General features: G+C 34.3%; 1 protein-coding gene across 2 annotated transcripts; it reads left to right on the top strand.

Annotated features, from left to right (window-relative positions):
* Positions 1-1,760: 1,760 nt before the first annotated feature.
* LOC144434794 (sodium/calcium exchanger 3-like) lies at positions 1,761-49,785 on the top strand. 2 transcript variants are annotated; one of them, XM_078123295.1, is made up of 10 exons: positions 1,761-1,929; positions 10,705-11,443; positions 20,980-21,057; positions 24,477-24,709; positions 26,351-26,514; positions 34,091-34,320; positions 36,641-36,982; positions 40,744-40,922; positions 41,934-42,269; positions 42,715-49,785. In XM_078123295.1, exons 2-10 carry the CDS (start codon positions 10,768-10,770, stop codon positions 42,949-42,951), a joined length of 2,475 nt encoding a protein of 824 aa, XP_077979421.1. In that variant the 5' UTR covers positions 1,761-1,929; positions 10,705-10,767; the 3' UTR covers positions 42,952-49,785. The 2 variants fall into 2 exon arrangements, with proteins under 2 accessions (XP_077979421.1, XP_077979422.1); XM_078123296.1 differs by lacking the exon at positions 20,980-21,057.
* Positions 49,786-54,955: the final 5,170 nt, after the last annotated feature.

Raw genomic sequence — 54,955 nt, forward strand, 5'->3', positions numbered from 1 at the left:
TGTATGTATGTATGTATGTATGTATGTATGTATGTATGTGTATGCGTGTGTGCGTGTGTTGGTAGGTAGTCGGTAGGTAGGTAGGCATACTCTAGCAGTCCCTTTGAGGATTTGTATAAAGTTTCATGGTTTTCAAATATTTTGAGTTTGATATTTACTTTCAGTTTTTTTTAAAGGAAAATGCAATCCTCAACTTTTCATTTTTATTGTTCCCAGTTTACCATTTACGTGTTCACCAGACTGTTCCGTAGTCCGACTCACTCAGAGTTACTATTTCACATAAGAGACATTTATTTTGATCTCTATGAAATTTATAGAACGAAAAAAAAAAGCCGTCCCCGGTGACTTGAGCAAGTCTACACTATACGCTCTCACTATACCCGCTACCATAGTGACTGCTAAGTTTAGATATATGAAGGGATACACGAAAACAAGTTTAGTATCATGTGTTTATTACTATTCTAAACGAATTCCTCTCTTACGTCATTTGTAAGATTAGTTTCGCACCATTAAAAATGTCTATTTCATCACTCTATAATCTGAGGTGTCGGGAAAGTGTCACTTTCATCTCTGTAGTAGAGGAGACATTTTCGTAACCATTCCAGTCTTCAGACGTTTAGACTCCTCGGTAATTCAAAGAGGCTCTAGAAAGTGTTATTGTGCACTTAGACTCAGCCGTAAGATGTAATTATCGTATCCATGGCTATATTAGTCTTCGATCATCAAGGCTCCGAGGTACCCGCAATTCACACAGATCTAGAAGCTCAGGGAAATGTCGTTGCCAACAGATGACAATGAGATGCATGAACCGTTACTAGCGATGCGTGTAACGAGAATGGCCTATGTAATAAAATCACAATCTCCACCTACAAAATGACTTCAACTATTCGGGGATTGTAAAAGACTGACCGTCAGAAATTCACAGGTGGTATTCGGTGTTTGTGGTATGAAGCATAATCACACTTAGCACAAGTTGGAATTAAGTGTATCAAGTTTGTTTCCGTCCTTCCGGCAACACCCAAGCACTTCGGAACTGTAGTTTCAGTACATTTTTAATAAAACGCGTACGCCCACACATGCGGGAATCTTAAAATTATTACGTACGTAGTAAACACTGGTTGGATAGATTTGGGTTAAAGATCACCCAGTTCATTGATGAGAATGGAATTTTTTTTTAATGGATGGATGGATGGATGGATGGATGGATGGATGGATGGATGGATGGATGGATGAATGGATGAATGAATGAATGAATGCATCGAATTCTGAACACATTTTTAGTCTTCCATCTCTTCAGCGGCTATCTTGTAAACTATATATATATATATATATATATATATATATATATATATATATATATATATATATATATATATATATATATATATATATGATATTGTGCGGGTGTTTTTAAATTAGGTAGAACCAACTTTGAGGTGAAGACGAACATAACCGTTGCACACAGCTATCCTTTATATCCATCCGCGATATTGGAGGATATATTTAGGTCTTGGCATAAAAATATAATATACAAGGTTTGACATGTCGCATCGAAATTAACAGAAATATACTGAAAGTAACAATAAAGTCTCTTTAGAACCGGTATTATTGGGGTGTGCATCATTTCTTCGCCAATCGATCGCGGATTATGTTTTCAAGGAGAAAGCTTTCATATTTAAATTAGAAGGTGAAACCGAGGCGATTACGCGTTGCTATTACCTTGGCGGCATAAATTGTTTGGTACTTGCATGTAAATAGAAACCCCATTGAATGTGTGGCCCGCTTGAGCATGGTTGCTAGCTTGTGTGGTAATGTACATTATTCACACGGCTCTAGTGACATCCATATAACTTGAAAGACGGTGGACCTTAATACTTCTAAGAGTTGCCATCGATGCAGACGACCTGACGATCGCACAGTTTGAAACAGGTAAGATACGATATGTTGACAAATCGGAATCGACATGGCTTACCTTGGTGCCATGGAAACAACTTGGTGTTTAAAAAGTGAGAGTTTACTGTTTTAGGTGTCGCGATCGTGTCTTCGCCATGGTACATGGTGTGAATGGCGTGGATGGTTTCAATGTACTGTGTGGGCTAGGGTGGATGTTTTCAACTACAGGGCTATTTTCTTTGGGAGACATTCATTTCAAAAAAGCGTTTGCATTTTATTGATGTTACATCAATTTTGTATTTACTTTTTGACAGCGAGTTGAGTGAAACACTGACTGGCATCCCCTCGAGTACACTTTGGCATATGCGACCGTGCGACAGGTTTTGATGTTTGTAGACAGAGCGATTTTAGTGTTTATTTACAATTTGTTACTTGCTTTTCATACAGCCATAGCGTATAATATTACTAGTTTATTTTTTTTCTAAAACATACGTTATTTCTCGTGATAGTGTACCTAATGTCATAAGCTTTACTAGTGAATACATGCATTGAAAGGAAGCCATTCATCTCAACTCAAGTCTAAATGACATTTCACTGAAGAAAAAAAAATTGACCAGAAACCCATCATATCAATGTAACGCCAAAGGGCTAGCTATTCATAGAGAAGAAAACACAGTGTATTCAAATAAAATCGACCTATCCGCTCAAATGAAAACCCTGGTAATCAACAGTTCGCGAGATAGTAATTAACCGCTATAACTGAGTTCGTTCAATCATACATTTTTGGGTGTGTTAGACGTACTTACATCGTGGGGGTCAGAAGTTTGAAAACAGTGATGGGCTTGGCTTATTCATTGGCCGAATTATTATATACATCGCACAGTGCGATGAGATCCAAACAAGACAACCAAAAGTTGAAAACCATACAGAGAGGGTAACGATCTCTGGTACACCCAACTGCACGACTTTTGCTAATGTAATTTAGTTTACTTCCGATGTCAACATATACTAGCGATAGGTTATGTAAAAAAAAAAGCAAGTGTACTGGACCATACAGTTTTTACTACACATTCTGAAAGCAATTAAATATTGAAACAAATTCTTATGACTGACGGGGAAAAAAACCCATGGGAATAATATCCGTCAACTTGTACAAAAGAAAAGCGCATTGCTACTTGGGGCTAATTGATATGTTTTTGTTACTGTCCAAGCAGAAAGTAATTTATCAGTTCAATAATATAACACCATTTTAGAAGTAATTGGGCAAATTGCATCTTTAATTCACAAATCATTTAGCACATAAGTATTTTAGTAATTAATTAGAAATTAATTGTAATTAGCAATTGTATGTTTGCTAAAAGTACTGACAGGCCAACTTTTGATGCAGCAAAGTGTTGAAGGATTTGTCTCAGCTTACCGATAATGACCCTGGGGATTATGAATTAAATATAAGGGCGTGAAGGTAACATTTGTGACATTCTCGGGATTCCCCATAGGGAGTCAGTTGTGGTATTTGGGTCATTGCACCCCCACCACCACAACCACCACCCAGTAAAAGTAACAGCCATTTCTAGTATTTGAGAATGTTACTAACTTTTTCGACTCCAAAGTTATGTTTTTTTATTTTATGACATTGATGATGGAGATGATAAAGCAAGAATGTAGTTCTGTCTAAGTGTAATGATCAGCAAGATGTTTGGTTCTTGGTGTCTTTGCAATGAAGTACCGCAACCTAGACTTACATGTATACAGCTAGATCTTTTAAAATGCAATAGATCAAACCTGATACATTGATTTAAACCACCAAAGTATATTAATGTCACATACTACATTTGACTCACTTGTATTCAATATTGTGAATTTCCATCTAATAAATCTTTATTAACTTTTTTTTCAGTATAGTATTAAGCACTTTTTGGTCAGGAAAAAATGATATTGAATATGCTCATGGGAATACAATGTAGCTAAGGTTGGAAAGTTCAAGGCAATGCTGTAAATGATATTTTATTATATGAAAGTAAAAACTGTACAGTGCATTACAGCTGTTTTCTATATTTATACATGATTTATCTCAGAAGTCTAGAGACTTGGCTACAGCCGACTCATACCATGCATACTGGCCGGACAGATTTGGTTACTGAAAATAAGCAAACTATTTCATTTATATTTATAAATATCGTATGTATGTATGTATGTATGTATGTATGTATGTATGTATGTATGTATGTATGTACGTATGTACGTACGTACGTACGTACGTACGTACGTATGTATGTATGTATGTATTTATACATATGCTAAATATTTGAATGAGAAAAAATCATAAGAATATTGACTGGGTAATAACTGATGTATTCGAATGCTGCTCTTTCAGAAAGTATTGAAAACTGCAAACCATAGTAACCTGTCTGTAGGCAGTGAATTTAGCTACCGTTGAATTGAAGACACTCGGGAATCTGATCATAAAAACTATAGGTCAGGTGTTTGTATATCTCTTTAATCGACATCAAAATATGTTGAGTGGTTTAAACTAAAAGGGGGTGAAAGATAAACAGTACCGTAGGAAAAATGCCAAGTCAGTGTGCTAACAGGGATGTAGATATGGGCCTGCAGTAGCTGGCAAATACAATCGGTTGAAGTCTGCAATTTCTTTTTGGCTAGTTTTTCTAAGAATTTGTTATTAAAACTTCTTTGGTTTCCCTTGAAAGTAAGTGTATGATGGCCTACTATTTTCAATTTTATCTGCTCCATTTTAAAACTAGCTACATCCCACGACCAAATGAAAGATCACGATAGCATAGTTAGCTGATCAGAGACTTACAGCTAAAATGCTGTAGGCTTGGTGTTTCACTCATGCGATATTGATGACATTAATACAGACAACTTCTAATGTAAAAGAAACATGTGTAATGTTTTCATTAGAAACCTGTTTTTACTGCACTATGAAAGAACAGCAATGCTTATCAGTGTTCAAATGTGATTGGGTAAAGGATCCTGCTGTGTTTATTGTGTCTCTGTTATTGTTTGTCTAGACTTGAAATATGTCTATCTTTGTGTCAAAAACATAATGTCCCATGAGTGAAATACCAAACCTACATCATTTTAGCTATATCTTGGTGTTTACAATCTCAAGAAGCTCTCAACACGTACATCAACCTTGGTGTACAGAGCTTCTTGAAATAGTCACCTGTCACCAAGACACTGAGTCTCTAAGCTTGGTGTGGAAAGCTTCTTGAGATAGTAGCATCATCTCTAAAGCTAGTTGGATTTTTATCTCCTACATTGTACATGTACCACCACCAGTACCACTAGTCTAGTGCTACATGTATCTGCGTGGTATATCAAATTATTTCTTCACCAAAGAGAGATCCTGAGGTTCAATGGCAGGGATAGCACTAGATTTATTATTATTGAACCCAGATGAAAATACCACCTTTCGTCATTTTTCAAACCCATTTCTAAAGAACTCTCTAAACAAATATATAATTCCATTGTTTATATTAACAATGATGATGTCTTTATGAAAGCATTCCGTGTTTAAAAATCAAACAAAACCCATTCAATTCATGTAAAATTCCTCTTTAAATATCATTTATGATTCCTACAATAATAGATTCATATTTATAGTCTAACAATGTATTTATCTTACAAGTTACATAATGTTTCTTTCATTGTCAAATGTCTATTTACATAGTCAGGATGCTCTGACAATATTTGTATTAGTAATACTAGTAGCTACATTATCTATGGTAAGTTTAGTAGTGAAAACAAAGTCTGACACCACAGCATCCCCCCCTCCCCCCCCCCCACTATTGACATTAACTATGGTTGTGTGAGAATGAGTGTAAACAAAGTCAGACACCAAGCCCCCCCCCCCCTCCCCCCACTATTGACATTAACTACATGTATGGTTATGTGGGAATGAGTGTAAACAAAGTCAGACATCGCAGCATTCCAACCCTCCACTCTCATTATTGACAGTAACTTTTGAGATTATGTGGAGAAAAAGTGAAAACTAAGTCAGACATCACAGGACCCTGTAGACTAGTAATTGATAATACCACATATAAAGTCAGACACCACAGGTGTAGACTAGGAAGTGATGCATTGCATGCAAACATTTTAGGTTGTGGAAGACTTTACTACTTAAGACAAAGTCAGATACCACAGGACCCTGTAGACTAGTAAATTGATGTATTGCATAAAACTTGAAGTTATGGAGGGACTTGTGAAAACAAAGTCAGACACCACAGAAACCTCTAAACAAACTTTTGAAGTTACATGTACAATGTATGGAGCAGGGACTTTACTTGTAAAAGTCAAACACCACAAGAGCACGTAGACCACTAATTAATCTATTAACATTTGACATTATGGAGAACTTTACCAGTGAAAACAAAGTCAGACACCACATGACACTGTATACTTGAAGTACAGTATTGTAATCAAATGAAAAATTTCGTGGTTAAAGGAATATTTGTAACATTTATAGTTGACCTTGATTTTGATCATGGCTATAAAACTTTATAGGATAAACTTAAAAATCTACACCACTTTAACATAGTAAACCTCAACTCAAGTCGAAACTATAAAACTTTATGGATGTTCTAGAGTTCTAAAAGATCCTGTGTTGTCTGGCAGTTGTTATGAATATTTAGTATAACTACTACAGGTACATTGTACTTTGTATTTGCATTATCTAAGGTTCTACTTGACCCTTCATGGCTTGGACCTCACCCAGAATAGAATGATTTGTGTATGAATAAAGGGCAATCACCGCAGTTGAGAGAGGAGTGCAGTTCCTCTTTTGTTATTCCAGTTTTGTTTGAAGCTTTAGATTTCATTATGTCATACTTCGGCCAGGGATGTTAAAAATCCCATGTCTTTTAAAGAGGTCAAGACATATTTGGTCTCACTCTCTGACTTCATTGCTTTTTTGTATGCTGGTAGCTTCTATAAACACACCCACATATGAACGGAGGATGGGTGTGGTGGTTTATTGTCAATTTAATAATGTTAGGTAAACTGTAATACATGTACCCACCCATGTTACACCCATACAGGGTTCATTGCAAACCCATTGCGGTGACAAATATTTTCGTTTGCTTTTCTATGTTTTCGGTTATTTACAAGACATGTAATACAAAATATGTGATACCCAACTTGTATGTAGCCTGGATTCCATGTGAATGGGGTTTTGAATTTGTTATTTCCTTATTGGGGGTGGGGGAGGGTACAAAATCCCCTTTCACCTGGATTCTAGGCTAACTTGTAAGTGGTTTAATTTATACAATGTTACAAAAATGTGAATCATCCCATTCTCTCTGAAGAATTGTTTTACTTTGCTGAAAATGTGGTGCGGATAGGGTTTCAAAACTAAATGTATAATTTGTATGGCCAAAACATAAAAAAATCTATCAAATAGTAGTCAATGAGTAGTTATATACACAGTGCTGGTAACTTGTGTTTATCAAGCAATCCAAAGTCATTTTAGATTTTCAATAATTACACAGTGTTGTAAATGGGTATAATTCTCACACATCTGTCAGAGAACCGGTTAATCTTGATGTCACCGCAAAGTGTTATCATGCATGCATGTAGCCGCCAAGTAGAAAGATATAATTCAAATTACAAACTGATGAAGTAGATGTTCCATTGTCACATTTCAACATTTCATTTTATAAAAGTCAAAAAAAAGTCTTAAATATCCATAATTTTGTGAAGTCTGAACTGAAAAGATGTTTTATGGCATTCACTAGAAATTATGACATTCACTAGAAGTTATGGCATTCACTAGAAATTATAGCATTCACTTTAGAAAAAAAAAATCAAAAATCGTGATCGTCGAGGTTTATAAAAATATGGTGGACGAACAAACAGGGTACCAGTATACCATATGTGTTTTTTTATTACCAACCATATTGAAATGAACATACATGTACTAATAAATAAAAAAGAAGAAATATCTATGGTGAAAAGACGGCTACAATAAATCATGTATAAATGGCATTGATAATAAATTGTTGCATTACAAATTCTCATTTGTTGATAAATCATTTATTTAAACTGACATTGTAAATGGTATTGAGGTCATCTTATTGGATCGCGTCTAATTAGTTGAAATGTTTTCAAGCCAGGCGTGAATGGGTGGGTGTGGACCCTTTAAGAAGAACTTTTTTTTTAAAGTAACCAGGAGGCAACAACCTGTTAAATTCAAATTAATGGGACGACGTACAATATATAAAAATGGAGTAAATGGATAAAGCATGTTACAAATGACAGCGTTGTCACAGTTGATCAATAATTACCCAGCTGAATAGATTTAATACCAAATGTTACCAAATTAATGGGGTTTGTTCTTTTGGATTAATGATCTAATTGAGAATTCAAATGTATGTTTGTTTATTGTATATATGTAAAAAAAAAATACAGACACGTTGTCAAGGGTTACACAATCTATGTACATTGTACTCAATATGTAATATTGATACATTGTAGATATGATTTATAATATATGCGCATGATGAGTGGGTATGAGGAAATTTGTATACTGTTGTATTCTGCTCTGGCATCATTTTTTTGTCGTGAAATTTTAAAAAGATAAATTTACAAAAAGTTTACTTTCTCCCTCCTACCCAAAAGATATATATACATGTACTCTTGTACAAATGTGTATGCAAAAAACCCTTAACTTGTAAAATACATGTTTTTTTTGTCGTTTCCTAAAAAAAAAATTAATAGACCTATTGCCGGTTCCAAGATGCATTGCGCATCTCTCCATACAATGCCATGTATTCTGTACGCTCGGAGGGGTTTGCATGCGCTACTAAGGGGGATGGTTGTCACATGATGGTACCCTGGGTTTACCCGTAAAAATCCCACTCTGTCATCGATGGCGTTCAGTCTTTGTTCTATAAAATCACCCATAATTAAAGAGGTCAACATGTCTTACCATCATTTCCTGATGAAAATGTTATTTGAAATGTTAATAAAGACAAAACAAGACTAAATCTAGCAACATACATATGTAAGCGACGTCCTCTCTCGCAGTGCATCTTTGAACCGGATAATCAAGTATAGCTGCTGTTCTCGTAAAGAAGTAATAATAATTATACATGCAATGAGGAAAAAACCCCAAGAAAGATGATAAAGTCTCAAGCTGAAAGATAAGACAGTTAGTTGACTGACTTTAAACTACATGTATAACAATGATACAATCTGAGTAAAGTGGATCTTACTGTAATACCCACATATAGTCTCATTACACATCATATTGAAAAAAAAGGCAAATTCCTTTTTACAGTTAATACAAGATCATTTTGAATTTAAAATCAATATGCTGTATTGTCATTAGCTTCATTCATGTCTCTCTGTGTTTGATTTGAAAGCAGCCAGAGTTGTATAGCCGTTAATTTTATATAATGGCTTATTCACAGTTATGTAATTTCAAATTATTTTTTTTTGAGTCTGCTGTTCTGTACCAAATGATTAATATCCTGTGCACGTAGGTACATGTATACTATTTAGTAAATGAATACCTCTTGTCTGTGTAGCACATCAATTAATAAACAGCCAAGGATTTGTGAGAAATATCTAATGCCTGTACTGTACGAGCTTAATTGCGTGTTGTGAGCGATTGATGAAACTCTGTACAACTACAACAGTAGATTTTCAGTCACATCATTCTGTTATTCTCATTTCAAGGTTGTTGTCTTGTTAAAAACCCTGGAGCAGGTTCTTTCTTTTTTTTATTTCCTTTTTTTTGCAATAGTAATGCAGTAGAAATAGTCACTTTACTGTTGCCATGGAAACTGTTCTCACCATGGAAACTAATAATGATACTGAAATTTAATAATTTGTAACTTGGAAGTTGAATGGTAGCACAAAGAACTTGCCATCATCTAGCAACTCGTACTGACAAAGCCCCTTAGGTCATGAATATTTTCCTTGGCTGAACGAAGAAACAATGTTATGGAATAATTTGAATAATATGTAATTATATTAGGTATGGGAACTGTCAAGTGAAGTGAGTGTTTTGTTCACTTACTCATCTCCAACCACTATAGGTTGGAAGAATATGATTCAACCTATACCTATAACAAAAAGCTTTTCACTGACTGGAAGGCTGTCGCACGGTTTACAAGATGTTGAGGCAACAATCCAGTTTTTCTCCCGCTATCTGTTTTCTCAGTAATGAAATTTTTATCTCACAGTCAAGAAATCCCCAAATTTACGCTGACGATTCACTCGCAGGAATTTTTTGATTTTGCTACTTTGTGAGTAGAAATTTTCACTACTAAGTACATGTATGCCATGAATATTCATTCTCGCATCTGTTTACACATGCGCATATTAAATTCTCATTCAGGGCTAGGCTAGCCCAGGGATGTAGCTTATTTTGAAAGTACATGTAGCTGCATGGTCATTCTGGTCAATTGTGAAAAGTAGGTAATAACATCTACAATTTAGTCTCATGAATCTGCCCACTGATGGAAGTATACTGGTTGAAACAAAGAACTTTTTTAAAAGGAAATTTCCTGAAAAAGTAGCCAGACAAATTATTGCAGAGTAGTCGGTTGTTTTTGCCAGTTACTGACCCTTATTTATATCCCTGGCAGGGACTATCCACTCCTTGATTTATCTAAAAAACTACTTTATTTATCAATTTTGTAGTTTTCCAGTAGATAGATGTAAATATTGATTTATTTCCTAGACCTGAAATAAAAAAAAGATATGCTAACTGTTACTGTAACAGTAACAGTTCCTCTAATTCTCAAATTAATCTCGTCTCTTTGTTTGGATTTCTTACAGGACTGGTTACGTCCCATTTCAGAATTTGTATTTTCATAATCAAAACAGAATAGTAGACCCAAAATGTCGAATGAAACAAGGGAATGCACTGGGCTACTGTTGCCGATTATTGATGAGTCAACATGGACACTGGGGGCACGAGCTGTTATTTATCTTCTTGGACTTCTCTGGAGTTTCATGGGTGTTTCAATCATTGCTGATATTTTCATGTGTGCCATAGAAGTTATCACCAGTAAAAAGAAGATGGTCAAGATTGCAAACCCAAAAGCAGAAGGTGGAGTGGAAGAGATTGAAGTTATGGTATGGAACGGAACCGTAGCAAATCTGACGCTTATGGCGCTAGGTTCAAGTGCTCCTGAAATTCTCATGTCAGTTATTGAGATTGTTGGAAATAAGTTCTACGCTGGTGCTCTGGGACCTAGCACAATTGTGGGTTCAGCAGCCTTCAACTTGTTAATTATCACTGCTGTGTGTATAGTTTGTATCCCAAAAGGTGAAGTTCGCTATATCAAACTAGTCAAAGTGTTTGCAACCACCACTTTCTTTTCCATATTTGCCTACATCTGGTTGTATCTGGTACTGGAGGTCAGTTCACCCAATGAAGTCTTGCTCTGGGAAGCCATTTTCACATTCTGTTGTTTTCCAATATTGGTGATATTGGCGTTCGTAGCTGACAAGGATTTCTGCCGAAAAAAGAAGAGAGACCATGAATCAGATGAAGAGATCAACTTGGGAGTAGGTATGTATGAGGCATTCTATGTAGAATACCTGTTAATTTACATGCCTTTGAATAAGTTTGCTAATTTGGTTAAAATAGTGGTTTTCAGTTATATAATATTACACCAGTGCCAACAAATGGAAAGTGAACCTTGGAGTCGGACCATACTAATTTACATGTAACTTTAGCCCCAATTACAGTGTACGAATGTTAAAGATAAATGAAAATAGGAAAGTGGACACACCCATGTCATAAACAAGTACTGTCTTACTTGTGATTTCACAGTAAAAGTGATGCTACGGAGTGATTTGCAATAACCCGGAACACACTCCATATAAAGACACTTCAGCCTCAGGTCTTTCCTACTGTGATAGGCAGAAGAGCATTGAGTTCCAGCTTTTTTTATTCAGTCTCCGGTTTTCAGATTTTTACTGTTGTGATATTTTGGGACATTAAATAGCATAATTTTGTGGGAAATTTATTGTACACAGTATTTACTACTTTACTATAAACAGTACTTCACATCCAGCTCACAATCTCTGTATCTGCAGTAGAATTCTACCCCCAAAGTGTGTCATAAAAATAATGACGATTCGATTTCTTGCCCAACACCAAGATACATGACTATCTTCTGCTCCATGTAGTAAACATTATTATTAGGCACGTGTGACAATAAGTCTACCTTTTTGTTTTATTTTGACACTCTAGCGTGAGATGAAATGCTATTGCAGGTATACTGAGAATTCACATAATCAAATACTTCGATGTGTTCACACTTTCTCTTCCAAACAGACAGCTGTAATACTTACTGTACACGTCTGCAACGTTCTAAACTAGCAGGTCTATGAAGTTGAAATTCACATTAGCTGTTAATTAATTCTCCAAAACAGTCAATTCTGTTACCTGTCAATCAAATGTGAACTGCCAATCACATTCAAACTGTCAATAACTGGCAATCACATTCAAACTGTCAATGATCATGTTCAAACTGGCAACAAACTGTTGAACTGGCAACAAACTGTGAACCTCCTGGGTGTCAATTTCTTGACCACTTTAACCACACTTTGATAGTTGTGTTTGGATAGTGGGTATACATATATAATGTTACACATTCACTATGAAGTATGATGGTCAATTGTTTGATAGCATTTACTGTTACACAGTCACAATGGTGGTGGTACATGTACTTCACATGTAATATGTTTTGCTAACAATGCTGTCACAATGTGGGTGATACCATATACAGGTATTCTGATTGTGGCTAGACTGAATCTGGTACAAACTCTTTTGAAACATAAACATATAAACATAAACATATAAGTGCGTCCTACACACTTCAACATTTTTACAATTTTATATCTTGTACTGTCAATTAACCCTTTAAAAATCATAACTCTATCAGAAGTATTTGGAGATATTCGGAGCCCAGCCTGAGAGTCCAGACCAACGGCCCAGCCCAGGTTTTAGTATATTATGCCAAAAATATTCACACTTTTCCAAAAGTAAAATCCCACAACAGCACTGTGACGTGTTCTTGTTCTTGAACTTGTACAAAACTTTATTATGTCATTATTAAGATGACGATATTTAATTAGTACGGTAATCAGAAAAGTCAGTTGTTCAGATCACGTAAAAAATGGTACATGTACACTGTAATCTCCATGTATAATATGTTCAGAATACTTTTGGAGTAGGACTTTATTTTAGTGAAATAGATTTAAAAAAAGGATTTATCAAAAAGATGAAAGGAATACATAAGATGGGCAAACTCGAGATTTGATGCATTATATATATTTTTATAAAATTATTTTCAGTTTGAAAACTGTACAGTATAATTTAGAAGTTATTAATAGCCACGTCTGTACATGAAATTTGAATCAAGGTTTGAAATCAAAGTCACTTTTCATGCTCCCTTTGTAAAAGGAATCAGGTCGAAACCACATTCAGGGGGATTGATTTCAATCTGATTTAAAAGTACATAGAGGAAATCAAAACTAACGCAAAAGCAAAAGTGAATTGATTCAAAATCTGTTGTTCAATTTTCTCACAGGGGGGGGGGGGGGATCAGTTTGAATCGGTTTTGAATTGATTCAGGTAGGGACAGGACTATTGTCATCCTACACTGTTTATTTGGTATCCACAATAACTCGGTAGACAAAGATGGTGACGTCAAATTGTACAATAAAAGTCATGACACAAAGTCAAGCAAATGATTTTTATTGAGCATTTTCAAAACTAATCCATACGTGTACGTATATTTATTTTTGGCCAATCCTACAGTTACACATATTCTTTCTCAGAAGCTTAATACTTATGTCACTGAAAATGAAAAATAAATATTTCAAGGTGTAGTTTAAAACTGTCTCAACACTGCATGACGATTAGAATAAACAAGATGCATGGTCTTCTGGGTAATATTTGGTATGAATCTATCTTACTCTATGACAGCAGACTCAGGCTGTACAATAGATACACATTTTTGTGCAAGCTACATGTAGGGAATTAGGGCTAGGGTTAAGAATGAGATTAGACTCCATAGCATAAGCCTAATTTGTATCAGCTATAATAGTAAGTGGATATATCAGACATGTTCTGACCCTGAATATCAATTTTGAATTTTTATTCATGATACTCCCTGTGTTATCATATTTCAAACTAATAGTTGATTGATCGCAAGTAAATGTATGAATCTGGTCCAAAATTGAAATTTGTCAAAAAAAAAGAAGAAAAAATGAGACCTGTATTTGGATGCAGATTTTACTATTTTAGTGAGAAAATACAGAGGAAAAGTTGCTATATCCTTTCTAGATTACAATGTAGATGTTGAGTATTGTGTTTGCAGTCAGTCTGATTAAATAACAAGCACTGTTTCACGACTGATTTGTGTAAGAATTTATATACCGCCTCCCCCCCAACCTTAAATGCTATTGCCCAGTCTAAAACAGAAATTCCAGTATACATGTAAATAGTGTAAGTATTGTATATTTGTCTACTAAAGTTTGAAAGGCTATCAAAGGTAAATTTGAATAATGTGTACATGTTGTAAAGTCAGACAATGTCTACAATGTACATGTATATTGTACTTATTACATGTAGAACAGTCTCATCTAGGGATGTGGTCTTCTTTGTTTTGGAAACAGGAGTTTCTATGGTAACCAATGACCTTACATGGAGGATAAGCCTTCCTTAATCAGCAGGAGTGCTGGTCTCTACATATTTGTACGTCTAGAGCTATAATAATACTGCATTCTGATAGTCATCCAAGTTAGAAACAGGAGGTCACAAACATTTTCTTGTTTCTAATTCCCACAAGTTTTTATTTGCGTGTATATTTTTGTACACAGTTAGCTTTAGACATTCTTTTGTATGATATGAATTGACATGTGGATCTCTACCCAACAATTAACGATGGTTTGCTGTGTAACATGTACATGTAGTTGTAGTTGTAACAATAGAAAAACGTCAAGAGCCCAAAGGGCGTGATAAACAGTTGAAGTGACCTTAAATACATTGTACAGTTTACTTAACTGCAGTCCTGTTTATAGATGTGAAAGGGTAAAAGCTTTAGTGTAAAGTTACATAAAATTGTTTGATATGTCTGTATATATATAACCTTTCTTTCCGGTGGTCAAGAATTAACATGTCTGCCCCGCTGCTTTTAATAAAGTGAGTGCTGGTTCAAACTGTGTCAGTATAAAGGAATGGATAATGAAAGAGTATTTGAAATCCACAGACTCCCCGTTTATATACAAGTTAAAAGTCTTATGTGAGCTGTTTGTAAATTGATACGAGTAATACTGGTCATAAATGTAGATGGTTTCGTCTTGAGTTGTTATACATTCCATTTGGATGATGAATTTTGTCAATCTGTATAAGGACATTGCAGATGTAGAAATATAAGGAAAAGTTATCATTAAAAAAATATGTATTGGAAAAAAAAGCCATTTCCCTCACAAAAATATTTAATATAATTATCCCCATACATGAATATTTATTATAAATAATTAAAATGTAATTTACTTTATATTTGTTGAATTGATAGAACAAGGCTTACTTTACCAAGTAGTAGTTTAGATTGCTCCGTACGCATGAGGACTTTCATAACACTTGTTCTGCAAAAATCGTCGTCTCTTAGTGACTTAGAACATTTTTATGCTCAATTTACATTTCGTCAATTTTTGTGTCAGAATTTGTGAATTTTTGTGTTGACATATAGGGTATTTGTTGGTTTGAAATGATATGGTCTAACGAGGATGAAGCGACAGTAATGTGACTATAGATGCATGAAATGAGAAACTTGATAATTTGACCTGTTACTCTTATAAATGTATCACTATAGTTGGCAACTTGCCTAGCAACATCACTACATTGTCCAAATGTTATGAGGTCAGAGGTTGATAGAGCCTGTCTGTGATTGAGATTTTCTGAATAATTTGGTATTAAGGATGTGAGTACAGACAATGAAAGCTGCATATTTTAACTTTATCAAAACATCCTTTGTACATACTATTCATTCAAAAAAATTTTTGGATAGCATATGTTTATTCTGTCAGAGAATGCCGCATAGTACACAGTGGAAGTTTTCTGATGGATGTAGCATGTTGAAAATATTGGTTTCTACAAACAATTACAATAAATTCTAAAACGTATATCAACTGACACTAACCAAGTTGTATTCTCCAGGTTGAGTATTTACAAGTTCAGAGGTCTTTGAGTAATAAATACTTGGATGAGTGGGTGGGTGGAGTAGGATGGGTGGTGTACTTGGGTGGTGGGTAGGGTAGGATGGTCGGCAGTTGGGTGGGTGGAGTTGGATCGCTTGTGCATGGGTGGGTGGGGTGGTGGTGGTTGCATTTCTCTTTCACACTGGCTTAAATTTGTTTGGTACCAAAATTGATTCTGCTATTAAAGTAAAACTAAAATACAAATGTAAGTTCAGGGCAAAATTATGTACAATCACGATATCATATTTTAAATAGAGCTTTGACTTTTAAACAGTACATACATGTATGTATACAGTACTTCCGTGTATATGGAAAATGTACAAGTCTCGTGAGCATCAATAGCCCATTGTATTTCCCCCCCCCCCCCACAATCCTGATTAGACGTCAGCAAATATTTGGGATTTGCTTCCAAGAATTTTTTTGACTAGGAGTGGAAATTTCATTACTAAATGTGATACAATAATTATACATTGTCTTTGTTCCTTGTTTTGTCTTCCAGTCTAATAAATTTTCACCAAATTCTGAACGATAAAAATACAGCACTAGAAAACAAAAGGTCATTACCCCCCCCCCCCCCCCCCATGTACATGTATGCTAGCCTAATTACTGAAAGAATGTTAATTGGAATAGCAATATATGTACATGTATGGGTGGGGGGGGGGGGGGGGGCATCCAATATACATGTATAAGGAAGGCCATCTCACATGTCCACATTCTTTAAGTCATCCCACAGCTTGTGATGAAATTGTATGAAAGTATTCCAACACATGATGACACAATTACGCTAATAAACTTGCAGTGTTTGGTTGTGTTGCTAAGCAACTGAATATTTGGATTGTCCAGCACTTCAATAATGTGTAGTTAAATTCATTTCCTTTCTAAAGAATTATTCATTCTCTGTAAGAGCTGAGGGATTTTAATTTCAATCATGTCTTAAGTGACGTTGTTGTGGACCACAATAATATTAACAGGTACACTTGTTAGCATTTCATTTATGTCATAATTTTTTAATGGCCAAAAAGTACAAACTGATAATCATTTTAATGTCTATCTTTCTCAGAAACCATATGATCTTGAATTGATGGAAAATAAAAGAGAGAGTGAAGATTTATAGCAGATATGTTAAATTTCTTTATAAAAATAGCAATTCCTACATTGTATATACGTATTGCTGCCAAGAACCTTATTTGATTAGTTAAAGGAGCACAAGTTGAGTTTAGAGTACATTTTGGAGCAATATTTTTATTACATATTTGTAAGGTACTCGTAATATTCTACTGACATGCATAATTTTAAAACCATCTTTTGCGATTAACTGAACTCAAACTTGGTATTAACTGACTATAATTGATAAATTATCCCATGACATACATTTAATTTATTATACATGTGCATGTCATTATAAACTGTTCCGGGAATCCCTACTACATTTGTATTGTAATCAACTTTTCGAATATAAACAATGCCAGAAGAAAATTGTAATGTTACAGAAGGTAAATATCAATATTAAAATTATACTAGAATAGATTCAAGGTTTTATGTATAAAGTAAAGTTTTATTCGAGTTAAAAATTTATACACTCGGCTTGCGCTATTTTAAATACACAGTGTTTACATGTACATTGTGTATATATGTCCTTTCTAATTGTACCATCACATTAGTTATTAGGTTTCCATGCCTACTAATTAGTTATTAGGTTTCCATGACTACTAATTAGTAATTAGGTTTCCATGCCAACTAACTACATGTACAGAGATGGACCTACATATTTTAGGTTGTCAGTTTAAGGTGATTGATTTGAAAGAGGCAACATATGGTTTTAATAGATTAGTCAAGGGAATGACTGGAATGACATATACACGAATCACTTTTCACATTGAGTACTACTACTATATATTATTAAACATATGGGTGGACAAGGGGATGCAACACAGTTTACAGAGGGAAAAAAATGTGTAAATTAATGTACTCATTATTTTATTATTAACTTCTGTAGAAATCATACAAATGCCCCCCATTCCTTTGTGCTTTACATGTAACATCATCATGTGTAAATTAAGAGAGAAATGATTGTCCAAAAATCCCCAAAACAAAATATGGATAATAATTTTTAATATATCAGGGCTTGAAATAATTAACAGTAGTCCCATATACATACCCACAGACTACCAATTCTTGACATGGGTAGGTTATGTGATGAAGATGGAAGACTTATGGATATGAAAGTATTTTAATAAACATATATTTCCAATGGAGGAAAAAAATTTTCAGTTCAGGAATATGGGCCTACACTAACAGGTCACAATACTTTGGCTACCAATTCCTGAAATTGTTAACCCACTAAGACTACCAAAGAAAAAAGTTAATTTTGAGCTGTGCATACATTGTACATGTATTTAGCTATGTCATCTTAATGAGATTGTTCTGTTTGTCTGTACATGTATTAGATTTGGTCAGTTTACTCACATTATCCAAACTGCATGCTAATATTATACTCAGTGTGTGACTCAAGTTATGTTGAATAGCTCGAAACACTACCCGAGTATGTCAGTCATGTAGAAATGTGACCAGACCTCATTTGAGGTCAAACCAAAGAGTGTGTGTTCTATGAGATCTATTCAGCCATATGTTTGTATAGATGAACTCTGGTTTCCCACACTCCAAAACTTTATGCTTCAATAGTGTTGTTTATTGCATGCTTTAAGGCCATTAACCTTCCCGCTAGTCTACAGTACCAGACATATACATGTACATGTATGACAATAAAGGATGTGAAGCAGTCAAATTGAACTATTTTCTAGCACAGCTCCGAACTTATAAGACTCTCACACCACAGTGAGGCTTCACTTACTCGAAATAATCAAACAGCTAGTTCAATTCCCATGTACCTGGTATAGTGCTTCCTCATCTGTTCCATTTAGACACTGTACAAGTAACATGTCAGTTTGTCCAGGATGTTGAGTGGTTTGTCTTGACTGATGAGAAACCATAAGAAGGGATTGGACTAGTAATTGCCCAATTATTTTGATAGTAAGACAATTTAGCAAAGCTGGTGAGAGCTGTCAGAGAGTCTACGCTTCAACTCTAGGCATGGTGAAGCAATGTCGGATTTGAGTTATATACATGTAGTGTAGAATGAAATAAAACTTGCAATGAAAATAATTGGGAGAGATGTTAATTTCTTTAGGGTCATGTTAGCGATTCAAGGCAGAGTGATATCATATGGAAGATATACAAATTACTGGTTTGGTAAAAAGAAAAAATGACATTCAAAATACTACAGGGTGGATTGATCCAAAAATTAGGGAGGATTGATCTTAGTAACTGACAGTATCTTGATATGACTATTGTTAATATGCAAATCAGAATTAAAAAAATGTGATTTCAAATCAAAAATCAAAACTCAAAAACTGTAAAGACTGTCTGAACTTTGGATGGGATGTTTCTAGGGATGTCTAGATGGAGAATTGTTGATATGCAAATTGGATCTACACAGTTATTTTTGGTTAGAAACTGCAATTTGGTAGATGGTTGAATTTTTGTTGTATGCAGTTTTGCATCAATATCATTGCCTTTGATACTGGGGCTCAAGATTAACAGTAGTCCTGTGTCCACAGACTACCAATTCTTGTCATGGGGCTACCATAATTTACAGCTGGTAGCCTTGTCAATGATTTAAGGATGGAAGATTTACGGACATAAAAATATTTTAATATCTTACATATTTCCAAAAGAAATACTCTGCTTTCAGTTCAGGAATATGGAACTACTGGTCACCATCTTTGGGCTACCACTTTCAGAAATTGGTAACCCACCACCAGGACTACCAAAGAAAAAAGTTAATTTCAAGCCCTGGATACCATACTTTTACAACAAAATCTATGTAAAACTTTCTTGACTTTGACTTTAAAAAGTTCATTTTTATCGATAATTAATGCTATTACTATGATTTGTATCAAGTTATATTAAGATTTAATGCTTATTTTTGAAAAAATGATGAATTTTGATGAACTACAAAATGTAACTACAATGTATAGTGGGAAAGTACAGAGTACAATACTGGAGATTATAACACTGACTGTGGAGGTTTCTTGGTACACTGCACTTCCAGTCCACTTTTTAATTATTACCAATTGCTAGCCATTCACGATGCACTGAATGAGCAACTAATAATTGCTGCCTTTATCTTGCTATCAATGAAACTGACTGCATTATCTGAGGCAAATGCAGAAATTTTGTTACAGTACATTGTATGAATTTTTAACAAAACTAATGACTGCAATATCAGGCAGGTGCAGACATGACTTATTGCAATGTCAATTATTGGAGAGTCAATATGGTGCAAAGTCTTCAGAATTTTATTTGTTTTGAAGGCGCATCTGAATAATACAATGTATGCATGCTTGAAATTTAAAAAAATGTCATCAATATTCATATTAATTAATTAACTCGGTGTCTTTAATTAAAGGGACATAGTCCTGAATTTTAGAGTTTCTTCTGTCAGTGTGATTTCCTATGCAACTAAACTGACATTTGTTCTATCCACTGAACGGCAACAGACAAACCCAGTAGATATGATATATTTAGGTCATATTTTAATCAAATTGAGATGTCATGATATATAGTGACAATTTATTTTGTCTAAACATTATGAGAATGCACCTTGCAACAACTGCTACAACACGTGTGTCAGTATGTACCACAAGTAGAAATGCAAGAATAACTCACTCTTTGCTTTTACGAAACTTTGACAATCTTGGCGTGTGTGCCTCTTTAATAATGCTTGATGCAAAGATGGCTGGATAACCACTAAATGTTTGACTTTATTTACAGATGAAAATCATGATAACCATGAAAATAAAGCATACACCAATAGAATAAGTCCAGAGCTGGGCTCTCATACTAACCAAGGTAGTACGTCACACGTAAAGCTGCTTGAAGTTTCATCGCATGCTATTATATTATATTGCTCTTTGCTGTGTTTTTGCTTGCTTTTCCGTTAACTTAAACTAACCCACCCACCCATCCAACCTTTCCTCTGCCAATGTTTGCTGTTTGTCACTTTTTGTCTAATAATTTATGTTTTCATTCATTTTGTGTTTTTTAAAATATAAGGTTTTTATTATATTAACCCAGTAATGGAGAGGGGAGAGTTTGCGCCATCAAATTAACAACTTGAATCAAGACTGCTTTATTTACAATTTTGTGAAGAATTTGAATTAAAAGACTGGGTTTTGGTTCATAACATTTTATCTTCATACAGCCTTCACTAAAATGACTGACAAAAAGATAAAATATTTTTGGATGAAGTTAAACGAATGAGGGCTGCTGTTTGATGAATATGATGTTCCACATCGACACCTTCCCATATATTGAATGGTAACTCTTTAGGGACAATTGCACAATGTCACACAAGCTCAATAAAAAACCCCTCCCCTCTGAACATTTGCAAGGGCAACATTGACAGTTTACATATAATTTGTTGAAAATCGTAACAGTCACATCCCCATGATTGATACAATATAAAAACATAGTCACCACATTTAAATACTACAAGGAAACCCACCATTGTTTATCACATTTAATAGAAGTCAACTTATCAACATCTCTGTAGTAAATATGGAACTTGTCATCATTTACATGTACATAGTAAGGTAAGGTGTGAAAGTTTTCAAAATTTGGTTAACACTAACAGTGAGTTAAAGTGAAGTTCGGAAATCACATTGCCGCCAGACCCTCTGCCCCTTCAACAAATCAAGTTTGTTTATTGAGCTTGTATAGAATTGTTAGATCGTCCTTTATGGAGCCCTGAATTCAGCAAAGAACTGATAAACTATATATTGGCAAAATATATTCAGCTTTTAAAAATATGTCATTATATCAAATTACATAACTGTACTTTGTTTTCAATTTTTTCAAATTCGTTTTTTACTGCAACCCACAAAATGGGAAGATCTTGATTGGCATAATTGTTTTCATTCAGTGTGAACTGAGTATCAGAAAAAAAAATGAAATTCTTGTCACAACAGTAACTACATGTATGTCAACCCATGTAATTTGACACAAGAGCATCGATCGCTAAAAGTAAATGGCAGTTTTGTATGTACCAATATCTACTGCATAATTGTACTAGAATATTGTGCCACCCTCATCGACTACATTAAGGCTAATCATTCATTGATGTGTTACTGCGATGTTCCGCAATATCGATGCTCCTGAGGACTGTGGAAATAGTCTAAATTTGATTAAATTATAATGTTGATGAAACAAGAACTCAAAATTAAGCAAAGTAAAAGTATTACATCCTCTCTCTTATTTGCTGTTCCAACTTGGTGTTAAACTTATAAGGTCTCAAAAAGTAAATTGTAAACAGACAATATTTTGTTATCTTTTAATTCGATACAACTATCATCTCTACCTAGCAAGCTTTCTTGTATTTTAAAATTATGCATGGTACAATCAATTATGGCATAAAATTAGTTATACTTTGTGTGTATTTGATCTCCCTTGGAGTTGCGATCTTACCTACGGTGTATACTTGTATCTGTCCACAGCTGAGATCACTGTATGCACTATCTTCATCATCATCTCCACTGTTGTAAAACTTGTGATGTTTTAGATATACTGTTATATTATTTGTCCCAGTCAAAGTACAATTCTTTGCTACCTGAAATACAATTTTATACAAAGTTGGCTAAGCATACATTGCAGTGCATTTTGGGTAAAAATTGACGAAGCTACTTCTTGTGAAAAATGGAGATGGTTATCTGCTATCAGTACGCAAAGACACACTGACATCTAAATTCTACCTTTTATGCAGATGCTGTGAAATCGTTCTCCTTAAAAATATATATTCTTCAAACTCTACAAAGTTCACAGTTATAAGAAAATTTATACTATCTGAGTTTTTTAGCTGCCATCTTATCACGGTCAGCCAAAAGTATTTCATGATTTATTTTGACTTACTTAGGTGGTGAAATTTTATTTCAGGTAGTAAAGATGTATCCATTGAAGTGTATTCACCCATACATATGAATGAATGTATGCTTGTTACATGTATTTCACAATACCTCAATACAGTTCAAAATTATGCATACATGTACATGACTTTACATCTGCAGAGTCAAATTTGGCTGCAGTCAAAATTAATTCACAGTCACATCGCCATTTTGATTTGGGGATATCCTATCAGCAGACTTCGCTATTGATTTGTTTAAGTCAAAGTTAGACAATGTCGACACACCTGGCAGTATATTGTTGCCACAGATATCATCAAAACTAAATAATACAGACTGATTTTCTGAAAACAGTTTCAAGTACTTTCATTAAGATAAAGGATTCTATTAATCTATAGTTCAGACAGGATTAGAAAAACGTCGTATTGATTACTTCTATCTAAGTTACATAATTTACATACATGTCCATGACATTCATTGTCAAAATAAAAATAATGTTTGCAGCTCTACATGCATTGCTTCTCAGGGTCAAACTTTTCCTCAATTTTTGTTGAACTTTTTTGCCAACATTTCAATTATGTCCCACATACACTTTGTCAGAATTTGTAATATATATAATATAAATATGCATCCCAAATATGGTATTATACATTCTCCCGAAAAGTTTCCACACAGAAATTAAAAAAACAAACCAGGAAGCTACATGCAAGGTTTCCAATTTAAGACTTAACCAGACACTGAGTATTAAAATTTTACTGAACATTTCACACATGAATGCATGTCAATTGCACAAAACAACCATTGTACATGTTATGTTATGTTTTATGTTAATTATATGTTAATTTCATGTTTAAAGTATGTTAATTTATGTTAATTCTTGTACTAAATGTTGTTCATTTCAGATTATAAATATTAAAATACAATACAGTGTTTCTACTAATTTCACATCAGCATACAATTTAAATTTGCCACAGTGTTCTTATACTTTCCAAAGTGATGGGTAACAAACACGTTTTTGTAAAAAAAAAGTTGTAGACAGTTGCAAAGCAAAGATACATAATAATAATTCCAAACTGATAATGACAGGAAATAACAACAGGAAATCTTTTTGAATTTATCAGTATTATATACGGTATAACGTGCTGTTTTTTCAGATGTACTGGTATCATTTTGGACGATTAAATAATTTTTAGATCATTTTAATACTGATGAAAACGTATTTGTTATATTGCACGAAAATGTTATTTGGTTTAATGGAAGACTTCTTACATGATCGCTTCGGATTGTATTGAGTGCATCTGTGGCCAGATTGATTGGTGCTGATGTTAAATCAATCGTATGTCTAATGTGTAGTATCATGATTTCTTTGTATAGCTGGTACAGACACCTATCTCACCACTGACCATGTGACCAAGGATGGTGTCGCTGCCATTGTCAAAGACGTCGGTAAACACCCTGATCTTGACCCAGACACCATGGCAACTCTAGCTGCACTTGAAGCCGATAAGAATACACCTCATTCACGGGCGTGGTATCGTGTCGATGCAACAAGAAATATGACTGGTGGAAAGAAACTAAAACCAAAATTAGACCCAAAAGTTCAACAGGTATGGTAAGAGTGTAGAGTTTGATGAAGGGATAAAAGATATTGTTGTTGACAGTCACGTTATTTCAGTTTGATCTATGTGCTAGGTAATGTGTAATTTCAAGCCTTTAATTCTCTTGATATTGTTCAATGACAAAACTCTTATTTATGCAAATGACTCATTAATAGCATATGTTTTGTACCAAAATCTAATCAGTTCTTGTAATTACTATTATAACATATTTGTGACAGTTTTCAGTTTTTGAGATATTGTTGTACAGACACACACACGCACACACACACACACACACACACACACACACACACACACACACACACACACACACACACACTCACAGATGGACAGACAAAAACATAACATTACCTTCCAAGCACTTTAATGTACAGAAGCCGTCAAAACGGAAAATTTTGTGGAATGAAAATTCTAATTGTATCTCTAACTACAAGACTTCCCTGCTAGTGACAACTCAGTTATTGGATTGAACTTTATTTGAACCAAAAAGTACAAAGAAGTACATGATACAATCTGTGAAAGTACTGTTAACCTTATATTTTCACTAAACTATAAAAATTTTGTGATTTTACAATCTTCAGCTTATAGTTCTCAAAGACTAATATTTACTAATTACCAAACTGGTACATTGTGTTCATGTGCAAGAAGGCATTTTAATCACTATTTATTATTGCATTTTTGAATCCAGTGAAATTAGCTAAAATAAGTCTTGAGCGATAATTTCCAGGTTTACAGGGGAAAAAATGGGAAAACTTGTCAAGACTCAATGACATAGACAACTAACTAATCAATGCATAATTCTTCTTATTTGTCTATAAATTCAAATTTGCAGTTATTAAAATTGTGCATTTAATGAAATGTGGCCAAACTTGCTCCATTTGGTATTCAGTAGCAATGATGTTTCAAAATTTTACCTTTAAGATACGCGCCTGAAATATTAATTGTCCCAACAGATAAATGTATAAACGATATAAATAATGAACATAAAGTCTGCATTTTCCCTGAAAAAAAATGTTGTGCGAGGTGAAATCACTTTATAATAGTTAGATATTTATGTGATAATATATGATAATAATTATAATATGCATGCATGCAATTAAGTTGACCTTGTTCTATTTGGACCCTCTAGCCTGATGTTAAAATGTTATTGCAGGTACGGAGAATTAACAAATAATGATACTAGCCATGCATGTCAAGATACAACTCTACTTCATTTGTACTGTTTGCTAGAAGACTATAACAAGAGCCCAACACTAATGCAAGGCTTGAAATTATACATGTAGTCCCGTGTCCACAGACTACCAATTCTTGTCATGGAGCTACCATAATTTTCAGCTGTAGGCCACTCAGTCTACCACTGATTATGCAATGATTTACGGATATAAAAGTATTTTAATAACACACATATTTGCAATAGAGGAACTCTGTTCTCAGTTCAGGAATATGGCACTACTGATCCTCAGCCCTGAGCTACCACTCTCAGAAATTGATAGCTCACTGGGACTACCAAAGAAAAACTTAATTTTGAGCCCAAATAGATGTCTGAGTATAAATACACTTTACACCAAGGGCTGTCTTTTCTGACTATTTGATATTTAATTATGTTTGCCTGTACACTTTTTGACTCAGGCTTTGAATGAAATGAAAGAGGGTCACAGTGTAACATCCCTTGGAGGTTCTGAAGTCCCGATTGTTCAGTTTGCTGCATCAGCCAGTGCGGTGTATGAGAACGAGAAACGTGTTCGCATCTGGATCAACAGAAGTGGTAATCTCAATCCACAGGTTATATTCAAGTAAGTTGTTACTATTTTAAATTATGTTAAAATAGAAGAATACACACTATTGTCATCAATGCATTAAAATAACACTGGTTGCAGTTAATGGCTGGTAATTCAGAAATGCTGAACAATCAATAATTATTGACTGAGGAAGAAATAGATCCCCACTCAAGACAACAGAGTATGACGTATGTACTTGCCATTGAGATAAATACAATTATTGATGTGGATGTATACACTAAGTATATATATTGATTTGTATTTAAATGGACGTAAGGGTGTCCAGACTCAGATAGGGTACATGGAGCATTGAGATGGGCAGGATGACAAGGGAGGTGCTGGAGGACTTCAATCCATGTTTTTGCTGAATAAGTTTTACCTTGTTATCAAATTTTAGTAATTGATTGATTGATTGATTGATTGATTGATTGATTTTGTTTCACAAAAAATATTCAGTAAGTCACAAGCGTAAAATATGGATAAGCAATGGAACACAAGAATTACGTAGAAAAATAAAAAAGATATAACACTGAATACTTTAGCCAAGGATGACACAAAGAAAATATTTTAGAAACTTATTTTTCCATTGTGGTCCTCTCATACAAAACCAGACAAAATGATAAATTAAATGCAATAATTGAGTACAATACTCAGCTAAATAGTAATGGAAAGACAAAAACTGACAAGATGTACTACAAAGGAAACTAAGACTTTCAAAAATAAGTGAACTCACTTTCTAATTCAGACAACTTATCACACATAGAGAGACAGACAGATTGACAGACAGAGAGAGATAGATCAACAAACAGACACTAAGATATATACAGACAGACACTCAGAGAGGCAGAACAACAAACAGACAGACAGCTAATCAGATGGACATTAACACGGAGATACTGAGCTATAGTCAGAGAGACAGATCAAGAGATGGACAGACATCTACTTATTGACAGACAGCTAATCAGACAAACAGATTGACAGACAGATAGACATCTCAACAGAGTGAGATACACTAAAGAGATGCATGTATGGTATCATATACAGACAGACACTCAAATGGACAAATCAACAGACACTCGGACGTAGACACCCAGACAGACAGACAGACAGACAAACCAAAAGTTCATAGGGTATGTATTTCATTTGTTACTGCAACGCAACATATAATACATGAATGCATCAATCACCATGTCTCTCAGATATCTAGTACCAGTATACATATTATAAAAACACTGCTGAGATTAATAACACTTTCTTGACTGCATGTAGCCGCCATAGTCTTTTAAGTTTTACTCATAAATGTCATCCAGTTGAATAACCAGATGTATGAATTCTTTTAAGAAAACTTGAAGGTGTACATTGTTAGTATAATATTAAAAAATAACCATGGTTGTTATCTTTATTCTTGTTAAAATGTCATCTTCTTGGGTTCAGTGACTACTATGATCACATGACACACAATTTCAGATAAGCGAACGAAAACCATATGAGAATAGACCAGTAGACGCTAGTAGTAGGCAAATAAAACTCTTATGCATGGATACATACATGTATACATATACCTCTAGGGCAATATGTGATTCCAGAAATCAATTATTAATTTCTAAATCTCTGATAGCGTTATAACTGCAGGGGTTTGTTTCAATAAATGATGCAATAATCGTAATAACATAATCTATGGATAATGGCAAACATATCATGTCGTTTTCCTTTGAGATGCTTCAGGAGACGGGTTGATTGAATTATGTTCTTTTTTTACTAACGTTCTTGAGACTTGGAGTGACAATCTTCATATTACTATTCTAACAAATAAATCTCAAACTGGTCCAGAAGGAATTGACTTTCTAGAGTTACAAGCTTGAATATTTATGATAGGCTCCTTTGAACTGTGCCGAACTAGGCCACTTGTGGATGAAGATTAAGACTTAGATGTGACAAACAGTTGTTTGGTAGATGAAAAAAAGGCTAATGTTTCAGTCCTGGTAGTGTTATTTTAATAAGGTTTACATGGGATTATTATTTTGTTGGGGGCTAGCTTTTTCTAAAAGCTCTGCCAAACAACTGTTTTTCACGCTTCGATTTTAATCCTAGTCTGAATTAGACCTTTCACAAATCAATGATCCTATCTACTGAGTTAATCCTTATGGCTCCACTTCTAAGATTAACAGTATTTCCAAGATTGCGGAATTCAAAAATTGGGGTTTAATTAAGTTTAAAGGCCAGGGATTCAATGCCAGGTTCTGACATTAATGTTATCTTATCAGACTAGAGTTGTACATATCAAGTAAGATCATTCTCTTGTTCGTGACCAACTTTTTATACCTCTTCCTCTGCCTGACAAGTGTTTATCACACCATGCTCCTTATAAACTGGGCCTAGAAGACTTTGACAAAAATTAAATGAAAAAAAAGCAACGTGTGAAGTGTGAAGTCTCGCAAGAAATAGTGGATGTGGAAACTGACATCAACTGTTCTTCCAATCTGTAATGGCTGTACAGCTGATGAAAAGAAACCAAAAACACTGAGGACCATATGGAAAACAACAAAAAAAACATAACTACCTGAACTAGACACTCACCTATGAAAAAAAAATGAAAAATCTACCTACCCCACCTATTCTAAAATTGAATGTGTTATCGGAACCACACAATTTTTTTATTTACGCCATATGTGAAATTATAAGTATAAATGGAAAAGTATTGGATCTGATATCAAATTATTCAATGTACTTAAGAACATGAAAAGTAATTACATACTAATCACCTGCAACTATATTACCCCTGAAATAATACTCCAGTTATAACTAAGTGCTGCTGTAAGGGTCATTTATACCCTTACTACATGTAGATCTAACAAGATTTCCAAATTTTTTATCTGCAAACATCCTTCAAAGCATAGATTTGATGATTTGTCACATGACACTTTCTACCTTCTACCTGTACTAGAATCAAAACCTGACATATCCATCAAATAAAAATCAAGGCATATAGCAACTCAAGTTCATTTCAACGATGTGTGTGAGGAATATACTTAAGTTCCAATCTCATAACGGCTTGATAAAACCTGACAACTATAGACAGCCTTTGGATGCCTTGTCAGGATTTTGATCATCAAGCTGTGAATGCCAGAAGGGATTCCTGTCGAAGGAGTTTATGTTTTAATGAATCCCGTCAGCTTGTCATCAGTTTATCGTTACTTATTTCTTGTATAAGGAGCTCGATTTACCCTTGAGTCTCTTGCTGACGGTCCAGCAATGACGATGCCATACTTCTCCTCTCAAATCCCAGCGCCATATTCAACTTGATATACTCTCAGATATGTAGGCCAGTAGAAAAACTCGGCACGAATGCAGTTAGGTGTGCATTTAATTTCGATATCAATTCCTAAACAAATTTTAGATTCTTTGTAAAACTATCATGAGATGAGAATTGTTAAATCTTTCAAGATCAAATTTGGAAAAAAATTGTACATATTGTTATTGGTGACGTTTGTCGACTTTTTGATTCAAAAGTGTCATAGGATTGTAAGATAAAATGAAAAAGAAAAATCTATGTACCCACAAACCTAAACCACCTTACTTCTGAACAGTATTGTATTGGTCGACACACATCTTTGACTCCCAGACAGCATTCCAAATATTTGAGATTCAGTTGCTATATTATATTCATAAAGGAAGTTATCTTCGTCAGAGAACAATAAATTTGATTGGATGTTAAAACCAATATTGATTAGACGCTATTCATAAAAAATTCATGAAATGAACAAAATGATAAAGATATTCGTTGTTGCCATAGCTACCATGGTTATTTTTTGTGTGTTTGTCAACTTTCCATTACTATGGTTTTGGTAGATATATTGTTATTGAGGAGCCCTAGGATACTATCAGGATAACCTTCAAATCCACAAATAATATTTTGACTATACTTCTTTCACATATAACTAATTGAATAATAAAACACATAAAAAACATTGAACAGGTGGGTATAGCCCAGAAAGTGAGACAAGTTAATGAAGTACCTTCCTGCCAACCCGCTGTCGTTACTTCTACGATTATATGAAAACTTGAACATTTTGGTGCAATACGAAGTTGAATTCATGAACTTGTATGAAATTTCTATTTTTAAAAAAACTGTGATCATGAAAATTATGTTATACTTTGTCACAGTGGTTAGTTATGACATTCTAGAAATATTTCCAGGATGGTTGTCATGGCAACATTTCAAGTCATTTCATCATCATTCAGAGTTGAATTTACAATAATGAATTATTAACCTGACATAAAAGCTACATTTTTGTTAGGGTTTAGAGCTCCGATGGAAGTAAAAGTTGTTGAAAGCTGGTTCGTTATATTCTCATTAATCATGACTACTGATAGCAAATGTACAATATACCCCCCATGATGTCATTATAGCCTCCAGGTCCATGCATACCTCACTTGTTATCGAAGACATGAAGAAAAAATGGTATCTCCTCCAAAGACTTTTCAAAATGATGTATTATTCGGTTGCTTAGAGGGGAAAAAAATTACAGAATTTGCCTGTTTAGATATCAAATTTTTGTTTTTCATTAAAAATATTAAGATGGTGTTTTTAGTCAGTTGCTTAGAGAAAGGCTATGCAGAGAACTCTCTGGTTTAGGTGACGTCTAAAAAATGTGTTCCTTGTAAAAAGAACTCCAAAATGACGAGTTGGTTCCGTTTACCCATCCCCACCTACTTTTTCACTGCCGTGCCTAAACTTTTTCATGTATTCAAGAAAAAAATTTAAAATATCGTGAAAATTGTGAAGTCTCGCGAGAAATAGTGGATGCAGAAAGTGACGTCAACTTATATTAATCTAAAGGTTGTACATCTGATGGGAAGAAACCCCATATGGAAAACAATGGAAACATAACTACCTCAACAAGACACACTTGCAAAAAAAAAAAAAATAAAAAAAATATCCATCTACCCTACCTAAAATTGAGTGTAATCGGAACCACATGATTTTTAAGGCCTTAGTTAGTTGCTCAGAGGGAAAAGGATACTGTAACAGAACTTACATGTTTAGATATCAAATTTTTTGTTTCTCATTAAAAATTTAAGATGATGTTTTAGTCAGTTGCTTAGAGAAAGGGTGTGCAGACAACTCTCTGGTTTAGGTGACGTCTAAAAGATGTGCTCGTTGTAAAATGAACTCAAAAATGATGTCTTGGTTGGTTGCTAAGCTAGAGAAAAATATACAGAACTGAACTCTCTGGTTGATACCTTGCAAATTCAGTATGTTTAATAAAGATGTAATTTGTTGCCATAGCAACCATGGTTGCTTCCGCGATAAGTTTGGATCAATCCGAGTGCTGTACTAATAAAAATGCAAGTGAATAAAACCAGTTAATAAGCATTTTATCTCGTTTAACATCCAAGTTGTTTTTTTAAACACAGGGAATTCAAAAGGTATGTTTTACTTTAAGATGACGTTTCAAAAATGTTTTCTTTGAAAAAAGAACTGCAAAATGATGTTGGTTGGTTGAGTGGTTGGTTGGGCGGGTGGGTGGGTCCTTGGTTGGTTCGTTGGTTAAAGTAAAAACAAGTAAATCAATGTCCCAGGGTTTGAGTTGTTACAGTGTGATATAATTGGGTATCAGGAAATATAAAGTGGTGTTGAGTTTCTGATTCGACCCGTGTCATATGAGCAAAACATGAAAAGTTAGATGAAAAATCCACACTTCCGCTATAATGTAAAATATTAAAATTTCAACTCAAAGTCAAAAAATTCCTGGAAGTGAATCCCAAATTTTTCTTTACGTCTCATCAGCATCGTCAGAGGTGTATAGGCCTTTCCAAAATTTGCCATGGTGGCGCTCTACTTCCTGTCTGTGTGTACCTTGGGGGTATACATGGTATAGGTTACTCAGTTAATCATAGAGTACTGCTGCTTTCCTCGATGTCTGAACAATGCGAAAAACATCCCTGATTTACACTTCTACAGAATACAAGGAACAAAGCTCTTAAGAAATGGTATTATGAGGTGATGATACCCCCAATTTGAGCGAGGGCACTGTGTATTCTCAATTTCCTGTTTGCAGTCTGCAATGGCAATGAGATGCCAGTGAAAATTTAAGATTTGCTTCCAAGAGTTTTTGACTCTGTCAGTAGAAATTTTCATTCGTAAATTATGAACCCAGCGTCTATGAACATTCATTCTTGTCAGTTATAATGTACTGGTTTATGGGAAGCCGTGAACTGAGGTTTCGTCTTGAATAGTAAATTGTATTATGAATTTCCTGTATGGTTGCTTACACAACAATAGAAGGAGAGACTACATTTCAAAACGATCCCTTTTACTACTTATGGAGTCCTGCAGGACGCCATCTAAAAATAAATGTCTAGCAGTCCTCATGCTGTAATTGGTAATTACAAAGTCAATGAAAGGGGCAACGTCACCCTTTTAATGACAGAATGACTATTGACAGCCCACAATGTAGTAGAGTATTCAATTTCAATGCCTATTTTTTTCGATGGCTAAACAATTTATTGCTGTAGACAAGAAAAGAAGTCAAGAATTCCATAGAAAGGATTTCTTTTCAAACCTGTCAGTTTTTAGTAAAATATTACTATTGAACAATGTGCTGAAACTTTGTCATGTTATCATTGAACAATTCAACTTTTAGAAGCAAAGGAATGTTCTAAAATGGCTCCCTCTGGAAATTAAAGTGTAAAATTTCACAAAGGATTAGCCTTTGTTACAGCATAGTTAATTTTCACATGTACAATGAAATACTGTGTAAATCTTATTTGGTATAAATAAGATCAGAAAAGTCAACTAAAATGAAATTTTTCACTCGATTTGAAAGAAAATTCGTTGTGATGTAGGACTTAGGACTACTTAGGTAATTGTTCCAGTCTCATTTATGTATAAAGCAAATAAAATTGTGTACCCATTACCCAGAATGTAATTTATGCATATTAAATGTTTGTTGTATCGAAATTCAGTAGTAATAGTAGTTTGTATTCCCAAGCTATCAAATGCTGATTTTATACTACAGAAAATATAGACATGAAAAAACAAAAGTCTTTAAGAAGATTGACACTAATAAGTGAAAAAAACAACCTTCTACAAGATTGTACAGTTTATATTGTGTTTCAAGGCCACCAGCTCAAATGCAGGTGATTAAACAGTGGATAAATATTATTAACAAAAAATAACTTATTGATTACAAATTAAGGTGTGTTTTCTTTATTTGAGAAGTTGAAAAACAAACAAACCTACATACTTTAGGAGCTGATTGTCAGTGGTTCTAAGGAGATGGTTGAATTTGCATATATTTGGTTCAGTAAAATATTCTATATAAACTTCTCTACAAGATTGTGAATTACATGAAAACAAAGTTATATCAATGCATGTGTTTTATGTAATAAGTTTCATTTTTTTTTCACAAAAGAAAAAGCAAATCCGTTATAGCTCCAACAAAACTCATAATGATGCTGTTGTTTTTTTTAAAGCACATTAACATGTAGTTTTTTTTCCCTATACACAAGGTGTCTCTTAATTGAGGTCCTAATTTTTGCAAAATTGCTAGACTTTAAATAAAAACAAAATGTATTTTCTCTGTAGATATGAGACTGTTGATGGTACAGCTGAAGCTGGATCAGATTACATCGCCCAGCGTGGAACAATGGTTTTTGATGCCAATGAGACACAGAAATACCTGGATATTGAGATTATTGATGACAATGAGTGGGAAGAAGATGAAGTCTTCTTTATCAAGTTGGCTCTTGAACCAAAAAGTGGCGCCAAACTTGGCAAGAAGAACACAATGCAAATAACAATCATAAATGATGACGGTGAGTTCATATTAACACAAATTGTGAGTTTGTAGTGTATCTGAGTTTAGAACAGCTGTGTGACAGTAGAATTCGATGACATGTTCAGCATATCTGCGTGTGTAGAACCTGACTAGGATTCATATTATGGTTTCATGAATTTTGCTTAAAAAGTGGTTCTAAAATATGCACAACAGAATATAATGTTCGAAGTGCTGGTACCCTGTTTTAATCCAATTTTTAGTTAGAGTGAATCACTGAGATGTCACCAGTATTGTGATTTGAGCCATGTACCAGGGTAAACTGAAACACATTTTCAGTGCTTACAATATCACAAAAGTGTTGTGTGCCAGAGTTGATGCCGTTGTTGACTGATCTACATACACAACATTTTTCAAAAATACAGACCAGGTCAAAGGATGCATCAATCTTCATAGACAAAAAAGCCTAGATGACAAATACATGTAGATATATTGTATACTGGTATTTCATGCTGTCCAGTACAATGTATGCCTTTCAAGCCAATATGTGGTGACTAGCTGACAAAGAAAACTTAATTTTCATAATTTTGACCCACAACACAAAACGCTGTCTTTCAATTGGATGACACATTGATCAAGTTGGTCTGTTTAGTTGATGTTGATTTCTGAATTCTTACAGCTAAAATGATGTTGGTTTGGTGTTTCACTCATGTAACATGACATTTAATACACACCCTCTGACAGTGACAACTTCTTATGCAAAAGAAACAATTGCATACTATTAGGTGCTGGGCACAGTGGGGAAGTAGAAGTATAGTCAAGTTGATATGTTGATTATCAGTTAGAAAATAAACAATTGCAGCCATTTAAATCATCAAGTCCATGTGTAATGTTTTCATTAGAAGCCTGTTTTTACTGCACCGTGAAAGAATAGCAATGCTAATACCAGTATTCCGATGTGATTGCAGGGCAAAGGATCCTGCTGTGTTTATTTGTTGTGTTTCTGTTATTGTTAGTCTAGAGTTGAAATATGTCTATCTTTGTGTCAAAAAAAGTAATGTCCCATGAGTGAAACACCAAACCAACATCATTTTAGTTGTATGTTTTGCATGGTGGTCAAATGTGTGTAGGTTCATTAATTCATGGAGTCCATCACTCTTTGTGTCAAATTCTAAAAATGTCAAGTTTTTGTTACCAGTGAACTGGACACCAGTACTCGAATCAACTAAGTTATTCATAGACAATATTGAGAAAGTACATGTTCGATTATCTGATTAAAAAAAGAGAAAAAAGTAATACTAAAAGTAAATACTAATAATTTCAAAGTGCAAACACCTGTTCTCACAATGACGCAGTGTTAGCATTAATTTGACATTCATATTTCACATTGTGATTGACATAATTTCATATTTTGCGTTGTGTAAATTTGTCTAACTTGACGTAGAATTGAAAGCTATAAGTACAATATAGAGGAAATTGTGAATTGCAGTGCCGATAAATATTGCAGGGAATCACTAATGGCAACAAGTGTTAGTGAGAATTGATCTTTGCTTTGAATAAGCACTAGCTGTGGATTATTGATGTTTTATCTTTGTTCTGGCTTTAACAAACTCACCAAAACTGTAGAAGAGAAAGGAAATGAGAATTTGTCAGAAATACCACAATTTGACATTGTGATAACTGTAAAGAAAACTTCATGTATGCACTAAGTCTTACATTTACAGGCAGAGAATTTCTTTAATGTAGAATACACCTTGGCAATAAACTCTGTAAGCTTTGCCTGTTTGTTTGTTCAGAAAACTACAACATAATTCTCAGTTAATGTCATTTTTAAAAAATCATACAGCTAAATTGATGTAGGCTTGGTGTTTCACTCATGGGACATTATGTTTTTGACACAGAGCTAGACATATTTCAACTCTAGACTAACAATAAGAGAGACACAATAAACACAGCAGGATCCTTTGAACAATCACATTGAACACTGATAAGCATTGCTATTCTTTCACAGTACAGTAAAAACGGGCTTCTAATGAAAAATTATCGTACACATGGACTTGATTTTAATGGCTGTAATTGTTTATTTTCAAACTGATAATCAACATTTGTACTTCTACAACCCCACTGTGCATGGCACTACGTAATTGTTTCTTTTGCAATAGAAGTTGTCCGATTGTGTGTGCAAAATGTCACATGAGTGCAACACCAAGCCTACATCATTTTAACTGTAAGTTGGAAATTGTAATTCTTACATTCTGTTTTCAGGGATAAAATGATACTTACAATTAATTTATGTTAATTAGACAATTTCAAAGTCCTAGCTACAAATAAAACAATTATTTTATTTTTCATAAAACTAGAGCCTGGTACATTTGACTTCAGTCTTGCCAGCTACTTGGTGAAAGAAAGTGTCGGTGATTCACACATTCCTGTCATCAGAAGTAAGGGATCTGATGGCAGAGTAGAAGTCAAATGGAAGACAACTGACATGACCGCTACCTCTGGTAAAGACTACCATGGTGGGGAAGGAACACTGGTCTTTGAGCACGGAGAGAGAGAAAAGACCATAGACATCCCTATTGTTGATGATTCTGAGTTTGAAAAAGATGAATCATTCAAGCTGGAACTGGAAGAAGTGAGCAGTGGAGGTGCAAAGCTTGGCAAGCTGAAGAGTACTATCATTACTATCGTCAATGACGACGGTAAGTTCGATACCCCCTAACTTGGTAATTTTATTGTCTACGGCTGGGTTTAGATGAAACTGCTACCCTTACTACTTTGAAAAGGGGTCAACAACAGACAGGCACTTCTAGAGATGTTGAGTAGCTTTACACGATGTTGATTTTAAATTGTTCATCTGATATACTGGTAATAGCTTGTGACTCTCTCAGTATGATCCATATAGGCAAGTGATAAGTAACTAATAATAAATTTAGATGAAAAAAACTAACAAACATTAAAAGACACTTTACGTCCTGAAAATTTATAGTAGAAGTAACATTACTATAAAGGAATAAAAAAAGAAAACCCAGTCATGCTAAAAGTCAAGAAATTAAGGTATGACTAGTTGATATAAAAAAAAGAAGATATTTATCATTCATGTGGAAGAAGGCATTGCAAATAACTTGTCAGGATTGATGGGAAAAAAATTAAGGAAAGAGTCGGGCAAGGAAACAAGAATCTGATAAGCCAGATATTTTGAGCAGTGAGTAAACATATTATAGTATCAATGAAATGAAGTTGAAAGAATAACTAGCATTGCTGTCAAAGTTATTTATGTTTTGTCAAAAGTTATTGCAACATTTTTAACTGGATGACTCAGTGTTGACATGTTGCATACCTTAGCCTTGTTTGGTATTCTGTGGATATTATAATGTACCCTTTATTTCAATTATACTGAGTGGTTGATGATGATTATAACAGTCATTTTTTTTTCACCATGATTAATATGTGAAGCATTTGAAAGTAAATTGGCCTGGGGCAAACAGCAATAAAAGCAAATGAACTGAACATACAGCAGTCGATTAAAATTTCATTAATTTGATTCTATCAAGGTGGGGGTCATGCAGGAAAGTCATTAAAATTAATTCTTCCTGACTCAAAGCTATTTTGCAATAAAAGAAACAAGAGAAGCTATCTACTTTATGAAATGGAGAGGTCATGAATTGGTTGAACTACATTGGACGTATCATATATCATAAGCTATGATCCGTTGCCATGTGGCAGATAGGAAACATTGCAAGATATCAACTTTGCATTAGTTATTATACAATGTTCAGACTCATTTTACGAGTTTAACTCTGAGGCGATACAAAGTAGTAAAACTAATAAGCTGAATTTGGGAATCCATTCACACTGAATTTTTGTACCTGACACAGATCACATACCAAAGTCATCCAATATTAGCATAGCCTTCATTTGTTCCAATCATTTAGCAGCAACCCTGAACTTTGGAACCCTCCTTATCTAGGAAGCTAAAGACACTTACATAATCAAATGGCATTTTGTGTCAGACACAAAAGATAATTCGACTCTAAACCCCCCCCCCCCCCCCCCCCCCCCCCATTGTACCTGACCTAAATTTAACCAGACTCAGAGTCAACATTAAATGTCAATATTTGGGTTTTTTATGTTAGGATAGACTAGAATTGACTCAGAGTCGAGTTGATTCAACTGGTTAAGTGGGAACTGCCTATGAAATTGTCCTATCTAACAAATTCTTCCTGTAACAAATATTATATTTCATATCAGTCAATATTTATTGCATAACAAGATGCCATAGCAAGCATGGTAAAGCATACAAAAATAACATACAGAAATAAAGTGAATGCAATACAATCATTTAGCCAACTGCTGGAAGACTGTTTACATCATAGAAGTAGATGATCGATCACTTCCAACATTTGTATAAAAAAAGTCAACAATTTGATAATACCTTCAACATTTTTGTCGGTCACTGACCCTCCCCCAGCTCAACTGAAATACATAATCTTAAAACTCGAATGAATTTTTAATGAAAATTTTTGCAATTATGATTACAAAATTTCTAGGTGAATTCAACTGCAATTCCATGTATCATTATACAGTCCAAATTCTTGTTAATTTTCCTCCTATAAATTTAATGGGTAAATGTACAGCTTTGAAGACATCATGTCAATACTACAAAGTGATATGAAAACTTTTATTAAAATGTTTGAAAATTGTGTTCCAGTAAACAAAATTTTACGACAAATCATTTACTTTATATTATATTATATTTATAATTTCAGTCAAAAGATAAAAATGAGCCATTTCAAAAATTTCAAAATAGTATGAATTTCTGGTTTATTAATTTGTCAACATATTGTAGACATTTTATCAACAAGACAAGACTGTGAATTTTTTAAATGCAAACGTATTGTAACTGAAACCACCAGGACTCTTTATGGCCACAGTAGAATTTGTACCTTCATGTATCAACATGTCAGTCTGGATGCCAACTGTGGTTATGAATTACTTGGTGTGTGTGGATGTTTAATGGTAACGATACTGTGTAGGAACTACATGTAGACTACCAACATGTACACACACTCAAAATACACAAGTTTTGTGATCTGAGGGAATGCATGAGGGAACGTCTTTTTGTAGAAAGGAAAAATCACTCTGGATGTTGAGAATGTGAAAATATTAGTAAATATGAATTTAAAAAACTCAATTTTCAATGAATGAATGGATTTGTGACATATTCAGTTCAAAATTGAATTGTTCAGAAAAAATTCACTCCAAAATTGTTGAATGTCTAAACATTTTTGTGAAAAAAACCCATGAATTTCTTCAATAAAAATTGGCAGGGAAAATGTTCAGTGTTCATGACACATCAACAAAACAGACAAGTAAGATGCAAGTAGAAATTTGAGAAACCATAGCAATAAAATATATGAACCATAAAAAGTGGAAATAAAATACCACTTAGAAAAAACCTCAATAGTCGTAGAACTAGGAAGAATACTATTTAATCTGAAGTGGTTACATTTTATGAGCAGTATAAACGATATGGCAACTTAAATGTATGTAGTTTCACAATATTGCTTAGCTATTATTGTCATCATTTCAAGACATGTCGTGCTTTCAGAAACTGACACAAGGAAAATAAGTCGTGACATGACAATAAAAGTCAGACAAATATTTATCCATTAAAATTTATCATGATTAGATTGTCGGTACAAGTAGTTTATCATGTTTTGAATTTTTGTTGTTGTTGATAGAATGTTGATTTTAATCGTAGTTTAGGGAGCGTTTTTTGACCGCAAATATAGCATGAAATGTATATGACTGACGTCACCTTGACTTGCCTAATTTTTAGTTACAAAAATGAAATGTAGATACGGCCTATTGTGTAATTAGCTTGATTGCAAATTTGTAAACCTGTTTGCTTGTATTGTAAAGCCCACTGAGTGATAATATTTTCTTATAATAATGGGATCATTATTACACTTATTTGTGCATTGGTAAATCATGTTTCTGTGTGTGTGTGTGTGTGTGTGTGTGTGTGTGTGTGTGTGTGTGTGTGTGTGTGTGTGTGTGTGTGTGTGTGTGTGTGTGTGTGTGTGTGTGTGTGTGTGTGTGTGCGTGCGTGCGTGCGTGCGTGCGTGTGTGTGCACGTGTATACGTGCGTGCGTGTGTGCGTGCATGCGTGCGTGCGCGTGTGTGTGTGTGTGTATGAAAGATAGATACAGATAGGCAACTCACCAGGCTATTATATTAGCAATGACTGTATTGTTACGGCCTTTAAGAAAAGTCATGAACGTCAGGAAAGAATGATTGAATAAAAAAAATCAGATATTTGAGATCAACAATTTGATAAAATACTTGTTTCACACCTACGGCTAATTTTTGCAGATCTGTTCACTAACATCTTTCAGAAAGAAAGATTCCACAATATTTCACATTCATGTCAACTAATTTGTGATTTTTTGTTTTACAGAATTTAATACAATTTTGGACCGTGTTATAAATATGACAAATGTTAACTTGGATCGTATTCGTATTGGCAACGCAACATGGGGCGAACAATTCCGGTCAGCAATGAATGTTAATGGTGGTGATGTTGAAAACGCCGGTATTTTGGATTACATCTTGCATTTCTTTACTTTTGGATGGAAAGTGAGTTTATTTTCTGTTTACCATAAACAATTTATTTTGAAAACTTGTAAATTTACAATTTATTTTGAAAACTTTGATGCATATAGGGTGGGTGGAAGGTGGGTGGGGTGGGTGGGTGGGGGTGCAATACAATACTTTACAGGTGGCTGTTGTGTTGTAACCTTAGTAATCTGAGTGCTCTCTATTCAAATGAAAGATCCTGAACTTGAAACGTGATGTTACTACAATTATGGACTGTTTGAATAAAAACTTTTAGATCATTACGGTACCAGCATGGTTTCTTTGATACCATTTGATGTTGACTCTCTTTGCAGAGGTTTTTACCATTTGAAAGCATTGAATTTTTCATAAATTATTTATGCATTAAAGTAGGTCTCTCTTTAGCTCCAATGGGCATTGCCTGGAGGGTGCTATTACATTGGCTTAAATCTGTCTGTCCGTGTGTGTGTGTGTGTGTGTGTGTGTGTGTGTGTGTGTGTGTGTGTGTGTGTGTGTGTGTCTGTGTCTGTGTGTCTCTGTGTCTCTGTGTGTGTGTCTGTGTGTGTGCACATGTGTGTGTCTGTGTACATGCAATCTCATATTGACTGTTTGAGGCATATGTAAGTCCCTTAATTTCTTGACCTTGATCTGTAAAGCAAATTGGTGGCGATACTTGTGATAGAAAAGCCCATTTTGCCTGTTACATGTATCTCCAAATGTTGTTGCTTATGGACACCATTGAAAATCTACCCTCACATTATCAAAGATGAGCTAATGTCTACCCAAAAAGTCAGCTTTCTTTGAATGTATACATGTACCCTGACCTATAACATTGACCTCTATATTCAAGGTCAAATTCCAAAGTGGTCAGTAAAGTATGAAATTTTGTATCTATGTGCTCAATATCTTTGCCAATTAAAAACACACCAGTTGGGCTGTCTTCAATGAAGGCTAATAATGTTCTCCATGAAATACTAACAAGTGATGACATTTACATTTATTTCTATTCTATTTTGATTTTTTCATCCGTAGATAATCTTTGCCTTCTGCCCTCCGCCAAACTTCCTAAACTCAGGTGGTTGGATCTGTTTCGTTGTGGCCATTTGCATGATTGGTCTTCTGACTGCTATCATCAGTGACTTGGCATCAATATTTGGTTGTCTAGTTGATCTTAGAGACCCTGTAACTGCCATCACATTTGTTGCCTTGGGAACCAGTTTACCAGACTTGTTTGCCAGTAAGACTGCTGCCTTGAATGAGAAATATGCTGATGCATCCATTGGCAACGTAACAGGAAGTAACTCTGTTAATGTATTCCTTGGTCTTGGTATGTCCTGGCTTATAGCAACTATTTACTGGTCTGCAAAGGTGAGACATTTTTTTCAGAAATTTACAGATATTCTTGAGTACAGGACTATATCCAAGTGATATGAAACCTCCATGTAGATTGAATTTCAAAGTATGAAACCATGACAGTTTTTGCAAGCTTAGCTGAAGTATATCATTTAGCAAGTACTTGTGTAAGCCATGTGAAACATGTTTACTTTTAGGTAAACGTTGTACTTGCCTGACACATGACAACCTCTTTCACTTTTCAGTGATTTCTCAGATGTAATATGATAGATGGCAAATATCCCAGGGTACCTAGAGTACAAAATTTTTGATGACAAGTACCTAGAGTACAACATTTTTGATGACAAGTACCTTGAGTACAACATTTTTGATGACAATTAAGTACCACCTACTGAGTACAACATTCTTAATGACACGTGAAGCTCTAACACTGCCTATACATATTTGCTTCTGTTTTTAGGGTGAAGTCTTTGAAGTAGATTCCGGCACTCTCTCCTTCAGCGTTCTTATCTACACAATCTGTGCCGTTTGCTGCGTACTTTTGCTGGTTGCAAGACGTTTACTTCCTTTCTTTGGCAAGGCTGAGTTGGGTGGGCCGAGAATTCCAGCAATATTATCCGCTGTATTTCTTGTGTCATTGTGGGTCATGTACGTTTTATTGTGTTCTTTCCAGGTGTATAAATATTTTACGTTCTAAATTCAAACCAGTTCTATCACAGTGATGCAAATTTGAAAAACCATGTACGGTAAATTTGTTATTTTTAAATACTAGACAAACTTAAAATCCATATTTAGAGAGTATCGTCATTGTAACCTACCTGTAGACTTGATACGACTATCGCTACTACGATTCCGCTATCCTTAACTGACATTTTGATTTTTTGGATTTTTGTTATCGCTCCAAGTCTGCTCTGACTTCTATCTCAAGGTGGTCTTGAATGGCATTCCTGTATCAAATGTGATTGGTCGAATACGTAAGAAGACATATTTAAATCATATCATGAGGTCACACGATGAATCCATAATTAGGTGTCGTCATGGAAATGTGACCCTTCAACCTCACTCTGATCATTACGTACTATTCTGTTAAAATTTACATGATTTCATGCACATGTTATGTGTATGGTATGGCTTGGCTTAATACCAGCTAGAGATAGGAGTCACAGCAGACTTGGAAGGACGGTGAAAATTCAAAAAATCAAAATGTTAATTAGGAATATAGCAGAATAGTGTAGTAACGATAGTCCGTCAAGTCCACAGGTAGGCTATAATCCTCATTGACGATAGTAACAATAACTTTTTGTATAGAATCAGGTTTTTTTTACTCCTCTTTTCTCAATTCTAATAAGACAGTTGGGAAAATCTAGTAACATTTTCAAAATCCCAGTTTATTGAGTGATTTATTTTGGTGGATAACCCTGAATGAAAATCAGAAAATCAGAGAGAAGCTTTTGTCTTCTCCATACTGCCCTCTAGCGAAAATAAATGATAACATTAATTGTGTTTGGTGATTTTGATTACTAATTTTTAAGAATCTAGTTAAATAAATCAAAGTGAGATTTCTGGTCTGAAGTGGATTATTTTTTTGTCTCTGATTCTTGATTTTCCTTAAAATGTCATCAAAAGTATTTAGTAAATTACAAAAAAGTGTAAAAATTGTAAAAAGAAAAAAAAAATTGACCAACTCAGATTTAGTATTTTTTCAAATGTAAATATACTGTTATGAGTAGATAGTATAGATATATAACTGTATTATAGTAATTGCTCTCCTGAAAGAAGAATGTGAAAGGCCCAGTTTAGAAAATTGATTAAAATTTAGTTGTGAAAAAAAAACTGTCCGGTTTGTCTGGAAGACTTATAGAAAAAGTTGGCTGGAGAACAAAAGAATAATCCTATGTAATCCTTTGGGCTCCATGGATTTAAATAACACTAATGTGAGAACCTGGGATTGAAACCCTGGTCTGTGTGTACACAGTACAAATCACAAATCAACCATACAGATTAGGATTTGTTTGTTGGTCAACAAATTATGCATTTGCAGGATAATGATCGATGCATGTGATGGGTTTTAATTATTAAAGGCCATCCATCATTCATGCGTTGGCAAGAACTGGATACAGTCAGAAAATAACAAACTTATAATTTAAAAATAGTTTCAGTATAGAGCTACTTGGGAAGGGGGGCATAACTGACTGTTTACATGTATGTCTCATGTACGTCATTGGCCAATCAGCAGCAAAGGGATTTGAAACAGCTATGTGCAACATTAACAGTGTACATAATGTGCAACATTAACAGTGTACATTATGTGTAACATTTTGTGGGAAAATGAGTTTTTTCTTAGACTTTTCTTAGTAAAAATTTGAGGATATTTTAACAATCTTATAATTCTTTGCCTTTTTAGACATTCTAAGTTACTGGTCAAGTTGCAATACAAGGTATTTTAAGCTTTTATCTAATACTGTAGATGTCAAAATAATTTGACCCATTCTGACAGTGTGTACACCATGTACACTGTAGGATAGAAAGTAGCTGTAGACAATGTATAAACAATTGTAGTTAATGTTACAATAGTTGCAGGCATTTAAGACAAAAAAAAAAACCAAACTTTTATGTAAGATTTTTTTTACTGTGTCATTAAAGATTGACAGAATGTTAGATAAAATATTTCAAAATGTGTATAAGTTAATTAAGTTTTCAAATTTAAATGAATATTTCCTTTTCATACACATCACAAAAATGATAATTGTATTTCATCAGTTCTGGTGTTCTACATCACCATAAAATGTTTGTATATGTCATCAGTTCTGGTGTTTTACGGTATATCACCACAACATGTTTGGATATGTCTTCAGTTCTGGTGTTCTACATCACCACAACATGTTTGTATATGTCATCAGCTCTGGTGTTCTACATCATCACAACATGTTTGTATATGTCATCAGTTCTGGTGTTCTACATCATTATGTCAACACCAGTCTCTGAATGACTGACAAGGCTTTCAAACTATCACTTTAATTTCTTTCCACCAGTTCAGAAAAAAATGCCATTTTGAAAAGACTTATTTGTGGAATTCAGACAATGAATACTCATCAACTATTAATCTATCCATTGATTGATTGATTGATCGATTAATTGATTGATTGATTGATTGATCGATCAATTGATTGATTGAATGCAAATTATCAAAAGATTTCAAAATTTTGACTCAGAACTGGGAGGTTTTCATCAAGTTGTTCAGTAGCTGACAAAGCCAGATAATAAACTTTTCCAGCATTTGGCAACATTGGTCACCTGAACAAGTGCCTTCTTCTTACTGGTGTTGACAATGAACAAACAACCAAACAACTTTATTTGCATATATCTATCAAATGACTACAATTCCATTCACCATGGTATTTGACAGATATATTGAATTTATCGTAATCATTATCGTTAGACTAGTCTATTACATGTAGGGGTTGAAGGGTACTCAGTGAGGGACATATAGTATTTTGTAATGTAATGAAGTTACCTTTTCTTTTATAATATCTTAATGATTGACTTGAAAGTCTTTTTAAAAAAAATCACAGACATTTATTCATTTAAAGAAAGAAGCACTTAAGCATGTATATAAATTCTTCACACATAACTTTTGTATGTAGGTGTAAACTCTGGCATTTAAGAGAAAAAGAGAAAAAAATATAGAGTTTATTTTAGTAAAGGAGTGTTCTTAAAAATTTCAATATTTAGTCAAATTATGTTGTAAAATTTACAGATACATCAGGTAGTTGTTTCATCTAGAACTTTTTATTTTAAGAAAACAGTTAAAGTGGTCATATGGATGAGGTTTGGGTATTTATTTTGGATTTTTTAATTTATAAAACAATGTTTATCATGGCTTTCTACTTGACATATGAATGTGAAACAGGATAATGTCAAGTCCTTGTTTGTAACTCCATAAAATTGCAGAAGATAAGTAAATGTATAAAATATTTGTTATTGGACGGACAGTAACAAACTTTTTTACTCATTGTTTTAGCATTTTGCAATGTAATGGCTTACAAACATGGAATTGGTCAATGTAATTTTATATTGATTTTTGAAGTAGGATGCTATGATAAAAAATGTGTTTTTATAAATTAAATATCTCAAAAATCAATACCCAATTCTCATTCATATGACCATTTTAAGACTGCTGTAACACAGAAATAATGAAGGGATAGACCATTTAACGCTTTATTTACACACAAAATATTGTACGCATATTTACTGTTAGACTGATTTTTACTGTCATTAAACAAATCAAAATATAATGAAGTTGAACAGAGCAGTTGTATTTTTCTACATTATCAACGCAGGCTATCCAATTTCAAGACTCCTAAGAGAATTATAACGTACTTAGGGAGTTTTGTTAGTCTCCCTATCTTACAACCAATTAGTCTTAGTTACAGATGAAAACATTGTGCATAGTTACAGCATAATAGAAGTATGCTTTGAAGTCTGTATGAATAATATGTCCTTGAAGAAATATACGAGGGTTTTTTTTTGTAATCAAGAATTTTAGCAGGCGATGTACGAAATTGATTTGTCGAAGAACATACATTAGTGGGTTGACAAAGAGCGGTATTGTGAAAATGCTTCATGCACTAATTAACAGCAGGCTGTTCAGTAAAATAAAGTCATTTCCTGTCGAAATGAGAGGTACTTTCAGTTGGTAGGGATATAAACATACATCCCGTGCAGGCAGTTGCTTTTTAGATAGTTAACATAATATATATTTTATCTGTATTAAGTTCGCTAACGATCTCAGCTTCACTTTGATTAATTTGTATTTATTTATTTATTTATTTTCAATTCTTGACGGTATAGTGGTTATTTACAAAGATTAGACTATAAAACCTCACTAACTGTGACTTGTTGCTATTTTTAGAAATATTTGCCGGTTGTAAAATGAGCGTTTGAAATGAAATGGTTTACTTGCTCTGAGTAGCAGTGACTTTGCTACATGTTGATGGTTGTGTGTATACTGGCTTGATGTCAGTATGTAAACAGTTGTGAATCACAAACGGACCAATAGACCTGTTGCCAGTTCCAAGATGCAATTGCATGTCTCCCTATACAATGCCATGTATTCTGTAAATGCAGGGGGGGGGGGGGGGCAGGGGTTGCACCTGTTACTGAATGTGATGGTTGTCACCTTGTTCATACCCAGGATTTACCAGTCAAATTCTTCTCCGTCATTGATGGTGTTTAGTCTTCATTCTGTAAAATCGCTCGCAGTCGAAGAGATCAACAAATACATATTTTTTTCCCATCATTTCACGAGGAAAGTGTTATTTTAAATGTAATAAAAAACAAAACAATCCTAAATATTACAACACAAGTGACATTGTTTCACGTAATATGCATCTTGGAACCAGAAATTGACTATTATTAGTCCTTTGTCATCAAATTGTAAATTGATATTTTTTGGAGACTGACTGGGTTTCAGATTTGATTCCTTTGCAATCATACCTTTGAGCATGCAAGTACAACAACAACAACGATAAGGTAAAAATTCTGAAAATATGTCTGTTTAGTTACAACTACTGAGGTTGTAAATTAGACTAAATCCAAGTGCCAAAGGAAACATGTCATGCTTTATGTTGATTTCTATGTGAAATGTACACGTGAAATAGCATGGATTGTGAGATATCCAATATCACCATTTTAATTTCTATAGATTGTGTATCTGTTATGTGACCCATCTAGGCTGTGGAATCTATATTATGTATGTTTAGCAATTTCCATTGTGGAAATTTTTGGATGTATAAAATGAGGACATTAACGCAATTGTGACCATTTTTTGGGGTGAGAGTAAAATGAAATTCATAAAAATGTAGAAGTGTTGATATCAGTTCACCACAATAGCTTCATTTTACATCAAATTCCACTTGTAAACAGCCAATGGGAATCACTTGGTTTTCAAAGAATTTCCAGTGGAGGATCTCCAGTTTTGAAAGCAAACAACTCTGGGATAACCTGTATGGGATGTATTAATTTTGTAGACTTTTTTTGTTCAACTATGCAGCATGCACAGTTACGGCTTATATACAGCAGAACAGTATTGGTTCAATCTTGTAACATGCACAGATGGGCTTATGGCAAAATGGTATGGGTTCAACCATGAAGCCAGACTGTAACATTGTTGTTCATCCCTAATAAGCCACTGGGAATGGTAGCTGATAGCATGGCAGGAATATCTTACACATTACCATGTACAGTCAGACTTATGGCAAAACAGTATCATGTGGTTCGCAATGCAGTACAACTCCGTCCATTACACTGGATGTGTCGTAGCACATTGAATTTTACATGCATAAATAACACAACCAAGCAATATCTTTATTTTTTACAATTGTTGTAACTGGAGCATTTTGGTAGTGTTTTTTCTTGACATGTTATGACTTGTTTGTTATGTTGTTTACATCCTGAGGTTCATTGCTTTAGAATCACCTATAGATAAACTGTGTCTGTGTAGGTACGCCATATCAATTGTGCAATGTGGTGACAAATGATAAAACCTTGTGATTTACCAGCATTCAATAATGCATATGACAGGCAGTTTAATATACTTCAGGATGTACATAATTAGAATAAGTCATTTAATATACGTCATATGAAACTGACCCCATTCTGATTGAAATCTGATTAAGTGAATATGGCTTGATTTCTGTATTTACTTCAGATTTCCTGTGTTTATTGTTGTTTGTTCTTTTTTGTTCTGTGAATGAATGAATGAGTGAGTGAGTGAGTGAGTTAGTGAGTGAGTGAGTGAGTGAGCGAGCGAGCGCCTTCTTCCTACATCTGACACAATACCATTGGAGTTCACGTTCTAATCTCGCACATACATCCATGGTGTAACCAATCAAAATCTGCCTTACAGTTAACACTCCAAGATTAAAGTTGAAAACAAACAGAACCACCAAAACAATAACATCATTGTCTCTGCTTTTACCTGCAGCTGTTTTCAAACAGTGTGCTGAGGGTCTGCACCATTAAGTTTTGGTGTAAGGCATGTTGTCATGGTTACACAATGGGTGGGATTTAAACGTGATGAACTCCTATGGCATTGTGTGAGATGCAGGAAGATGGTGCTCACTCTCAGAACAACGAAATCAAAAATGAGTGACAATAAATGAAAAGGATGTAAATAAATTGTGCTGTCTTCACTGTCATCAAATTTTAAACAGACTGAACTGAGCCAAAAGCTAACGTCACTATTGATTCTTTGAATAAGTGCTCAACAAACCAGCAATAATATATGGCTAAATCTCTATGATTATTTGCACTTTAAATAACCAATCATTATACAAACTGTCAACAACTTTCAACTTTAAAGGAATATGGCATTGTTAATATACTTTGAATCAAGTTGTAATGTTAATAATTTTTTTGTAAATCATGCATATACTGCTATTAATGTAAAATGCACCTTTTCATTTTGACAAGGCCAGTGTAGTTGTAATATTCACTGCTTTCTATGTACAAATAAATTTAGTATTATTTTACTCGTATAATTTTCTGGAATTCAATCTATGAAAAATAAATCTGTTGGTGTGATAGCAAAAACGAAAGGTATAAATCATATTGTAATGTATCGAAGAGGGCGCATGTCTACTCTTACCAACCTCAATGCGCCATCTTTCCTTGCCTTTGCCTGTCTCGTTTTCATTCAAGTTACATTTTAGTTGTAGGCTTAGGATAGAGAAGAAAGGAAATAACTGTTTACTAAAATAATTTTAAAAACAAGGTCGTGTTTATTGTAGTAGATGTGAAAGGGAACGAGCAGACTTTACTATGGTTGGGTGCATGCGGCTGAAGTTCTGATTGTCGGCGGAGGGGGGGGGGGGCTGACTGTTACAGTCGTTCACTGCGTGCATGTTATGTTTTCTTTTCTTTTCTTTTCTTTTGTTAGTTTTTATGTTTTTGTTTTGTTAATGGCTCCCTTATTCAGGCATTAAGCCTTTGAATAAAAGTTTGCAAAGCTATGAAACAGCAGTGAGAGTTGTAGTGGCCTAGTTGATACAGTTCAGCACACAATATCTATACATAGCTAAATAGTAATTAAAAAATACACATCATCACACATCAACTGAATAACTAAAATTATTTTATTTACAATAAAATCCATCTATTTCAAAAATAATATAACAACGTGTGCTCTAAAGGAGACACTGTTAATACAAGGGACGGAAGGTTTTGGTAAAAATCAACGATATGTCGATATGTCCATGTATAGGTGCTGATTACTACTCTATGGTTATAAGCCAATACGTTCAGAATGTTTTCTTGTCATCTTCAGCTTGTAGTCACAGTTCAGCATCGTCGTAAACCACACAGCCTCTTTTACGGCACCGCCAGTCACGTAAGAAATATCAGTTCTGGTTTCACAGAATGCAGTTTGGTAACGATTTACAGTCTCAAACATTGTTTTTCGACTTCTTCCTCCAAATCAGACCAATTCTACCTTTAAAAAACATAAAAAAGAGAGATATTTTATATTCCTTATCTGGATAAAGATGAATTCATGAATTTAAATCTTTAGTGAGGGGTAACAACACTATAGCTAATTGGACGACCACGTCGAAATATTTTATGCTACCAGTGAGAGATGGACCACTAACAGAAAATGTTATCTTTAAAGCGGATGAAGCAATTCTTTACATCATATATCATATCATATCATATCATATCATATCATATCATATCATATCATATCATATCAAATATCACACATCTAGATAGACAAGAAATCTGGTGTCACGTGACCATCATTATTCGATGTTTCACTCGACAGCAAATCCGGTGGTCAAATATATTTGTAAGTACAATAATGATCTACATTGTGGTTCCAATTAATTAAACGTTATCACTTAACAGTATAGCTTGGTGGAAAACCGTTTTAAAAGTTAAAAGTTGGAAAACAATGCGTAACAAAATATTGACATCTAGTAGAAGTCAAGTTGACTGATATAACGTTCATTAAATTATAGAAGTCACGTGAGAAATTGCGATGTTTGTTATTATTACCAAACAACTTCACCATCTTTAGTCATAGATTTATATAATCATTTTGTAATCTGTGTAGAAACACTCACCTGTATTATCTTTATTACAGTCTCACAGAGAATAAGTCTTTCTCTGCTTCCTCTGTCTTCACTCCAATATTTGTTGTCATTATCTTAGAACCATCACCACTCTGTCGTTCTGAACGGTGTCTGGAACCTGCAAATTTGTTTGAGAGGTCGATCAGTTGTTGATTATACATATCGCCCTCTATCCGTTGATAGGGGAATTCGCCGTTCCTCTGTGTGACCTTTCACTTGTTACAATACTGTTATAGGTTCAAATTCAAGCGAATTTACTACTGCATTGGGTAACCATGGTAATTGATATTGAACTTTATATCATTCTTGATAGTTGAGATATCAGCACAAAATCCTGTTATATTTTTAGAGACAGAATAATATCTAATTTAAATATTATAAATTGTTATCTATAAATAGGAAATATTAATACTCACTGTTCTGTACTTTGGAATCTTCTCTGATGATGGATTTGATGTTTTGTAATCTCTCTCCTATCACCATTATCTTCTCCATTTTTACTTTTACATATTCCTCTGTTGTCATTAGCATTTTCTGTTTTTCCAACATGGTCTGTTCTTGCTGTGATATCTCTCTCAACTTTTGTTCAGCGGCCTTCTCTCTTAGAATGACTGTTTTTCTTTCGTCTTCCAGTTTTTCTTTCAAGTTCACAGCTTCTATCATCTTTTTACTCATTGTTCGTTTTTCGTTGTCCAAGGAGACTCTGTCCAAGTGAAGTTCTTCTCCTGTCGTTTCCAGAGATTGTTCTATGTCTCTAAGACGAATTTCACTTCTCTTTATATCTTCCAGACGTACTTCTACTTCCCTTCCGATCTTTTCCATCTCTTTTCGACGCCTGTTCTGAATTTTCTCCTTCTCAACTAACTTATCATACCATTCGTAAAGTCTGTTTGATAGGTCGTTGACATCCCTCTGTTTGTTTTCGAACTCAGCATCCTCTTTCTTTAACTCCTTTTCTTTCTGTGACAAGTTTTCTTCTTTTGTATCTAACAAAAGTTTCTTTAATTCTATCTTTGCTTCCAGATTTTCCAATTCTTCTGATCTTTTGATTAGCATTTTCTTTTCTATGTCCAATCTGTTTGAACATTCTTTTATGCGCCCTTTAGATGAGGCTAAGCTGAGTTCTTTTTCACGAAGACACTTTTCTTTTAGCTCAATGATGTTTTCTTTTTCCATCATATCAGCTATTAGCATCTTGAGAAACGCTTCCTTTGACGACAGTTCTTGTTGTAGATTTTTTAGTTCCTCTGACTGTTTCATCAAGGCTTCTTCTTTCATTTGTGTTGACTTGGTGTAAGTTGTCAGTTTTTCATTCCCTTCACTCAAGTTCTTTTTCATTTCATCATTTTCCTGTTTCATCTTTGTAACCTTAACTTCTCTTTCTCTAATCTCGTTTTCCTTTGCTGTCAGTTCTCTACCTGTCTCCTCTTGAATATTTAGTCTTGCCTCAAATTCAGTTATTTTCTTTTCTAGTTCTGCCTCTCTTTCCTTCATTAGATCCATACGTGATACAAGTTCATTTTCCTGTATTTGCATTTTGTTTTGGGCAGATGTCAGTTTTTTATACTCCTCCCTTAGTCTCATTGCCTTCTGCTCCTCAATAATATCTTCCATCATAACCATTTCCATCATTTCTCTCTCAATTTCTTCTTCTTTCGAATCTATATTGTGTTCCCGCTCATCCAAATCAGATTGTTTGTCTTTCAATGTGGCGTCCTTGATAGCCACACTTTTCACCAGTTCTTCAGCCTTTTCCTCTCTTTTTACACACATCAACTCTTTTTCTTCCAGTCTCTTTTCTGTCTCACCAATCTCGGTCAACTTCTGTTCCACCATGATCTCTGCTTCGCTCATTGAACTTTCTTTCTGGTTCAAACAAACTTCTCTATTGTTGAGTTCTACTTCGCTGAAATGAATTTTCCTTTTGGTTTCTTTTACTTCCTCCTCCTTCCGTTCAAGTTCTCTGACTTTTGCCTGCAGCCTCCTGCTTTGCTCGTTGAGGGTGTCCTCAATCAGAGTCATCTCAATCATCTTTCCATCAACTTTATCTTTCCTTGCACGCAGTATCTGCTCTCTATCATCTAAATGACACTGGCTTTCATTAACTGCTGCTTGTCTCTTAGCTACGGCTGTCATCGCTTCTTCTACCTTCCCCTCTTTCTTTTCAATTTGTCGTTGTCTGTCATTTAGTCCCGTCTCCCTGCTAGTCACACTTCTCCTTTCGTTTTCGAGATGCCTTTCTCTGTTTCCCAGACTTTCTTCCTTTTCCTGGAGATTCCTATCTCTCTCATCTAATATTTCTTTCTCTATACGAAGTTCATTTTTGGTTGTTTCGAGCTGTTGTTGGGTTTCGTCTAATAGTTGTTCTCTGTTCTCAAGATCTTTGAGTTTCCGTTCTCCTTCGTCTTCTTTTTCAGAAATCGCTTTCTGTTTCTCGTCAAGTTCTATCTTCAGTTTGTTCAATTCGTCGTTCTTTCGAACAACTTCATTTTCACGATTCTCTGTTGAAATGAAGAAAAGAAATGAATCATACATATACATTGTATGATGGGTTGCCTTGGGACCAATACATATAGGTGAAGTCGTATGGCTAGATCATATGTTGTGTGAACTTACAAAATTGAGTTTTGATAATAGAAAATGCAATAATTGATATCACAAGGACAAATGATCGCATACGTCAGGTGAGAGAAGTAAAATATGTCTGGTTGTCATTCCAATAGGTATATAATTCACTTTTATTATGTAGTGATTGTCTTCGTGAATTAGAAATTATATATATACGCTCAATTTGTAAGTTGTTCTAAGTAATTTTGCACATGATAGTAAATGTAGCAATTTCACTTCATTTTTTTTATCGTATCCACTGATTTATTTTTACTAGTAGACGTATAAGAACTAATAAAATTACTTACCCATTACTTTGATTGCAACTTGAGGTAGTCCTATTTCTATGATGTGGGCAAATACGCCAGGATGTGGCATAACGTCAACACACCAGTTTCCATATTGTATTGTAACACGATCAAAGACTGCCGTTGGCAGCAGTAACCTTTGTCTGTTACTGTAACTCGCTGAGAGAGAGAGAGAGAGAGAGAGAGAGAGAGAGAGAGAGAGAGAGAGAGAGAGAGAGAGAGAGAGAGAGAGAGAGAGAGAGAGAGAGAGAGAGAGAGAGAGAGAGAGAGAGAGAGAGAGAGAGGTGGGGGAAAAGAAAGAGAGTCACCACTTTAATAAACGATGTGATTATTACAGTAACTGTAGAAATACTTTTATTATAAAAACATGGTGTGCGTGAAGAGTATATGAGGAACTGTAGAAATTTGGTATGCAGCAGCAGCAACAACATTCACAAAAACCACTCTTGTTCAAAAATTATTTCGACTTATGTTTATCAAACTCAAAGGAAAGACATGGATTGTGTAAACAGTGCACGTCACCTTTAGAGAACAAAAATATAAGTTTGGATGTCTATTTTTACACGAAAAAAGTTTTCAATCTTACCTTGAGTACATGTTGTCAACATTGACAAAGAATATCGTCTTGAGCAAATCATTTTCAATGTAATATCGG

The sequence above is a fragment of the Glandiceps talaboti genome, chromosome 5, assembly GCF_964340395.1.
Source record: "Glandiceps talaboti chromosome 5, keGlaTala1.1, whole genome shotgun sequence".
NCBI lineage: Eukaryota > Metazoa > Hemichordata > Enteropneusta > Spengelidae > Glandiceps > Glandiceps talaboti.

What these genes read in the sequence shown, in the direction of transcription:
- LOC144434794 (XM_078123295.1), top strand. Translation starts at nt 10,768, where the DNA reads ATGTCGAATGAAACAAGGGAATGCACTGGGCTACTGTTGCCGATTATT. An exon ending in TAGACCCAAAAGTTCAACAG is followed by an intron (nt 24,710 to 26,350) that starts GTATGGTAAGAG and finishes TTTTTGACTCAG; the next exon opens with GCTTTGAATGAAATGAAAGA. An exon ending in TCTTTACTTTTGGATGGAAA is followed by an intron (nt 40,923 to 41,933) that starts GTGAGTTTATTT and finishes TTTCATCCGTAG; the next exon opens with ATAATCTTTGCCTTCTGCCC.